General features: G+C 40.3%; 6 protein-coding genes across 6 annotated transcripts in view; 4 read left to right on the top strand and 2 right to left on the bottom strand.

Moving 5' to 3' along the window:
• Positions 1-4,284: 4,284 nt before the first annotated feature.
• LOC119744649 (beta-lactamase domain-containing protein 2-like) lies at positions 4,285-10,279 on the bottom strand. Its single transcript, XM_038220707.1, has 7 exons — positions 10,135-10,279; positions 9,647-9,810; positions 9,246-9,382; positions 7,516-7,741; positions 6,600-6,772; positions 5,585-5,827; positions 4,285-4,989 (listed from the first exon to the last, which is right to left on the bottom strand). Exons 1-7 carry the CDS (start codon positions 10,275-10,277, stop codon positions 4,807-4,809), a joined length of 1,269 nt encoding a protein of 422 aa, XP_038076635.1. The 5' UTR covers positions 10,278-10,279; the 3' UTR covers positions 4,285-4,806.
• A 1,543-nt stretch (positions 10,280-11,822) lies between these two features.
• On the bottom strand, positions 11,823-18,431 carry LOC119746205 (beta-lactamase domain-containing protein 2-like). The gene is made up of 7 exons (XM_038223013.1): positions 18,265-18,431; positions 17,170-17,333; positions 16,755-16,891; positions 14,792-15,017; positions 13,562-13,734; positions 12,508-12,744; positions 11,823-12,059 (listed from the first exon to the last, which is right to left on the bottom strand). The coding sequence occupies exons 1-7, from the start codon at positions 18,405-18,407 to the stop codon at positions 11,874-11,876; spliced, it is 1,266 nt and encodes a 421-aa protein (XP_038078941.1). The 5' UTR covers positions 18,408-18,431; the 3' UTR covers positions 11,823-11,873.
• Positions 18,432-25,930: 7,499 nt separating this feature from the next.
• Positions 25,931-27,024, top strand: LOC119718888 (2'-5'-oligoadenylate synthase 2-like). The gene is made up of 2 exons (XM_038188313.1): positions 25,931-26,291; positions 26,804-27,024. The coding sequence occupies exons 1-2, from the start codon at positions 25,945-25,947 to the stop codon at positions 26,961-26,963; spliced, it is 507 nt and encodes a 168-aa protein (XP_038044241.1). The 5' UTR covers positions 25,931-25,944; the 3' UTR covers positions 26,964-27,024.
• An 11,604-nt stretch (positions 27,025-38,628) lies between these two features.
• On the top strand, positions 38,629-41,225 carry LOC119746322 (2'-5'-oligoadenylate synthase 3-like). Its single transcript, XM_038223204.1, has 4 exons — positions 38,629-38,839; positions 39,132-39,426; positions 40,008-40,377; positions 41,002-41,225. The coding sequence occupies exons 1-4, from the start codon at positions 38,642-38,644 to the stop codon at positions 41,159-41,161; spliced, it is 1,023 nt and encodes a 340-aa protein (XP_038079132.1). The 5' UTR covers positions 38,629-38,641; the 3' UTR covers positions 41,162-41,225.
• Positions 41,226-54,366: 13,141 nt separating this feature from the next.
• On the top strand, positions 54,367-56,860 carry LOC119744666 (2'-5'-oligoadenylate synthase 1A-like). Its single transcript, XM_038220729.1, has 3 exons — positions 54,367-54,700; positions 55,182-55,560; positions 56,670-56,860. Exons 1-3 carry the CDS (start codon positions 54,388-54,390, stop codon positions 56,812-56,814), a joined length of 837 nt encoding a protein of 278 aa, XP_038076657.1. The 5' UTR covers positions 54,367-54,387; the 3' UTR covers positions 56,815-56,860.
• Positions 56,861-60,261: 3,401 nt separating this feature from the next.
• LOC119718902 (adhesion G-protein coupled receptor G7-like) overlaps positions 60,262-62,296 on the top strand; it is a 9,976-nt gene continuing 7,941 nt past the window's right edge. The window contains exons 1-2 of the mRNA XM_038188331.1: positions 60,262-60,274; positions 60,490-60,950. Coding sequence (XP_038044259.1) covers positions 60,262-60,274; positions 60,490-60,950 — 474 coding nt within the window. The remainder of the gene's footprint in view (positions 60,275-60,489; positions 60,951-62,296) is intronic.

Below are 62,296 nucleotides of genomic sequence, written 5' to 3'. Positions count from 1 at the left end.
ATGCAGAACTTCCCTAAAACAATTGTCCAAACATTTGGGTTTCGTTTTTTTTTTTGCTCACCCTGTACATTCTTCAAGATGTACGTGTTGAGGTACATTGTGCTGCAGTGCCCTCTTCACCACGACGGCTTTAATGCAGCCGATTAAGATATAGTCGTGTTCCCTAACGTGGCGCACTTCGAAGCTTACCCGACTTTCCTCGTGTAGTGTTGCCAAACCTCTTTGTTGACAAACCTCAAATTCATGCAATGAAATACTAGTACTTTTACCTTATCAATGCTTGCTATTTTACCTCTGTGAACAATTTCAGTTTCATAAAATTTAATCCGAAATTCAAAAACGGTGGTGTCCGGAAATTGGGCACGAATTGGCGGAGTGTTCCCTAACGTGGCGCACTTGAATAAATCTTGGAAAATTCCAAATTAACACTTACGAATTCCTGTAAACTTGATAAATTCTGATAAATAATTAATATCTTTACTTACATACCAAGCCAAATGTTTGTCAGAAAATTATTTTCTTATTTTTCAGGGCATTTCAAAGGGTTCCCCTTGCACTTGAAAATAAAATCGGAAAATCACGCCAAATAGCTTTTCCTTCTAACTTTGTTACGGGTAAATAAACTCGCGATATATGAACAGGACCGTTTTAGAACTTGATGAAATTTCACTTTCCGTGAAATTTCAGTTTAAAATTTTGCTCTAGGTAGGCTCTACCAGCGAAAAATCCAAGTGCGCCACGTTAGGGGCCGCGCCACGTTAGGGTACATCAACAATATGTGCCGAAGGTAGTTTTCAATATCCCTCCGATTTCTTCACCTAGAAAATAAACAAAATCTAACTTTGTTAAAGTGCAAATAAAAACTGTGTGATGGCCCATGTTCCAATCATTTTAACAGGTAACAAAGAATATCCTAATTATGTGTTGTTGTTGTTGTTGTTGGTTTTTCTTTTTTTTGGGGGGGGGGAGATTCTCACGATACTGGAAAGTTTGGACAAGACGTGCTTAATCATTACACGCTTCTTGAATCGTGGACAGAATATTAATAGCGAAACTTGAATCTTTAAGAGCACCGTCATCTTTTCGTTGGACAAAAATACAGTTCTTATTTTAACAAACATTCGTTACCAACGAAAACAAGTAAACCAAATTGCTCAAATGTATACAAGTTCGCAGATTTTTCTGTAAAAATAGTGACAAATAGGTAAAAAAGGAAAATTTGACATCTATTGGTTATTGAGAATGTTTCTTTTAAATGTTATCTTCCGAAATATGCTGATTCATGCAAGGTACAAGTATTAATACTCTGTACTGTTTGATATTGGCAAAAAGTCGTCAGAACTTTGCCCCTTTTATAGAGGTCGTTGACTTTTCCCCAGTAACCATTCGATACTTTAACACGAACACCCATTGAAACATGAAACATTCGTAGGACAAATTCATCACTAGTCTATACCAGACACTACCATGTCTGGTTTTATAGGCTTGGTCGTCGAACAAATTACGCCAAGTTCAATACCTGTTGAATGATTATCTAAATTTAATGGACGAGCATAGCGAAGGTTTCGACCTTTGCAACCAGAAAATCAATTCATAAAACCAAGCGTACAATAAGTGCATAGTTGCAGTTCTGCGCTATCAGCTTCGGGCGGGAACAATATGTGATAATATTGCTAAGTATAATTGCAGTTCCGCGCTATCAGCTTCGGGCGGGAACAAGAAGTTTGGCATATTGAATAAACGGCTGCTCATGCAGGCCTAGCACTCTCCTTGTTTACGTTTATAAAGGCCTATATACCGCAGTGCTGAATGCTGATTGTCGCAGTATCGATCAATCTCATATTTTGTTTTACAACATTTGAACTAGGACTATTGGAAAGAGACCCCATCTCCATTGCGGTCGACGGAAATTGAGTTATAGCTGTATAGAATTATTCAAGAATTGAGAAATACGCCGATTCCGAGAACTAACCAAGTTTTAAAGTTTCATCATTTTCGTGCAAATGTCGATAAGCAGCTTTCGTGATGGTTTTAAATGGCAAAAAAAAATGAGTTTTAAACTGCAATTTTACAAGTCAATGATGGCGATATTTTTTGCTGCCCTATCATGCTAGATCCAGTTAATCCTACAAAAAGTCAGCTTTTTGTTTTTTTAGGGATTGTTCACACTAAGTAAGACGTAGCATTCAGTACTGAAAATGTAGTTAATTGTTTTCTGTTTCGCCATAACTGATGCCAATTGTCTTCGTATATTTCCCTACTAGTTCTACTATCTATTTTCATGCAGAAAATACATTTTTTTCTGTATAGTGTGACCACCAATCATTCTTGTGTTATAGCTCAGAGCACAATTTTATAATACCCATGTAAAGAAAAAATGCCATAATAAAAAGGTTATTTTTAGTTCAACCTCTGGTAAAAACAAATGCCATATAAAACTATCTGTATACAGCCAGATGTTGCATAAACTCCAGATAGGCTTGATTAATTAAACTCTATATTAAAATATACAAATAGTTAGTCCATTTTTGAGTAGGCATGCGCCGCACCTGAATGCGCTTCATATGTTTTTTTTTTCATATAAATTCTAACCCCACATTTACCCAGACACCAAAGTTCAAACATAAAAAACAATCAAACGTTTTTTTGAGTGCTCAGGCACCACCCGAGCACCATTTCGCAATTGTGTTTTTTTCTTTCTTTTCCCTGGATAATAATTTCTTCAAAACTGCCCATAGCATGAACTTCTAACTTGGAACAAACATCAACTACAGCGGTGTGAATAATACAATGACTCACAATGTCATCCATATCACATTACAGATATTGTAGTTTACTTATTACTACATGCATTTTGTTCATACTTTACAAACTGATAAACCATACCTTGCTGGACAATTTTAGTATCAGATGACAACGTCGTCTTCCTGTCCTTACGGGTTTACCGGAAAGTCAAAGCCAGGTGATTAAAACAAAACAAATTCATTTGGATCAAAGGAACGAATTGATTTTTGTTTTACCAAGACATTGTACACACAAACAAACGCTGATTAAAAGCACAGCCAGGCACCAGACTATTCCTAATTTGCATACGTGTGCAAGATGAATAAACATGCAAATGATCCGGAACCAGTGCGTGCAAGTAGGTAGGGGTAAGCGGTAAGTGGTAAAAAAGAACGAAAACTTCTACCATATACTTCTTGTATGTCACTTTTTTCTCCCATTTTGACTTCTCTGTTGATTCTCGAGGTTCACCTTTTAAGCGGCAAAAAAACAAAGGCAGATTATAGAAAATTCGACTCCAAAAAATATTGCTCGTTCTACAATGCATTGCCAATAAGTTTTACTTCTTGCACATGCGTGTAATTTCCAATTAAAATTAATGGTCCGTGAGCGAATATCTGGTATAGTTTTCCACCCCTGGAGTCAGATGGGCTTTACTTCGAACGTCAGTAGATGTGTTTCAACAAAACTGGCAATAGATGACTGCTCCCTGACGCTTGAACCCATCTACTACAAGAACGTGTACTTGGCGCTGCTGAGGCGCATTCGTTCAGTAGACATCAAGTTGAAAGCAGCCAGTGCATTTCCGCCTCCTGACTTTGCCGTTCGTTTCAACCTGAAATGTAAGCTTTGGATCATCGTGACTAGATTTAAATTATCTGTTGCTAGGAAAGTAAAAAAAAAGAACCGGTCATTTAAAGGGGTTCATGATTGATAATATAAAACTGTCACCTGCGTACGTTGATATGACTTCCATGTTTTAAAGACAAGTGATGTACGCATTATTTTTAGCTTGATACTGCTGCGTTTGAGCAAACTTCCTGAAAAGCACAATGCCGAAAAAAAACATGGCAATACAGCCTTAATCGTGGTACGTTTTTTACTGTGTGTTTTATTTTGTCCGTCGTCAGTATTAGCAAGAATGAAGCTCTACATGTGCCTGGTTCTCCTGATGTTTGTTGGAATTACCTGGGGTTTCGCACTGAGGGACGGTAAGTTGGTTGGTTCACAAGTTTCGTCATACTCCTAACGATCCCCATGTCATTTAGAATGGTTATACCTCTGTCTTGAATACTGTATTTTAATTGGCATAAAACGATCAAGTGTTAAGTTTATTTAAAAAGTCTTGGCACACTTCATTGGATATGGTACGTATGGTGTGAAACGCTGTTTCAGCTGGATTGCTGAAACACTAACTGAATTGACTTAAACATTACACTGAACACATTTTTGCTGGGTTTCCTTTAACAGCTACCATCTACAGCAATGTTTATTTAAATGAAATTCGGCAAAACATACTGATTAGGCCTAGGCTTAAAGCTTACAAAACAGGTTTTCTGCTGGGTTTCCTTTAACAGCTAATATATGAAACAACGATTATTTAAATGAAATTCTACAAAAAAATCATAAATAAAAAAAACCCAAATAACAACATCTCAAAGAAAAGAAGAGCTGTTTCCTCTGGATTGTTGAAAGAAGAGCTAGACAATTCTTAACAATGAAAACGGACACAGCTTAAAAAAAGTACAACAACGCAGCTTAAAACTACAGCAACGCTTAATTAAGTTTACTTCAATCTAAAATAACTGATACTTTTTTTACTTTCACTTGTATTTGTACATCCTTTTTTAAGAATTGTAAAATTTATATGTAAAATTTCATTTTATTGCTTTCGTACCTAATATTGTCAACTATAGTTTTAATAACTTTTTTAACTTTCGTTTGTTGACTTAAACACAACGAAGCTCTACAGACAACGGCCAAGCACATGACAAATCTATTTGTCCACACCATCGTTGACGGTTATTTTGCCTCCAGTTTCTTAATGCACTTGTACGTCTCCTCTTGCAGTGGATGGAAGCGGCTGTCATACCCCAAGGTGGCCGTGGAGCAGTAACTGGAGACGTATCCAATCCCGATTCTGTGCTGAGGGTCGGCAATGCCGTACTGACCCCCTGCCCCAGGGTGGCCGAATTGTTTCGCCTCCTGTAAAGGAAACGACCATAAATAATAAGAACTTCGCTGGTTCCCACCGCCCTATCAAATGGTGACCTGCAATTCGGGAAATTCACAATGCGGTGCGCCACACGCGTTTGCCATGGAGAGTCCATTTTTCAAGTTACGGTCGACAAAACACGGCCCATTTGAATGAGTGTCAGTAGAAAACTTGAGCTATTTTGTTTTAGATTGAGGCGTATCGTTCTGCTGCCTGAAAAAAAAACAATATAGGCCTATTGATAAAAAAGTAAAAAAAAAGGGCAAGCATATACTCGAATCATACGCTTACGATTGGATGAAATTTGTTTACCCATCCAATCATTTACCCAGTTAATATTATAGGAACTAAGTTCAATGTCCAAGTGACAAGTTACTCAGCGTTATGATGGCCTCGTAAAAAAGGCGAAAATAGTGTCTCGATAAGCTGCCTCTAGTGGTCGATTACCATTTCGGTCACTGGCAGCACTGCAACCACACGCTGCAGACAACATAAAGCCAATGCCCTTTCCTACTTTGTTTTCTCATTTTGTCGGAGTCGCAGTCTTGTTTAAGAACAAACTTCATAAAATAGAAAACTTCTCACCTTCTGAACGAAGAATCCCAGGTTGAAAGCAACGTCTAGTACTGCCGCAAACCCATCTGGAGTTCCCTGTACCTCATCCATAACCTTTTTGATGATGTCCTCAGAGAGTAACCTTTGCCCTTTCAGTGTGGCTCCACCATTGGCTAATATTCCGTAGACTTTAGCGAGAGCGCGGGCTGATCCCACTCCGTAGGCCGACGGCTGTTCGAGGGCTAGTTTCTCGGGGATCATGAATTCCTGGAACTGAATTTTAGGAGAGACTCTTTGGCCTATACTGTCTTTAATACAATAAAGCTGCAGGTTGTGGGTTCGAGTCCAGCCTGGGGTCATGGTGCGTGTGCCCTTGGGCAAGGCACTTTGTCACTCATTGCTTCTCTCCACCCAGGAGTAAATGGGTACCTGTGAGGGCAGAGATGGTTATTGTGGTTGAATTAGCTTCCTTGCGCCTAACAGGCGCGGTGATGTTTAGTATCAGTATATCTTCAATGCAAATAAGCTTTTTAATAAAATTAGGTAGGTTACTTTTTTGGATAAGTGCAAATGAACCGTATGCCTTAAATCAGATTGATTTGTTATCAGAAACGAAAGTCAGATAACAGGAAAGTACTGATTCAAAAGAATTTTGTTTCTTTTAGATTAGGCCAAAGGAAATAATAAGTCGGTCTCTGGTCAGCGCGCGCGTCGATTTTAATCATGCGCGTCGATCTTTTTTTTTCCAAAATGTTCCGCGGTAGCTCCAACAGCGCCCTCTATTTCCGCACCTCCTCAATTTTTTTTTACCAAAGAGCACCAAGGAATGGGAAATTGCACCAAGGCAAATGATCGAAAGCACCAAGGCAAATTATGGAGGACACCAATGTACATGAGGACACCAAAAAAGAAAACTAGTACCCACCTTGTCTGTACAATCCAAGCTTGAAGAAAAAAAAAAGCCCCCCCCAAAAAAGCCGCGTGGCCGCGTCAATTCCGGAACTTTGGTCTGACCAGAGACCGAATATTTTTTTTTTGGCCTTACCTCGATTGGCTTAAAGGTCGCTCCTTGTTGGCCAGTCATCAGTCGATCCCACATGAATTGGCGAATGATGGGATTGCTTATCGTCTCCTTGAACCACATGAACGAGCTGGCCCACGACAAACGCGGATACCGGTGGTACAATTCCAAGGGGAAGCCGATGTGAAAATCAATGCCTGTCACCACACGAGAAACCAAGAGAAGAAAACGGAATCACAAATGTCGGTTTCAAGGAAATATCATCTGTCTTCTAAAAGGTGCAAAATTAACGATTTGAATCCGTATTGATTAGTATGCATTTTCTTGCGTGCGCATCGTTTACCACATATAGGCCTAATATTAATCCATGACTTGGGGATAAAGATTATTTTGGGCTTTGTCAAGCATATATATTTCGATAGTCTAATTTCTTTCCCATTTCCACTTTGGTGGAATTGAAAAGGTAATGCTGAGGGACAAGTTATTCTAGAAAAGAAGAGTTTGTATAGTACATTTGGACATGATACCTGGCAACATGCTAACAAGAAGCTAATCTGAAGAATGCACAACATGTTTTTCAGAATGGATATTCGCTTGACGTCTTTTAACGCGCCTGGTCTACACAATCGGCCACATTTAGCCAATTCATTGGCGATAAGGGTGATCCTATACGATTGCACTGCCCGACTAATAAAACTATATAGTGTCCCGTGTACATGTTGATATTGGCAAACCGGTTGACCGCTAATACAGCTGCCTAGCTCATTTGGTAGAGCGCCGGTACCTTGTTCCGGGTGTGGCACGTTCGTTCATATCAAACTCACGCTTTCTTTGTTTTGGGGAAATTTAAAACTATTAACTATTATAAATGTTAACTCAAGCTACAATAAACCAAATGGAAACTGCCAATACTTATTGCAAAAGAAGTACATGTATGTACCAAATGGTTGAGCGATCTCTTCCTTGAAGAACTGGCCCAGTGTCCTGTGCTTGGGGTCGGCGCGTCTCAAGAGCTGGCTGGCGTACAGACCGAAAGAAAACGCATGGTATTTCTGGGCCGTACCCGGCTCCCATTCGGGGGCATACCGCGCCAAAAACTCTCCCAACGCATCTTGGTCCCCCAATAGAGCATAGGTATCTTCGTCGCTGATTTCAGACAGACCAGCCTGCCATTCAAACAATAGAAAATTTTTACACACCCACACCTACTAGCATGTTTACGTTGTATACCTAGTGTTGACACTCCTTTGTTTTCGTGTAGTTAAGAAAATTCCCTTGAGTTTTTCTCTTCATTTTGCCACGGATAAACCTAACCCAAAATATATCTAAACCTGTTTTCCAGAGAGGGCGAAACCTTGTGTGGACGTGGGCAAGTCAACACAACGTATCTGAAACCTGATGGTTTATGTGGGCATCTTTTGTTCGGAAGTCCACATAGTGAATGTAATGCTTGTACAGTCGTGAGTTTGACTATACTCCAGAGGACCTCCTATTGTTCCCTTCTTTTGTTCCTATTATTTGTACTTTTTCTCAATATCTCCCACAGGGTTTGTACACAAAACCCTCTCGAGGACTTGGCTCAGGTCCTCGGTGTTATTGTTATCGCACACACCCAATTTGCCCAAGTCCTCAGTCGTATAGGATAACAGGTTCGACAAGACAGTGCAAGCCTATGGTGAAGCTTGCCAAAAAGCGCGCAAATACTCAGAGAGCTAGGATACTCCTTGAATCATTTTCATGCATCTGGTCTACACAATAAGCCAGATTTAAGGGTAATCCTATACGATAGCACTGCCGTGTAACAAGTGACAATGAATCAGTGAGTCAGTCGGTGAAAATGTACAAAGCACTGAAAGCAGACATGGCCCTCTGCGACCAGCAAAGATACGGCAATAGATATGCATCTACAAGCTCCTTGTACATCTCTATTCATGTCAATTTGAGTTCATGGATGCTGGTTATCTGTCTAAAAAAAATGGTGAAATCAGAAAAAAAAATTGGTTAAATATGAAATTTAAATATAAGTCATTCTTACTTGGCATAATATTAAAGAACAAAGACTGGGCTTTCTATTAGTGTTTGTTTGATCTTATTTGCTTTGTCAATTCAGAGATATAATCAATTTAGTGCGATACACCAACAATTTTCTGCCACTTTTATGCATGGGCAGAGTTGTTTCGAGTACTGCGCCATGCTGTCTTGAAGCTCACAAAAGATTGCAAATTGGCAAAAGAAACAAACTCGATTTTTGTGTTCCGCAGTAAACTGGAGTTATCTCTGGATTGACAAAAGCAAATGAGATAAAACAAAAAGTATTGGAAAGCCCGGTCTTTTTTCTTTAATGTGATGCTCAAAACGAGTTACTTATGATGAATTTAATATTAAAAAAAAAATCGTTTTCGATTGTACCATTTTTTTTTTTAGACAGGCTGTATAAACTCGATTTCAGTCTTGTCAGTACCTTTACCACTGTGGCTTCAAAAGTCGGTCTTTATTCACGCTGTCCGTGTATTCAATTCAAATTCAACAGCAGGTTTTACGAATGTACACATGTATCACAAAACTCAGACCTTGGGTAGAGCTGATAATTTTAAGGAAACTGCGCAAGTTGCTAGTTGTCCGCCTTCGCCTATCGGTTAAACCAAGAACATTTTTTTGGCGTCTTGTTACCCGGTGATTGAGGAGCGTGCGCACTGTGACGTTCTCTTTTCCATTCTGGGCAAATTCTGGCCAATAGGAAGCCACGGTCTTGTCGTAGTCAAGGTGACCCCTGTCAACCAGAAGAGCCATGCACAAGGCAGCCATGCCTATTTTGAAAAAAAAAGAAAGAAAGACAAAGAAAGAAAGAAAGAAACAAAACCCAACACCCCAACAAACAAACAAGTTTAAGCAGACACATGCAGAGAGTATAACTTATATCCCAAATCAAAGACATCAGTGCAAGTCGTTCTTTCACTAATAGAGGGCGCTGGTTTGTAAAAATCAAGGTGAATGTACTTTTGATTTATAACTGGGTTTCCCCCAGCCTCTCCATTATATATAGATTGTCAACGCCAAACGGTTTTCACTACCTTTTGTAGCGGAGAAGACTACAGTCAAAGTGTCCTCCTTCCATGGCCGTCCTGCCTCACTGTCCGCGTAGCCTCCCCAGATGTCTACGACCTTTGACCCTTTGTAGTACACCGAAAATGTAGAACCAGCTGTTGGAGTTTCTACTCCATTCTCGAAGTTCTCCCTGTAGAAAATTCCCCAGAAAAGAACCCTGTTGATTGATGCTTCGCAAAAAGAAAATCCCCCCAAAAAACTTTCTCAAACCTTTTTTTTGTAGATTATTCTAACAAATTCAGTCTATGCCGTACCCAAGCAATTGGGTACCCAAGCTTTCAGCAAAGATGATTGTCACTCATTTTTGGCTATACAATATGCTTATTTTATCCCCTCACCACCTGTTTATAATTAGATCGAGTGATTGAATTAATACTTTTTTTTGTCGTAAAGGCCGTCCAAAATTTCATGTACAAAAATTGAAGGAAAAAAAACCCACAAATTAGGCAATTACCTGAATAGTTTGGCCACCGGTTCGAATCCTGGCTGTACAGTTCCTGCAGTGATGATGGGACGAGTCTTGGTCCAGAGTTGCGGTAGGTACACCGTCAGCACCGCAGTCACACAGACCAGGATAGCACTCTTCATGAACGCCATGTTTTAACAATAATAGTGCAAAGTCTTTTGAAGAATTCAGTCTGGTAACGTGCACTTTGTTTGATGAAGGTCAGGTTTATGTTGGCCTGAGGCTGTAGCAAAGCATTGTAGTCTGGTGATGGCGAACGATTGGCCCTACGGTTGTTTCATGCTTCAAGGGACTTACGTTACAACATATCATACAGTTGCCAGGGAAAAGTCGATTCCTGAACAATAGCGTAAAAGTATCGACGACTACTTTTTGCAAAACCCCAGAAGTGAACATGAAACAGTTCTGAAAATAATTTTCACCAAAGGACGCGAATCAGTATTTGCCTAGACACACTCAAGTTTATGAGATAGCGGATTGTTGCTTGACTGCCTTGTAATCTTGTGTGTTTAACCTTTCCTGCAATTGATTTTTCTATCCGTCCTGCTCGTGCCTGTATATCAGTATTGTAATTTTTTTTTATTATTTTGAGAGGCGGAATGATAGTATCATGTAAATGTTGAGTTTTGTTTCAATCTAATATAGGTTTTTTACATGCACGAGCACATTTATATTTCATTAAAAAAAAATAAATCTACGCGTTTGGAGAACGGTTTAAATTCAACGTGTGACTTTCATGACAACTGGCGACCCCAAACGGCTCAGTCTGAGGACCACACATTGACACCGAAAATAGTACCAAGACAACAGCAAGTTTCCAATTTGTTATAGTGCGAACTTTTAATTCACGATCTTTCCAAATGTAACCTTTTCGTGGTAAAAGCGTTTTCGAGCAGGAATTGGCGCCTCTCTCGAAAAGTTTGTCCTTACTTTTTATAGTAGCAGTTCCTTAATGTGTTCAACGCTGTATCGGGCATCGCTAAATAGGTGAGTGATTATACTGTTCTTAGCGGCGACCAGTGATCGAGCGCCGGTCGCGGCCAAACAGAGTAATCACTCGCCGATTTAGCAACACCCGCTTTAGACACGGGAGTCAATTTAAAACTGGCATTCATGATAAAACTGCAGCGATTCCTATTGATTAAAGTAGTAAATAAAACTTACAACAAGAGCTGTTTCTGCTGGATTTCTGACACATTGTAGCTAAACCGACGTAAAAATTACCGGAGTTTTTTTTTTGGTAGGGTTAACATCTAACATCTAAAACAACGATTATTTAAATATAATTTGGCTAAAAAAATAAAAAATTAGAATACAAACCCCAAAATAATAACATCTCAACGAAAAGAAGAGCTGTCTCCTCCGGACTGCTAAAAGAAGAGCTAGAAAATTCCTAAACAATAAAAACAGACACAGCTTACTACAACAATGCAGCTTAAAACTACAATAACGTGTAATTAAGTTTAAATTTAAAATAATTGATTTCTAATAATTTCACTTGTATTTGCACAACCGTTTTTAAGAATTTTAAAACTCGATATGTAAAATATCATTTCTTTTTTTTTTTGGAACTAAGTTTGTCTGTAAGTTTTAATGACTTCTTTTTTTTTACTTTCGATTGTTTACTTCGTTAACACAGCGGCGAAGATCTACAAACAGCGGCGAAGATCTACAAACAGCGGCCAAACATACATGACAAATCTGTTTGTCCACACCATCGTTGACGGTTATTTTGCCTCCAGTTTCGTAATGCACTTGTACGTCACTTCCCTCAGTGGATCAAAGCGGTCGTCATACCCACCGGAGCCGGCCGTGGAAATGTAGCTGGAGACATACCCGATACCGATTCTGTGTTGAGGGTCGGCAACGCCGTACTGACCCCCTGCCCCTGGGTGGCCGAACCGCTTCGCCCCCTGTAAAGGAAACGACCATTAAATAATGAGAGGTTCGCTGGTTCCCACCGCCCTATCAAAATGACCCGTAATTTTGTTGCGATCTCATTGGACGTAGGTGTTCAATTCACCGGACGACCTAGGGTGAATATTTTGTTGAGCTCTTACTGGATAAAATTGGTTTACCCATCCAGTTATTCAGTCATTTACCCAGTCAACATTGTAGGACTTCCTGACGATGACAAGTCACTCAGCGTTATGGCCTTGTAAAAAAAAGGCGAATTAACGCAGTGTCTGGAATCTGCCTCTAGCAGTTGATTACAATTTAGGTCACACGCAGCACTGCACCAACACGATATGCGGCCAACCCTTTTAAAAGCATATGCGTTTTCCCTACTTTGTTTTCCTATTTATGTCGGATTTGCAGTCTTGTTTGAGAATGATTTTCGCTAAATAGAAAACCTCTCACCATCTCAACGAGGAATCCTAGGTTGAAAGTTACGCCTGTTGCGGCCACCCCATCTGGAGTTCGTGCCTCATCCATAACCTTTTTAAGGATACCCTCAGAAAGTAACTTTTGACCCTTCAACGTGGCTCCACCATTGGCTAATATTCCGTAGACTTGAGCCAGAGCACGGGCCGTTCCCACTCCACAGGCCGACGGCTGTTCGAGGGCTAGTTTCTCCGGAATCATGAATTCCTGAAACTGAATATTTAGAGAGACTCTTAGGCCTATAAACTGTCTTCAAGAAAAAAATACAACATTTGCAAATATCCAAAAGCAAGTACCAAATTATCACGAAATACCTTGCTGTACAGTAAGTGAATGACAGTGCAAATCATCCTGTAAAATCATGGCACCTGTGTTCTGACACTTTTAAGAAAAGTGGTATTTTTGTATCAATTTCCAACGCTGGTCAGCCGATCTCTGTCGGAAAAAAAAACGTTTAGCTTTTTTCAAATACTGCTCCGACTTTATCATATTTAGCTAGTCCGCATTTTCTTTGCAGTCGATAACACAACTGTGCACTGGTACCAGCCAGCTAGACAGATTCACTGACCTTAACATTCCCCGACGTCTATGCCCAAAACGTCAATCAGGTCAGTGTTACAATATTTGCTGTAAAATACTAACCCCCAGTCCATCTATTTCTGAAAATTACAGCCAAAGCAAATGTTGTATATTCTCTTTAAAAGGCCGTCCAGTGTGATTCAATCACAAAAAAAGTTAAAAAAAATTAAAACAAATTAACCACCTTTTGTATTTTGTTTCTTGATACACATGCAGCTTCGTATTGCTTTACAGAAAGCCTTAATCTAAGGCAAATAGGATCATTTACTGTTCACTTTCCGTATCCAATGATAACACCACTCCAAATTCAGAGAAGAATGTTCAAACCCTAACTGGTTGAAGTTAGTTTCCTCTATGTCTTTAAATAAGTTTGCTTTGTTATCAGATAAAAAAAATCAGACGGACAGGGAGGTACTGATTAATTAAAAGATTTGTTTTTGCTTAAGATTACCTCGATTGGCTTAAACGCCGCTCCCAATTCGCCAGCAATCAGTCGGTTCCATACGAATTGGCGCATCGTGGGATTGCTTATCGTCTCTTTTAACCACATGAACGCGCTGGCCCAGGACAACCGAGGATAGCGGTGGTACAATTCCAAGGGGAAGCCGATGTGAAAATCAATGCCTGTCACCACATGAGAGAAACCGAGAAAAGAAAACGGAATCACAAATGTCGCTTACATGGAAATCTCATAAGTGCTGTGAGGTAGACAGGTTTTTTTTCACCAGACACAAGACGTCCTAAAAATTAAAATAGTGAGGGGGGGGGGGGGGGGAGGAGGCTTGACACCATCTTCCCACAGGGACATTGCTCAAAACCTATATCGTGCTTAATGTTAGACAATAACTACCGTTAGAAAATAACTATTCGCTTTCAACGGACGTTAAAATAAACAGAAACTCGCGAAAAGAAAGGGTTTTGGCGACTGGTACGCGGAAAAAGGCCTTTATGTTCTTCCTGCTAATTATGGTAACTCTACCGGCGGGGGGGGGGGGGGGGGGGGGGCGACTGGGGGACACGAACTTTTTACCCCCCCCCCCCAGCCTCACCTATTGATATTACGTAGGCCAAGTGTCCGGAGAAAAAAACTGTCTACATTCAACATTTACTTGCTGATATGATCAATAGAGTTACGATGTGACATATATATATATATAGTACATGTGTATTAAGATTATATCAAGCACATTTCAATTGTCTTCTTTCCCATTTCCTCTTTGTTGGAATTCGAAATTGTAATGCTGAGGGACAGGTTATTCAGCCACGAAGAAAATTAAGCCGCTTGAACATGATTCCTGGCAACGTGCCATCAAGAAGCTAATCCAAACAGCGCACAAACTTCTATTCAGATTTATATCGCTTGAAGTCTTTTAATGCTTTTGGTCTACACATTGTAACGGGCCAAATTTAGCCCATTCATTTGTGTTAAGAGTGATCCTATACGATAGCACTTCCCGACTTACAGGTATTGGGAAAACGCTTGAATGCTAATGTAGCTGCGTAGCTGATTTTGGTAGAGCGCTGGAACGTTGTTCTGGTTGTGGCATGTTCATATCCAACTCCAGTTTTCTTTGTTCAGGAATTTAAGACTATATGAATTTCATTACTGAAAACATTAATTCAAGCTACAAAGAAATTAATAGAAACCGCCAATAATCAATGCAATGAAAATGTAGGCTACCAAATGGTTGAGCGATCTCTTCCTTGAAGAACTGGCCCAGTGTCCTGTGTTTGGGGTCGGCGCGTCTCAAGAGCTGGCTGGCGTACAGACCGAAGGACCACGCATGGTATTTCTGAGCCGTACCCGGCTCCCATTCGGGCGCATACCGTGCCAAGAAATCTCCTAATGCATCTTGGTCCCCCAATAGAGCATAGGTATCCTCGTCGCTGATTTCAGACAGACCGGCCTACCATTAAAACAAGTAAATTAAACGCAACATACAACTTCTGTCAAGCCTTTTGGTTAGGTTACTCAATTTTCAGTCGTGTTATGTCTTTACCCTTTTATGTCTTTACCCCCTATGGAAATTCTTGTGATTTATCCGGACATCTTCAAAAGATCGGAATGTCATTTACTGCCTTTTCTAATTCGTTTTGGGAGGTCAATATGGTTTCAAAATATATTATGTAGGATGTCCATTGTTATCATAGAAATCGATAAAAAAGGAATTATACATTTTGGAACTATGCATTTGTTTTAGTAAAAAAGTTTTCTCTGTCAAAACCTCTCTTCAAATCACTTATTCACTTTAGGATAACATTGATAGTGATGATGTGACTTCCATACGTGCTTGAAGTGCAATGGCCAACGTTGGGGAAAATTAATCAGCTTTCTTTTTCACCTTTTCCACACAATTTTGTTCCTGTTTTGGAGTACGTTTCCAACAGTTCTTGGATGGAAAACTTCAAGGAATTTATAGCATTACCACAATTTGAGGCGATTTTGGTTGGAACGAAAGTGCACTGTTATATGCGATGTCAAATATTGTTTTGGATGGGATTAATGCAGGCCCCAAGAATGTGTGTTTAAAGTTTTAATGCATTAATGAGCGAAACAAAAATCAGAAGATGTGTATTTTCTTTTTAACATAGTGCTGGTCCTTTGTGATACCCACAGTGCAACCAAATGTCGTCATGTTATATACAAGGTGAGTCACAAAAAGCCCAAACCCAAACCCCCCAAAAATATATGCCAATTTCATAAGCTACTTTTATATGAAAAAAATTACTCAAATTGGTCAATCTGTTCAAAGAATATAACCATTTAAACACAGTGACCCTAAAACCTGTCTCGTCCAAAAAAAAATGCGATTTTAAGAATGGTCGTCACAATTGTCTTAAAACATCACCAGCGATAAAATCTCAGTTTAAACGTTTACAATATTCAACAAAGTCCTTTTGAAGGCCCGTCTTTAAAAAGAAAATAGATTTATAAATCATATTGTTTGAATAACCAGGGTTGTTAATAAAGATATTGTGTACTACCGTTGGTGACAGTTGTTGAAACAAGTATTCTGTGTCATTTTCTTCGTTGTCCCAACAAACAGTCAAACACACAATAAATTTTAAATGGTGATATTCTTTGAACGGATTGAAAAATTTCAGTATCTTTTTCATCTAAAAGTAGCTAAAGGAAATTGGCTTGGCAGTCATTATTATTTTTGGTGCTTCATATTTTTTTTTAATATGAAATATATTTTTGGGGGTTTGGGTTCCGCTTTTTTTGGCTCACCCTGTAGAATACCCGCCAACCAACATACCTGTCTGTAAAATAAAATCGGTAGAAGTAAATAGAAACTGGGAGCGAATAACAACGGCGACCTTGTTCCGGAGAGGACGGAAAAGTCCCCGGTTTTTATATATGTGTGGCATAAACTTGCAATCTTCAGTCACTCTGCTGTGAGGTATCGTTTATGAATCCTTTAAATGCCCGTGGATTCAAGATAAGTCAAACGAGTCGAACTGTGGATTCGATTTCCTTCCACGCCAAATTAACCATAGAATTGCCATAAGACTACTTCACCTAAAACTCACGGTCGAACTGGAACCTAGATATGGTAATAAAGCAAGTTGCTACACGTCCCCCCCCCCCCCCTCGTTGATTGGTTAGACCAAGGTCGTCTAAACTGCGACCGCTATCTTACCTGGTGGTTCAGGAGCATGCGCACAGTGACCTTCTCCTTGCCATTCTGGGCAAATTCTGGCCAATAGGATGCCACGGTCTTGTTGTAGTCAAGGTGACCCCTGTCAACCAGAACGGCCATGCACAAAGCAGCCATACCTATTTTGCAACCAAAAAGCACCCAGTTCTCAGTTGACCCAGATTTGAGATTGAAGTCAAGTTTGCCTTGATTAAGAACCAACAAATATCTTTGGGCGAGGACTGCCTCCTCTCGTACTGTGCTGTAGGCCTACATTTCAAATCCCTTGAGATCCCACAAATCAGACGCTAAATGCAGATTAAGTCATTCTTTGGCTGATTTGGTAAGATCAGAGGTGGAAGCATTTAATTTGAATTCAGCTTCTTTCTCTAAAAGGATTTTGATACACTTTCACTACCTTTTGTAGCGGAGAAGGCAATAGTCAAAGTGTCCTCCTTCCATGGCCGTCCTGCCTCACTGTCCGCGTAGCCTCCCCAGATGTCGACGACCTTTGACCCTTTGTAGTACACCGAGAGCGCTGAACCTGCCGTTGGATATTCAACTCCATTTTTGAAGTTCTCCCTAGAAAAAAATCCCCCCAAAAACAGTTGACTGATTATGAATTCGCGAAAAATATCCCATTCTAATAGTCCGGTCAATTTCAGCAAAGACCTAGAACAAATTGCATTATAAACCGTTCAAGCGTCAAACAACCTGAAATAAATACACAAACAACATTTTTTGAGTGTAGGCCTACATAACATTTTTTGACAATTAATAACGTTTTGCCAATAAATGTATCACTAAACGAACACACGAATCCCGGATTTCGAATATTATCCGTAATATTTAAAATTGGACTCCGAACTATTGGCGTGGACACCAAAAATTTCGTGTATATCATTGCCTGCCCATGTTTTAAGTAGACATGTTTATGCAAAGATTTTGCATGAAACGAATGATTTATTGAGCACAAAGTATAGTGATTTATTTTAACCGATAAATAATTCGGGCAGTAAGAAAATCTCAAATTTCTTGATTTATTTAAAAGAAAATACCCTATAAGTATTGCGCAGTTAAGTAAATTACCATCATTCACAATAATTGGTGGACATAAACAGTCGTCCGCTGTGATCAGTCGCGTCTCCCGAAGTCTCTGCGGGCTAGTAACGGAAGGAAACATGGCACCCTCCATACGACTGTTTACGTATGATAAAAAATATAGTAGCGAGAAAGTGAATAAAAGTTTTTTTCCACTCCTCTGAAGAAAATAGATGTTTATATATTAAAGAGTGATATTTCCTTAGCGTGATAGTATTGAAATACATTCTTTTGCATTTAGTTCAAGGTCAGGCCCTGTTTTGTTGTAAATTGACCGGACTAACTCGAAGCATGCCTTACACCACCCCTAAATACCCAAGCTTTTACCGCAAAGTTGATTCTCAAATCTATAAAAGGCCGTCCAAGGTTTCATGTACAAAAAAAGGGGGGGGGGGATATAAATATACATTACCTGAAGAGTTCGGCCACTGGTTCGAACCCTGGCTGTACAGTTCCTGCAGTGATGATGGGACGAGTCTTGGTCCAGAGTTGCGGTAGGTACACCGTCAGCACCGCAGTCACACAGACCAGGATAGCACTCTTCATGAACGCCATGTTTGATGAATTGATTTTCTGAGTGCAAGGTCTTCGAGTTAACAATGCTGGTCCGTCATGCTTGACAGTTCAGCATTCAACAGGTATTAAACTTGCACTTTGTTCAACAATCACAGTTATTCATAGCCAGACTTGGTGTTGCCCGATAAGAGATGGAGGATTTATCCTACGGTTGTTTCATGTTTCGAGGGGGCTTACGTTTCTATTTTTTTTTATGGAAAATAGTCTTCCTGAACAAATTAAAGGGTACATGTTTTTTTTGCAATCCCATAGATTTGAACATGAAACAGTTCTGAAAAAATGTTTCACTGGAGGACGTGAATCAACAGATACTTGGACACTCACAAATTGTTAGAGACGGTAACACATTGATGATATTGCCTTTGAATGTGTATTTAAGTTTGCTTCAAGTTTGCTATCAGGCACTTTGTGAGGCGGAATGTTGGAATTTGGTAAATGTAGGTGTTTTTCTTCTAAATTTGGATCTCTTTACTGTTATTGTAGCATGTTTAGACAGCACAGAGGTCTTCCTTACTGGCTATTGCAATGTTGAGTCATGTGATAAACCAGAATGATTCAAGAAATTAGGACAAATCTCCTCAAGTTTGTGTCGGGACATTTTTTAAATGAAAAGCCCGCCAACTAGGGTCACCTCTCCCCGCATCTGCTTCGCCAGTGCCCCTTATGTTTCCATGGCAATATTACGAATTGGTTTTTACTACGAATTGGTTTCATGACACCTCTAAAGCACTGACAAATAATTACAAAATACGACATTGCCAAAGCATTGCAATCGGAGTTGAAAACAATAGTATACCGCCAGTGCTTTGAGAGTTAGGTGATGAGGATGCAGCAATGCATGGAAGCCAACATACGCTATTTTGAAGGGATGTATGCAAGAGGTATTTTAGAAAAGTCTGCTGTAAAAAAATATGGACCATTTGACACAACTTTTTGATCCGAACTCGCACATGTCACAATTGATACCCCATGGAAGTTATCGTTGGGTTAGTGTTCACAGAGAGATTCATGCTTTGGAGAGGACTGATTGATACTTATTGTGCTCTGGTTCGGAATAAATGTAGTCAATTATTTCTCATACTTTATTTCTGGTGAACATTGGCGCTCTTTTTTAAAATTATTTAATATTGTTGTTTGGTAGGCCTATCCTCACGTAAAAAAATACAATTACATTGAAGGAAATGGTATCCTTAGGCCCACATAAATTTTCCAATACAGGTGCATAATGCATTATCATAATGCTCAGTTCTTACCAAACCTGTTTATCTCACAAATTTCCACTTTCCAATACAGTTTGGAGACTCAATTAAACATCAGGCATCTTAAAAGTTTGGCCACCGGTTGAAATCCAGGCTGTACAGTTCCTGCAGTTAAAATGGTCTGAGTCTTGGCCCGCTGCTGCTGTAGGTACAGCGACAGGTTGTCAGCGGCAAAAAAACACTCTTCACCAGTTGCAACATCTCCGCAAAACGTTAAAATAACACACACGTAATTCAATTGATTCAGAGTGCGAATTAGCGACTTCAATAAACAAGACACGATAAAGTGCCATTACATTGGTAAGAAAAAGAGTTTGTGTTGAGGGAAAAATAAAACAAGCTTGACAAAATCTGGTTTATTCAATGTTCAAAGTCTTTGTGGTAACTAAACTTCAACAGCGCAAGCGCATGATTTGCACACGGTTGGGGTATAATAGTGTGTAAGAAGGAAAATAATCAAAGTGTATATAGCGCTGACATGGAGCAAAACATGACTGACAACAGCAAAATGGCCTCTCCTGATATAAGCTGTATTTTTCATCTATGATCTATTGCAGCTTACGCCCCCACCCATAAGCTCAACTTAACTCCCCGCCTCATGTTTTCGATTCCTCCTTATTAGCTTGTTCAATCATCAAGCTCGAAAGGCGCACTCCGAGGGGGGGGGGGGGGGGGGGGCACTCGGGAGGCTTAAGCGCCCCCCCCCCCATGTTGTCAATCTGTGGGTTTTGTTTGTTTGTTTGGTTTTTTTTTTTTTTTTTAGTCCTACGATTTGACCTTGGTGATATGTATGTGGCCTATTTTCGAGAAGTATAATAGGGGGTTAGTGGTGCCACCAACGTCAAAATAGTCCTCCCCAAAAAAAATCCGGCGGGATGCGCCACTGAAGCTGCAATGGACCTGTAGTAGCCAAGTAATTGTTAAGTGCGTCCTCTGGGAATGGGAATACTAAGATCAAATGTATCATTTTCCATTGTGTTCGCTCAGGTGTCTGATGCTTTTCGTACTCTCGTTTGCCGTTCGACTTGTAATTCAGATAAATGTTCCGTATAATAAACCAGCTGAAAGCGGATATTGTTTGCAGCCTCACTGGTATTTGTAGCAACCATATTCCCGTTGATACTTTTATTTGCAATCAATTGAAACGCGCCGTGCAAGGAACAATATTTATACTCGGGGTCGGGGAGTCATTAGGACTGTATTATAACTATTGCTCACAATGTACTTTACCCATGCAGCACAAAAAAAACCCACTTCATCTGGCCCTAATTGTGATTCAGTACCGTGATTTCTCATGCGGGGAATTCCCGTCTTGTCCGTTAGCCACTCGTTTATTAAACATTAACCATTGTTATTTTTAGTGGGAGCCATTGTATATTAATAAATAAATAGCTGCAAGGGTACTACCTGCATTTACATGTAATGCATGAGCCGCCATTACCATTTGGTGAACGTCGTTATTCATAGCAGGAAAACGTAAAGCAGTCTGATTCCTGTTCCTTATTCGCAGACAATAGTTGTTTCCGACGAATTTTGGATACATTTTGCGGAGGGAGTATGGTAAGATCAGATGTTTGTGTTATGGTAAACTATCGAATGCGACTGAATTAAAGCGCATGTATCTGAATCAGTGGGAACAAAAACACGTTTGTGGACAAAGTCAATAATACATTTCTTTTTATGAAAAGCCTGCTGCCTGTCTGTTGCCGTTCCCAGCAGATATGTATTGTTTCGTTCGCATTATACTTTTTATCACGTTTTTGTACAAACCCAGCTAGCACAGACACATAGGGCCCATATATTGGGCACAACATGGCTTGGCCCAATATTATCCAGTTTTGACCCCGCGTACGCTTTTATCACTGGCACAAAATTGGTCCTTTATTGGGAAGCAGTGGTTTTATCGGTCATTGCCAATTTTAGCTGAAATTGCCATTTTTGCCAATAAAAGGACAAGTTTTATGCAAATGAACAAACGTACGTGGGCCAATATTGGTTAATATTGGGTAATCCTGGGTAAAATGTTGGTCACTAATGTTCGGCCAATGCTTTGCCATATTATTGCCATTGTAGACAATGTAGGACCATTTTTTTTGCCTATAGGCCTAGTATGAGCAAAGCGCGCATGAGGTCAATATGGGCAAAATGAAGTTCAACAAAATGAAGTTGTTCAACACAACATGCATCACAGTTCCTTTATGGTTGTGAGACATGGGTAATATCCAAAGACATGGAAAGCAAAATAAATGCTTCTGCCACCTCCTGCTATTACTTCATGCTGAGCATCAAGCGTACTGACCATGCATGTTCCCAATGCCACCATCTACACTATGACTAACTCCGAACCCTCTTGTGGAGCGTGCAAGAACTCGGCAGCTTAAAATTCCTTGGGCACATACTCCACATGCCAGACTATCAACCTGCAAAAAGCTTATGTTCTTTATACACAACCCTAGGGGAGGAAGAGGCCATGCAGAAAGACAACGCACATCATACCTACTTATTCATTGCTTGCTCGGAGATAGTGATGGCATGCTGTGACCAGACCAAATCGTAACACTTGCCCATGTTCACAGTAACATGGAAAAAAGCTTATAGTCGCCTGCTCCGCAGCCGAAGGATGATGACGGGTATTAGGCAATATTGGGCTAAAAGTAGCCCAGTTCTGACTACTAGGTTTGGCTTCCGAGATTGGCCCACTGTTTTGCCAAGATTATATCCCAATATAGGCACTTAATGTTTGTGCTGGCTCAGTTGTGGCTGTATCTTTACAGTGGGATCTGCAACAAGCGAAGGCATGATTGCCCAGTTTACAGTCTCATGACATGGTAATCATAATATGCATTTACAAGGGTCGAATACATTGATTAGGCCCCCGGTTTCTGGTATGGCGCTTGCCCAAAAAGTGGTGCGGCGACGCGGCTTTTTTTTAACTAGCTTTTTTTGCTTCAAATGTCGGCTGATGACTGCAAATGGTGCCTGACTAAACTTAGTGCAAATATATGGGAGTCCAGAGAGGCCACATAAAGCTTATTCTCGATCATAACCCCATCTAAAAACACGTTAAAATTGTGCAGCAGCAGGATTCCAGTCAAACCAGTGAGTTTGGCGGTTTTGAGACATCATCTTTCATTGAAAAAAAAACTTTTTCATTTTCCCGATGCGCATGGCTACGGCTACGCGCGCGCATACCAGAAACCGGAGACTTTTTTTGTTGACCTTACTTCCTAGCAAAATCTTTGGTCCTAGTCATCTGGTTAAATATGACAGCTTGTTAACTGTCAACATTTCACTGTGAGTCATAAGCTGAACCACAGGGACAAAGATAAAGTTGTTCTGATACATGAATTTGGATTCTGCTGATATAATTTGCAATGTCCTGTACAAAAAATGTACCAGCTTATGTACATAAGGTAAAAGGGAGGTACTGCTGTGCAAAAATTGAAGGATATATATATTTTTAAATCCACAAAGATGTAAATAATAGTTTATATTTTCTTGGTATCCTAAAATCTGTGGATTTTGTAGATATTTATAAACAATTACCTGACTCAGATTCACCACGGACCTCGAGGTCATGAAATGACGTGGATTGAGGAGCGATACCAGATATACTCGTTAATACAATGTTCGGTTTCGAGGAGTCGATACGTTCACACCAATGTTGGGCCAATATTGGGCTTATTTTTGGCAATACCGGCACAGGCAATGCGACTCATATTTTCATCCAATATGTGCCCAATACCGCCCAATACTAACCTAGAACCAATATTGGGCCAATGTTCTGTGCTTATAGCTGGGTACCCAAGTAGAACCACAGAATAATTATAATTAGTATGAGGTAAATAGTACCTACAAAAAGTCCATGTTTGCATATTCTGCAGTATAACTAATCTAGCCTCTATCGATCTGATATAGTTGACACGCAAGAATCAGTGAACTTTGATTTTTTTTTTCATGAACTCATCTCGGGTAGTCACGTCGCCACATCAACATGGCATCGGCGGACATGCAGGAGCCCCCGTGGTGTTTGCCTCCAAGGGAATTAGAGTCGTGGTACCAAGAAAATATCCAAAAGGGTACAACGTTATTCGACGATACCTGCAGTAAAGCTGTAAATGAAGTCGTCAAAACTATCCAGAAAATTTGCTCCACGGATAAGGTCGTGTTCGATGTCAGCGAAATTGTTAAGGTTGGTTTTCCTCAGACTCATTGAATTAACTAAAGATACCCACCTCGAAGTGGTGGACGTTGTCGTGACGCTTCTTCAAATGATTTGCATACAGAACAGTGGAAGGCCTATGTAGGATTGACGTCTCGGAAATTGTAAAGCTTGGTAAACGGCTCAAGAGTTCGTGCCAAGTGTAAATAGTTCACAATTTTTTTGTATTGACAATTGTATCCTATACCTGTCATTGCAACGAGCAATACAACGAGAAATATTCGAAATCGAATTCTTTGCGTACTTTCATTTTGAATTCCAGGGTGGGTCGCTTGGAAAGGGAACCATGGTTAAAGATTTCTCGGACATCGATTTAGTCGCCTTCATCTGCCCACCCCAACTGAAACCTGTCACCGAGATGGGCCTACACAATTACAAACAGCAGTTAAAAACAATTCTTACGGATTTGAAGAGAGAGCTGGAGATCGAAATCGGGGGACGCATCAAGACAACCAATTTCTCCGTGCAGTTTTCCATCAAAGTGGATAGCAAATGGCTTGATGTCGACCTTCTTCCAACGGCCAAAAACGTTCCCGACGATAAAGCAGGTAGGTCAAGACAAAGATGCACGCAATCGCCTTGTCGGTGAGCTGGCGAAAGCAGTGTCATCCTACGTCTGCATTTAAAGGGAATATACAACATTTGCAAACATCGAAAAATAAAACTACCAAGTTTTACGAAATACCTTACTAGGATGTTGGTAAATAACAGTCTAAAGAATCTTATAAAATTATGGCACCTGGTGTGAAGTCATTTTCAAGAAAATGATTTTTTTGTACACATTTCCAACGGTGGTCGGCCGACCACCGTTGGAAAACCTAACTATTTTTCAACTACTGCTCCCACTTTACCCTTGTTTCAGTCCAAATTTTGTTTGCTATTGGTTACATGTTCATGAACGGGTGCAGTCCAGCTAGACTGGTTCCCTTACCTTACAATTTTCAGGCATCTATAAATTGATCCATTTTATCTTTAGTGGAGTCAAGGAACCAGAGTACTTGAACATTTTTGTTTTTTTCTTGATTTTTCCAGCATTTTCGAACACAAACCTTCAAACACGTCAGTGTAACAGTATTTGATATATTATACCAACCCCAAAAATAGTTTATTTCTGAAAATTACAGCAAAAGCCAATGATGTACATTCCCTTTAAACAAAAAAATGTGTCGATTGGTTGTGGCAACCTTTACGATAGATGTTCTTTTTGTCGCGGTTAGAAGGTGTGGGGAGTAAGGCCAAAAAAAAAAAAAGTCTCCGGTTTCTGGTATGGAGCTTGCCCAAAAAGTGGTGCGGCGACGCGGCTTTTTTTTTTTTAACCAGCTTTTTTTTGCTTCAAATGTCGGCTGATGACTGCAAATGGTGCCCGACTAACTTAGTGCAAATATAATGGGAGTTCAGAAAGGCCACATAAAGCTTATTCTCGATCATAACCCCATTTAAAAACACGTTAAAACTGTGTGGCAGCAGGATTCCAGTCAAACCAGTGAGTTTGGCGGTTTTGAGACATCATCTTTCATTGAAAAAAAAATGTTTTCATTTTGCCGACGCGCATGGCTACCGCGACGCGCGCGCATACCAGAAACCGGAGACTTTTTTTTTTTGGCCTAATGGTACGTTATAACAACACTCGCTACATGCGTTATACCCTAATTTCTCCACCAATTATATTTTTTGACGTTAATGCAGAACAAGCAATATCATCGGTCTTCCTATACGATAATAGGCAACAAAGCCAGTAACTTTCAACCCCTGGGATATAGGCCAATGTAGTTGGAAATGTGCCCACCGTTTCGCCGTAGCGACTTTTACAGATTGATGAAAAGAAGAGGAATTGAAGAGTATTTCGAACGTATTTTATTTGTATTTATCTCCAATTTTACCAAAGTTGTAAAACAAAAGGTCAAAGGGACCATGGGATGTGTTTTGAAAAATGAAAATGATTTGGTAGTTAGGAAAAACTGTAGTTAGGGAAAACTATAAAGCAAGAAATTATATTGTGCATTCGCCCACAGGCAAATCGGCCCTTTTTCGGACTATGCTGGCTGAAAGCTGGTGGGACAGAAAGTTTTATTCAGTCTCATTCGTAAAGAGTCAGTTAGAGTTCATCCAGGGCCAAGATGGATGTGTGAAGGAGCTCATACGTTTGGTGAAGTACTGGGCGCACAAGAAACTTCCTGGGAATCTCCACCACTCCTACCCGCTAGAGTTGATCACAATCTTCCGATGGCAACGGGGCGGGAAACAGAAGAGCTTCAGTTTGGCCATGGGGCTTAAAAGTGTTCTCCTCATGCTGACAACACTACGAGGGATACGGACCTACTGGAAGGGACATTACAGCAAGGCATTTGCTAACCAGGTGATCGATAAACTGTACACCACTCGGTGAGTAAAACAACCCAACCAAGCGCAAAGCAATCCAACCGAACCCACCAAAGTCAACTCCACACAAACCCAAACCCACCTGAATCCAGCCCAACCCAGTGTATAAACACCCGGCTTCAATTGTGGATCCCCGTTTGTGTTTGTACAGTAACTTTTTAGGAAAACCTCCAATATGTTTTGTATACGATCGTCAATCGTGGAAACTTCGGGAATTGTGGACCCTATTGCCATCTTTTGTTCAACGTCCCCTATTGAATGCAAAAGCAAACCCTACCCAAACCAGCTACCCAACCCACATCAGCCTAGAAAGTCGATTCCTACATTGAGGATCAGGATCTATTCAGGCATGAAAGCACACACTTCCTTTGATTATTGCCACAAGTTGAAGATAAATACCCCCCCCCCACCAGAAAAAGGGCAAGGTTTAATATATCAAATTGGTCGTCAAATGCTTACTACCTACACTTTGTAACCCCTTTTCATCACTTTATTTCTTTTGATTAATCTGTCAGTCCCGTCATGCTAGACCCCATTAATCCTACGAGCAACGTCTTCGAGATTTACCACAACGATGACAACTTGGAAGTCATTAACGCTGCTGCTTGGAAGACACTCCGGTCAGATCTCCTAAAGGGTGTGGTCCTTCGTCGTCGGCAAAGATGGTGCCGCTAGAAAAACGGAATCGGACTTCATTAAAGGGAATATACATTTGCTTTAGTGCTGTAATTGTCAGAAATGGATGGATTTAGAATAGGAAATATTGTTACACTGACTTGTTTGAAGTTTTGTGTTCGTAGATGATGGAAAAACCAAGAAAAACAACCATGTTCCTGAAGTCTGGTTCCCTGACCCCACTTAAGATGAAACAGAGCAATTTATAGACGTCAGGGAATTGTAAGGTTGGAGAAACCGTCTAGCTGGCTTGAACCTATTCATAGGTGTGTAATCGATTGCAAACAAATGCAACCTAACGAAATAATGGTAATTTGGGGCAGTATTTGAAAAAAGCCAGGTTTTTTCCAACGCTGGTCGGCCGACCAGCATTCGAAATTGATACAAAAATACTACTTTTCTTGAAAATGACGGCACATCAGGTGCCATGATTATTCAGGATGCTTTAGACTGTCATTCACTAACAGTCCAGTAAGGTATTTCATAATAATTTGGTACCAATAATTATTATGTAAGGACAAGTTAGCAAAGCAAACGGAACGTCTTGAAGATTTACCGGGAGGATGGCAATGCGAACGTGATGAAACTGGCTGCTTGCAAAACACCTAGTATCGCCATCGACAATCCTGGCTCATCAAGCTGGAACTTGCCGGCTAAGCTGAGGATTGTGGTGGTATGGTGGTGATTGTGAAAATTCTTACCTTTTGGGAAAATAATTCTTCCACTAATTAAAGATTAGATTAGATTTCTTTATTTTCATGTCATGCTCAAAATTACGTGAAAGTTGATTAGGCCTATCCAGTGTACAATTGAAAATATGTGTACACCGTTGTACATACAATAATTTAAAATACACCAAAAATATGACAAAGCCAAAAACATATTACAACATGAACAAACACAAAAACACATTTACTATTGTACAATCAGAAAAAAAAACTCTAGGAGCAGTAAAGTAGGATTTCAGGCTGTAATTAAAACACATCATATTGTTTTATTAAAATTTGTTTAGAATTAATTATGGGTTTTGTTTGAATGGGCGTTAACATGTTAACTTGCATAGGCTGAAAAACGCATGCGACGCATAAACAGTTATCAAGATGTCATAATGAGGCGACATGCATGCTCACACTATAAATAGCCTTGACAGATTAGTGGCATGTCTTCATCTTGGAAAAGAGAACCTAACAACACTTAAACACGATCAAATCTCGTTAGCTATATTAGTAGAGGCCAGAAATCATTTTCTTTTTATTAAACAATCCACTTATTTTTTTTACCAGCAAGTTGTCAACATCATATAAGGAAATGACCTAAACATAAAAGGAAATGACCTAAACTGCACTCTTAAGCCCGGTTCATACTCTGCGCGAAAGCGAAAGCGAACGCGAATTTGTGACGTTGTAGCAAGTATTGGCGCTGCGAATTCGTAAAAGTTGAACATATTTCAACTCAGCGAATGTTTCATGACGTCAAATTCGCTTCGTATTTGCATTCGCATGAAGTATGAACCGGGTTTTACGAAGGCCACTGGTTAATTTATTTTAATTGTTATCTGTCATGTTAATTGTGGCATTACATTTACGGAAAGTTTTTTTTATTCTTAACCAAATCCTTCGTTTTAATGGTAAAAGCGGGGTATGGTATGGAGCGGTTATAAGGTGCCGGTGATTTATTTTCCTAAGAAAATAAGACAAAGCAAGTACAAATAATTGAGCTCCAGTGTTCACAAAATTCTGTCCCATTTATTTCAAATGGCTTTTCATTGACAGCCTCTTCTACATAAATGGGTCGGATTCAGCCCAATCATCGGCGTTACGAGATAATCATATATACGATATCACTGCCGGGCGTACATTGAGTCAGCGAGTTATTCAGTGAGTCACTCATTTAGGCGCAAAAAGGATACTTTGGCCCCTCTAGGACCAGCGAAAATGGAAAAATATCACCCGGGGAAAAAGCTCCCCCCCCCCCACCCTCCAGCCCATTCATTGCCGCTTACTTGGGGATTTGTTCTGTGTCATTTTATTAATGATCAAAACAATCACGGGGCTCGCCAGTCTTTAGAAAGACACTTCCCGAAAACGATATTGTAACGTTATTACACAAATCGGATTCTACCCCATAACCATGGGGGAAACAACAGTGAAATAAAAACAAAACAAAAATCACAGTAACTACCATTGAGATTACATTTTGCTTTGCCTCCTTGCGTTTTTTAAAGTGATAAATGTATTTTAGCACACAAATGATCATGATACGTTTATCTGTAGACGACATAAAAAAACCCAAATAAACTGATCATTTTTCGTTTAAACCATTAAAGCCAGATAATGTCACTAAAGCATTCTTTCAAAGATCATTGTGCCAAGGACAATATAAAAAATGCATCTGAAATGAGCACATGCATTGAATTATGAACTTCGTCTATCTACCTGCCGGAGCTGAGCTAAATTGAAACCCAATTTGAACAAGTCCATCCTCTGATTTAATACGTAACAAGCAGCAGTTTAATTCAAGTCGTTCTATTCCATTTTGATTATTGCGCACACGTAACAAGTTTTTATTTCTACTATGGTGTCCGTGAACCTGAATGCAGAGTATTCAACAAGGCGACAATGTAGCTCTGATGATTAGCATAGTTATGTAGAAAATCCGCAGTATTGAGCAACAGTTGAGTCATTGGGAATTACCCGGTTCAACAAGGTGACAATGTTATGGTGGCCCTGAAGGGACATCGCATATCGCAAACGTGTGCGCATACGTATGCGATGTCGCGAAATTTATCGCGAATGTGTGCGCACACGTATGCGATGTCGCAAAATTTATCGCGAATATGTGCGCACACGTATGCGATGTCGCGAAATTTATCGCGAATATATGACCACACGTATGCGAATTTGTTTGCAATGTCGTGAATTTTATTTCAAACTTGCGCAAGTAGCAAGTTTGCGCTCGACAGTACTAGTAGTAACGATTGCACGAGGAACAGCGTGCGCGCGAAGGTTTATTAGTCAGACCCTATTTATATCTAACAGTACGTCTAGATTCCAGACTAGCTGCTACAACTCCCCAGTTCATTAGGAATTTTACTGAAAGGTATGCGACAAGGTATGCAATAAAATTCACGACATTGCAAACAAATTCGCATACGTGTGCGCACATATTCGCGAATTGTTTCACGACATCGTATACGTGTGCGCACATATTCGCGATTAATTTCACGACATCGCATACGTGTGCGCATATATTCGCGATAAATTTCGCGACATCGCATACGTGTGCGCACATATTCGCGATAAATTTCGCGACATCGCATACGTATGCGCACACGTTTGCAATATGTGATGTCCCTTCAGGGCCACCATACAATGTCGCTCTACTGATCAGCATATGGCGAAAGCCTGCAGTATTGAGCAACAGTTTAGTCATAGGGAATTACCCGAATCGACAAGGCGACACTGTACTAGCATAGCGTGCGTCTGTACAAACTGCATGATACTTCCGTGAATGAACATATCGTGTGAGAATTACCAAAAACAAAACACCCTAAGAAAGACGACCACGGTTGACTCACGACTTGGATCCTCTCATGATTTAAATCTTCTCTTCAACGAATACAGCCTGGGATGTGAATGAATTAGTGCACTTCAAGCCATCTGCATATATATCTTCATTACAGGGCGCGGACATTTTACATAAAAAAGGTAACTAACTTTTTCCAGTATTATATGGGTCAAAAAGTATAGCTGTACATGTATTTGATGATAATTACATATCAGAGTAAGGTTAAACCGTGGGGGGAAAGGCGTTTGTTTCATGATACTTGATACACTCTACTAGCAATTCTTCCTATCGGCCTAATGCTGTGGGTTCCTGCATATAAATTCGTATCCGTAAACAACATACTGGTAGGTAGGTCAGATCCAGGAAATTTGTATTTTTTGGGGGGGGGGGGGGGGGGGTGGGGGGGGTTGGAGTTTCATCAGCAAAACAATGCTGAAATGCAGACAGGTTTTTTTTTATTCTCCGAACACTTGGCCTTTGTATAGGTAGGGGATGGGTTGAAGGGGAAGGCGCGCCTTGCATGCAAGGGATTCCAATAATACTCAGGGAGTAATAAGCTCTATAATAAGGCTTCCCAGACTATTTGTGTAAATACGCTGTTGTGTCGAGACTGTATTATTGCTATTTCTCACCATGTAGCCTACACTTAGCCGCGCGGCACATAAATAATTTACATCTAGTGGCCTTTTGTGATTCAGTACTTCAGTCACCCGTTCAGTAATTTTTAGTGGGAGCCATTGTATACTAATAAACGTGCAGCTGCAAGATATTGCTAGCTGCCTATGTTATGAGCTGACATAATAACATCTAGGCGAACGTGGCGTTATTCATAGCAGGAAGCATTCGGATCCGTGTTTCTAGATCGCAGACAACAGTTGTCACCGGCGAATTTTGGATACATTTCTGGGAGTAAGCAAGTTAAGATCAGACATTTTGAGTATGAGACTGCATATGGGACACATGAATTAGATACCCCTTCAGAGATAAATTATTGTGGCTGACTGATTCACGAAAGGAAATTTCAGTGGGAAAGTCATCAAAATCTGACAAAATACTGAAATAAAATAAAAAATGTTCAGGGGATGAGGTCAATTCTTCACATATTAAGGATGCCTATGGAACGTAAAGCCGACACATTTTGTGATGGCAACAAAGTGAGACACGAGCTTTTGGGGTCTCCGTGTAAAAAGCCTTAGTATTTTCGTTATCCTAGCCTATGCATACATAGATATCACACCAATTGTCAATAAGGACATACTCAAGCTTTGGGACTGTTTGGTAAGAAATCATGCCTCCTGGACGAAAGAAAACGACAAAATCAGTGAGCGATCCTGGATCACCACCAACGTTATCGCCACAGTCTGCAAACCCAAGCACAGAGAAGTCCCTTTCCGACACCGACGAGTTTAAACAATTTGAATTGAATTGAATTGAACGTTCTGAGCTTATTGAGCGTGTACAGTCCTGTTTGTAATTGTTTAAGGAGGTTACTATGCATTAAGTGGGAGTTCCGATAGTGCAACAAGGAGCAGGTAATATAAGACATGCAACCAAAATGGCGGACAGGGTTTGTTAGCTGTTATGGTGATGTATCTTGACTCATTGTTATAGGTGTATTTTTTAAATATATTATGGCACATAGTAAGTAATATTAATTCATGTTTATTATATATCGTCACCGACACCACGAAGTAACACCCATACCAGTAAAAAGTACATACCAGTAAAAACTAGCAATCGGAGAAAACGGCAACTAAAGTTGAACGCCTTCTAAAACAACACTTTGCGTCAAAACGACAGAGTATTTTCAGTTGGGTTTCTCGTTGTGGACACTTGATGAATTGAATTTATTAAATCTGCTGGTTTTTCACTCGTTTGTGTATTAAATAAACAAGAAATAAGAGAAAAAAGATGAGTGTTAGTTCGTGAAAACGAAAAAGCTGCGAAACTGTAAATTTTCGTTTTCACGAAGTAACACTCTTCAATGTATTTAACACGAGGAAAGTGCAACTTCAGGTCAGCGCGCGCGCGCTCGTACAACTTGTTACAAGAAGAGTGTTACTTCGTGAAAACGTTTTTGCTCACTTATGAGCAGAGTGCGCGCCATGCATTGCAATGGAAAATGGAACTTGAGTGTTACTTCGTGAAAACGAAAATTGTCACTTTTGCGCAAAAGTTGCCATGGATACTTAGCGTAATTATTAAAGTAAAGCTCTTGAAGCTTTGAAACTTCGTGCAATGGTAGGCCTTGATGAATAATGTTTAAAAATCCAAAAAACTGAAAATCGAAAAAAAATATGCTTTAACACGGTAGAGTGTTACTTCGTGGTGTCGGTGACGATATATATATTTATGCAGTTGTGAAATAGCAATTTAAAAAAAAATTAAAGTAGAGTAAAATAATTTCCACGTGCGAAATAGCCATTTTAAATTCACATAATGTCTTGGGAAAAACCTGTCGCATATTACCTGCACATGTGTGATGGCGTATATATTGTGCATCTTTTCCCTTAGGAAAATTCCCCCAGTCACCACAGGGTGGAACTTCTGTGTGAACACAGTGTGTTCACATAGTGTCCATACGGTGTATACCACTCAGTGGTCACACTGTGTTCTCTGTGTGCGACACTGTGAATTTGGAACAAATTCATAGTGTCATGACAGTGTGAACACAGTGTGTTCACATAGTGTCCATACGGTGTATACCACTCAGTGATCACACTGTGATCACACTGTGTTCTCTGTGTGCGACACTGTGAATTTGGAACAAATTCATAGTGTCATGACAGTGTGAACACAGTGTGTTCACATAGTGTCCATACGGTGTATACCATGTGTGGTCACACTGTGATCACACTGTGTTCTATGTGTGCGACACTGTGAATTTGGAACAAATTCATAGTGTCATGACAGTGTGAACACAGTGTGTTCACATAGTGTCCATACAGTGTATACCACTCAGTGGTCCACTGTGATCACACTGTGTTCTCTGTGTGCGACACTGTGAATTTGGAACAAATTCATAGTGTCATGACAGTGTGAACACAGTGTGTTCACATAGTGTCCAGACGGTGTATACCATTCAGTGGTCACACTGTGGTCACACTGTGTTCTCTGTGTGTGACACTGTGAATTTGGAACAAATTCATAGTGTCATAACAATGTGAACACAGAGTTTTCACAGTGTGGGCATATAGAGAATGGTGGAATTTGGTAAATTTAGGTGTTTTCCTTCTAAATTTGGATCTCTTTACTGTTATTGTAGCATGTTTAGACAGCACAGAGGTCTTCCTTACTGGCTATTGCAATGTTGAGTCATGTGATAAACCAGAATGATTCAAGAAATTAGGACATATTTCCTCAAGTTTAAGTGGACATTTTTTTTAAATGAAAAGGGCGCCAACTAGAGCCACCTCAACCCGTATTTGCTTCGCCAGTGCCCCTTATGTTCCCATGGCAAAATTACGAATTGGCTTATACTACGAATTGGTTTCATGACACCTCTAAAGCACTGAAAAATAATTACAAAATACAACATTGCCAAAGCATTGCAATCGGAGTTGAAAACAATAGTATATACCGCCAGTGCTTTGAGAGTGAGGTGATGAGGATGCAGCAATGCATGGAAGCCAACTGAAGCTATATTTGGAAGGGATGTATGCAATAGGTATTTAGAAAATGCAAGTCTGCTGTAAAAAAAATATGGACCATTTGACGCAACTTTTTGATCCGAACTCGCACATGCTACAATTGATACCCCATGGAAGTCATCGTTGGGTTAGTGTTCACACAGAGATTCGTGCTTTGAAGAGGACTGATTGATACTTATTGTGCTCTGATTCGGAATAAATGTAGTCAATTATTTCTCATACTTTATTTCTGGTGAACATTGGCGCTCTTTTTGAAAATTATTTAATAATGTGGATTGGTAGGCCTATCCTCACGTAAAAAAATACAGTTACATTGAAGGAAATGTTATCCTTAGGCCCACATAAATTTTCCAATACATGTGCATAATGCATTATCATAATGCTCCCAGTTCTTACCAAACCTGTTTATCTCACAAATTTCCACTTTTCAATAGAGTTTGGAGACTCAATCAAACATCAGGCATCTGAAAAGTTTGGCCACCGGTTCGAATCCAGGCTGTACAGTTCCTGCAGTTAAAATGGTCTGAGTCTTGGCCCGCTGCTGCGGTAGGTACAGTGACAGATTGTCAGTGGCAAGGAAAACACTCTTCACCAGTTGCAACATCTCCGCAAAACGTTAAAATAACACACACGTAATTCAATTGATTCAGAGTGCGAATTAGCGACTTCAATAAACAAGACACGATAAAGTGCCATTACATTGGTAAAAAAAGAGTTTGTGTTGAGGGAAAAATAAAACAAGCGTGACAAAATCTGGTTTATTCAATGTTCAAAGTCTTTGTGGTAACTAAACTTCAACAGCGCAAGCGCATGATTTGCACACGGTTGGGGTATAATAGTGTGTAAAATGTAATAATCAAAGTGTAGCGCTGACAGGAGCAAAACATGACCGACAACAGCAAAATATTTACATGGACCTAGCCTCTCCTGATATATAAGCTGTATTTTTCATCTATGATCTATTGCAGCTTACGCCCCCACCCATAAGTTCGACTTAACTCCCCGCCTCATGTTTTCGATTCCTCCTTATTAGCTTGTTCAATAATCAAGCTCGAAATAAAGCTACACAGTGGCGCACCCAAGGGGGGGGGGGCACTCGGGGGGCTTGAGCGCCCCCCCCCCCCCCAGGTTGTCAATTTGTGTTTTGGGGGATTTTTTTATATTTTTGTTCTAGTCCTACGATTTGACCTTGGTGATATGTATGTGGCCTATTTTCGAGTAGTATAATAGGGGGTTAGTGGTGCCACCAACGTCAAAATAGTCCTCCCCGAAAAAAAATCCGGCGGGATGCGCCACTGAAGCTGCAATAGACCTGTAGTAGCCAAGTAATTGTTAAGTGCGCCCTCTCTTAATAGCCTGGGAATACTAAGATCAAAGTTCTCTCATCGACATGTATCATTTTCCATTGTGTTCGCTCAGGTGTCTGATGCTTTTCGTACTCTCGTTTGCCGTTCGACTTGTAATTCAGATAAATGTTCCGTATAATAAACCAGCTGAACGCGGATATTGTCTGCAGCCTCACTAGTATTTGTGGCAACCATATTCCCGTTGCAACTGAGGGTCCTTGATACTTTTATTTGCAATCAATTGAAACGCGCCGTGCAAGGAACAATATTTATACTCGGGGTCGGGGAGTCATCAGGCTTGCGTTGCTATTTGTAATGTGGCGTCGCGACTGTATAACTATTGCTCACAATGTACTTTACCCATGCAGCACAAAAAACCCACTACATCTGGCCCTTGTGATTCAGTACCGCGATTTCTCATCCGGGGAATTCCCGTCTTGTCCGTTAGCCACTCGTTCATTAAACGTTAACCATTTTTATTTTTAGTGGGAGCCATTGTATACTAATAAATATGTAGCTGCAAGGGTACTACCTGCATTTACATGTAATGCATGAGCTGCCATTACCATTTGGTGAACGTCGTTATTCATAGCAGGAAAACGTAAAGCAGTCTGATTCCTGTTCCTTATTCGCAGACAATAGTTGTTTCCGACGAATTTTGGATACATTTTGCGGAGGGAGTATGGTAAGATCAGATGTTTGTGTTATGGTAAACTATCGAATGCGACTGAATTAAAGCGCATGTATCTGAATCAGTGGGAACAAAAACACGCTTGTGGACAAAGTCAATAATACATTTCTTTTTATGAAAAGCCTGCTGCCTGTCTGTTGCCGTTCCCAGCAGATATATATTGTTTCGTTCGCATTATACTTTTTATCACGTTTTTGTACAAACCCAGCTAGCACAGACACATAGGGCCCATATATTGGGCACAACATGGCTTGGCCCAATATTATCCAGTTTTGACCCCGCGTACGCTTTTATCACTGGCATAAAATTGGTCCTTTATTGGGAAGCAGTGGTTTTATCGGTCATTGCCAATTTTAGCTGAAATTGCCATTTTTGCCAATAAAAGGACAAGTTTTATGCAAATGAGCAAACGTACGTGGGCCAATATTGGTTAATATTGGGTAATCCTGGGTAAAATGTTGGTCACTAATGTTCGGCCAATGCTTTGCCATATTATTGCCATTGTAGTCAATGTAGGAACATTTTTTTGCCTATGAGCAAAGCGCGCATGAGGTCCATATGGACAAAATGAAGTTCAACAAAATGAAGTTGTTCAACACAACATGCATCACAGTTCTTTTATGGTTGTGAGACATGGGGAATATCCAAAGACATGGAAAGCAAAATAAATGCTTTTGCCACCTCCTGCTATTATATCATGCTGAGCATAAAGCGTACTGACCATGCATGTTCCCAATGCCACCATCTACACTATGACTAACTCCGAACCCTCTTGTGGAGCGTGCAAGAACTCGGCAGTTAAAGTTCCTTGGGCACATACTCCACATGCCAGACTATCAACCTGCAAAAGCTTATGTTCTTTATACACAACCCTAGGGGAGGAAGAGACCAGGAAGACAACGCACATCATACCTACTTATTCATTGCTTGCTCGGAGATAGTGATGGCAAGCTGCGACCAGACCAAATCGCAACACTTGCCCATGTTCACAGTAACATGGAATAAAGCCTATAGTCGCCTGCTCCGCAGCCGAAGGATGATGACGGGTATTAGGCAATATCGGGCTAAAATAGTAGCCCAGTTCTGACTACTAGGTTTGGCTTCCGAGATTGGCCCACTGTTTGCCAAGATTATATCCCAATATAGGCACTTAATGTCTGTGCTGGCTCGGTTGTGGCTGTATCTGTACAGTGGGATCTGCAACAAGTGAAGGCATGATTGCCCAGTTTACAGTCTCATGACATGGTGATCATATAGGCCTATGCATTTACGAGGGTCAAACACATTGATTAGGCCCCCAAAAAAGTTTCCGGTTTCTGGCATAGAGCTTGTCTAAAAAGTGGTGCGGCGACGAGGCTTTTTTTTTTTTTTACCTGACTTTTTTGCCTCAAATGTTGGCTGATGACTGCAAATGGTGCCCGACTAAACTTAGTGCAAATATATGGGAGTACAGAGAGGCCACATAAAGCTTATTCTCGATCATAACCCCATCTAAAAACACGTTAAAATTGTGCAGCAGCAGGATTCCAGTCAAACCAGTGAGTTTGGCGGTTTTGAGACATCATCTTTCATTGAAAAAAAACTTTTTCATTTTCCCGATGCGCATGGCTACGGCGACGCGCGCGCATACCAGAAACCGCAGACTTTTTTTAGTTGGCCTTACTTCCTAGCAAAATCTTTGGTCCTAGTCATCTGGTTAAATATGACAGCTTGTTAACTGTCAACATTTCACTGTCATAAGCTGAACCACAGGGAAAAAGATAAAGTTGTTCTGATACATGAATTTGGATTCTGCTGATATAATTTGCAATGTCCTGTACTTCAAAAATGTACCAGCTTATGTACATAAGGTAAAAGGGAGGTACTGCTGTGCAAAAATTGAAGGATATATATATATTTTTAAATCCACAAAGATGTGAATAATAGTTTATATTTATCCTAAAATCTGTGGATTTTGTAGATATTTATAAACAATTACCTGACTCAGATTCACCACGGACCTCGAGGTCATGAAATGACGTGGATTGAGGAGCGATACCAGATATACTCGTTAATACAATGTTCGGTTTCGAGGAGTCGATACGTTCACACCAATGTTGGGCCAATATTGGGCTTATTTTTGGCAATACCGGCACAGGCAATGCGACTCATATTTTCATCCAATATGTGCCCAACACCGCCCAATACTAACCTAGAACCAATATTGGGCCAATGTTCTGTGCTTATAGCTGGGTACCCAAGTAGAACCACAGAATAATTATAATTAGTATGAGGTAAATAGTACCTACAAAAAGTCCATGTTTGCATATTCTGCAGTATAACTAATCTAGCCTCTATCGATCTGATATAGTTGACACGCAAGAATCAGTGAACTTTGATTTTTTTTCATGAACTCATCTCGGGTAGCCACGTCGCCACAACAACATGGCATCGGCGGACATGCAGGAGCCCCCGTGGTGTTTGCCTCCAAGGGAATTAGAGTCGTGGTACCAAGAAAATATCCAAAAGGGTACAACGTTATTCGACGATACCTGCAGTAAAGCTGTGAATGAAGTCGTCAAAACTATCCAGAAAATTTGCTCCACGGATAAGGTCGTGTTCGATGTCAGCAAAATTGTTAAGGTTGGTTTTCCTCAGACTCATTGAATTAACTAAAGATACCCACCGCGAAGTGGTGGACGTTGTCGTGACGCTTCTTCCAATGATTTGCATACAGAACAGTGGAAGGCCTATGTAGGATTGACGTCTCGGAAATTGTAAAGCTTGGTAAACGGCTCAAGAGTTCGTGCCAAGTGTAAATAGTTCACAAACTTTTTGTATTGACAATTGTATCCTATACCTGTCATTGCAACGAGCAATACAACGAGAAATATTCGAAATCGAATTCTTTGCGTACTTTCATTTTGAATTCCAGGGTGGGTCGCTTGGAAAGGGAACCATGGTTAAAGATTTCTCGGACATCGATTTAGTCGCCTTCATCTGCCCACCCCAACTGAAACCTGTCAAGGAGGTGGGCCTGCACAATTACCAACAGCAGTTAAAAACGATTCTTACGGATTTGAAGAGAGAGCTGGAGATCGAAATCGGGGAACGCAGCAGGAGTTTCAGGACAACCAATTTCTCCGTGCAGTTTTCGATCAGAGTGGATCGCGAATGGCTTGATGTCGACCTCCTTCCAACGGCCAAAAACGTTCCTGACGATAAAAAAGGTAGGTCAAGACAAAGATGCACGCTAGTCTCTTTGTTTTAGCAATCGCCTTTTGTCGGTAAGCTGGCGATAGCACTCCCATCCTACGTCTGCATTAAAAAAAAAATGTCGGTTGGTTGTGGCAACCTTCACGATAGATGTTCTTTTTGTCGCGGTTAGAAGGTGTGGGGAGTAATGGTATGCTATAACAACACTCGCTAGTTGCGTTATACCCTAATTTCTCCACCAATTTTATCTTTTGACGTTAATGCAGAACAAGCAATATCGTCGGTCCTCCTATACGATAATAGGCAACAAAGCTAGTAACTTTCAACCCCTGGGATATAGGCCAATTTAGTTGGGAATGTGCCCACCGTTTCACCGTTGCGACTTTTACAGATTATTGATGAACAGAAGAGGAATTGAGGAGTATTTCGAACGTATTTTATTTGTATTTATCTCCAATTTTACCAAAGCTGTAAAACAAAAGGTCAAAGGGACCATGGGGTGTGTTTTGAAAAATAAAAATACATTGGTATCTAGGAAAAACTGTAGTGAGGGAAAACTATAAAGCAAGAAATTATATTGTGCATTCGCCCACAGGCAAATTGGACCTTTTTCAGACTATGCTGGCTGAAAGCTGGTGGGACAGAAAATTTTATTCAGTCTCATTCGTAAAGAGTCAGTTAGAGTTCATCCAGGACCAAGATGGATGTGTGAAGGAGCTCATACGTTTGGTGAAGTACTGGGCGCACAAGAAACTTCCTGGGAATCTCCACCACTCCTACCCGCTAGAGTTGATCACAATCTTCCGATGGCAACGGGGCGGGAAACAGAAGAGATTCAGTTTGGCCCTGGGGCTTAAAAGTGTTCTCCTCATGCTGACATCACTACGAGGGATACGGACCTACTGGAAGGGACGTTACAGCAAGGCATTTGCTAACCAGGTGATTGATAAACTGTACACCACTCGGTGAGTAAAACAACCCAACCAAGCGCAAAGCAATCCAACCGAAACCACCAAAGTCAACTCCACACAAACCCAAACCCACCTGAATCCAGCCTAACCCAACCCAACCCAACCCAACCCAACCCAACCCAACCCAACACAACACAACACAACACAACACAACACAACACAGCCCAACCCAACCCAACCCAGCCCAACCCAGTGTATAAACACCCGGCTTCAATCGTGGATCCCCGTTTGTGTTTGTACAGTAACTTTTTAGGAAGACCTCCCATATATTTTGTATACGATCGTCAATCGTGGAAGCTTCGGGAATTGTGGACCCTATTGCCGTCTTTTGTTCAACGTCCCCTATTGAATGCAAAAGCAAACCCAACCCAACCCAACCCAACCCAGCTACCCAACCCACATCAGCCTAAAAAGTCGATTCCTACATTGAGGATCAGGATCTATTCAGGCATGAAAGCACACACTTCCTTTGATTATTGCCACAAGTTGAAGATAAATACCCCCCCCCCCCACCAGAAAAAGGGCAAGGTTTAATATATCAAATTGGTCGTCAAATGCTTACTACCTACATTTTGTAACCCCTTTCCATCACTCTATTTCTTTTGATTTATCTGTCAGTCCCGTCATGCTAGACCCCATTAATCCTACGAGCAACGTCTTCGAGATTTACCACGACGATGACAACCTGGAAGTCATTAACGTTGAGGCTTGGAAGACACTCCGGTCAGATCTCCTAAAGGGTGTGGTCCTTCGTCGTCGGCAAAGATGGTGCCGCTAGAAAAACGGAATCGGACTTCATTAAAGGGAATATACATTTGCTTTAGTGCTGTAATTTTCAAAAATGGATGGATTTAGAATAGGAAATATTGTTACACTGACTTGTTTGAAGTTTTGTGTTCGTAGATGCTGGAAAAACCAAGAAAAACAGCCATGTTCCTGAAGTGTGGTTCCCGGACCCCACTTAAGATGAAACAGAGCAATTTATAGACGTCAGGGAATTGTAAGGTTGGAGAAACAGTCTAGCTGGCTTGAACCTATTCATAGGTGTGTAATCGATTGCAAACAAATGCAACCTAACGAAATAATGGTAATTTGGGGCAGTATTTGAAAAAAGCCAGGTTTTTTCCAACGCTGGTCGGCCGACCAGCATTCGAAATTGATACAAAAATACCACTTTTCTTGAAAATGACGGCACATCAGGTGCCATGATTATTAGGATGCTTTAGACTGTCATTCACTAACAGTCCAGTAAGGTATTTCATAATAATTTGGTACCAATAATTATTATGAAAGGACAAGTTAGCAAAGCAAACGGAACGTCTTGAAGATTTACCGGGAGGATGGCAATGCGAACGTGATGAAACTGGCTGCTTGCAAAACACCTCGACAATCCTGGCTCATCAAGCTGGAACTTGCCGGCTAAGCTGAGGATTGTGGTGGTATGGTGGTCATTGTGAAAATTCTTACCTTTTGGGGAAATAATTCTTCCACTAATTTTAGATGAGATTAGATTTCTTTATTTTCATGTCATGCTCAAAATTACGTGAAAGTTGGTTAGGCCTATCCAGTGTACGATTGAAAATATGTGTACACCGTTGTACATACAATAATTTAAAATACACCAAAAATATGACAAAGCCAAAAACATATTACAACATGAACAAACACAAAAACACATTTACTATTGTACAATCAGAAAAACAAAACTCTAGGAGCAGTAAAGTAAGATTTCAGGCTGTAATTAAAACACATCATATTGTTTTATTAAAATTTGTTTAGAATTAATTATGGGTTTTGTTTGAATGGGCGTTAACATGTTAACTTGCATAGGCTGAAAAACGCATGCGACGCATAAACAGTTATCAAGATGTCATAATGAGGCGACATGCATGCTCACACTATAAATAGCCTTGACAGATTAGTGGCATGTCTTCATCTTGGAAAAGAGAACCTAACAACATTTAAACACGATCAAATCTCGTTATCTATATTAGTAGAGGCCATAAATCATTTTCTTTTTGATATATAATCAGCAAAACATATTTTTTCAGCAAATTGTCAACATCATAAAAGGAAATTACCTAAATGTGCACGAAACTGCACTCTTAAGCCCGGTTCATACTCTGCGCGAAAGCGAAAGCGATCGCGAATTTGTGACGTCGTGGCAAGTATTCGCGCTGCAAATTCGTAAAAGTTGAACATATTTCCACTCAGCGAATGTTTCATGACGTCAAATTCGCTTCGTATTAGCATTCACATGAAGTATGAACCGGGTTTTACGAAGGCCACTGGTTAATTTATTTTAATTGTTATATGTCATGTTAATTGTGGCATTATATTTACGGAAAGTTTTTTTATTCTTAACCAAATCCTTCATTTTAATGGTAAAAGCGGGGTATATGGTATGGAGCGGTTATAAGGTGCCGGTGATTTCTTTTCCTAAGAAAATAAGACAAAGCAAGCACAAATAATTGAGCTCCAGTGTTCACAAAAATCTGTCCCATTGATTTCAAATTGCTATTCATTGACAGCCTCTTCTACATAAATGGGTCGGATTCAGCCCAATCATCGGCGTTACGAGATAATCATATATACGATATCACTGCCGGGCGTACATTGAGTCAGCGAGTTATTCAGTGAGTCACTCATTTAGGCGCAAAAAGGATACTTTGGCCCCTCTAGGACCAGCGAAAATGGAAAAATATCACCCGGGGAAAAAGCTCCCCCCACCCACCCTCCAGCCCATTTTTTGCCGCTTACTTGGGGATTTGTTCTGTGTCATTTTATTAATGATCAAAACAATCACGGGGCTCGCCAGTCTTTAGAAAGACACTTCCCGAAAACGATATTGTTACGTTATTAGACAAATCGGATTCTACCCCATAACTATGGGGGAAACAACAGTGAAATAAAAAAATAAAATCACAGTAACTACCATTGAGATTACATTTTGCTTTGCCTCCTTGCGTTTTTTAAAGTGATAAATGTATTTTAGCACACAAATGATCATGAAACGTTTATCTGTAGACGACATAAAAAAAACCCCAAATAAACGGATCATTTTTTGTTTAAACCATTAAAGCCAGATAATGTCACTAAAGCATTCTTTCAAAGATCATTGTGCCAAGGACAATATAAAAATGCATCTGAAATGAGCACATGCATTGAATTATGAACTTCGTCTATCTACCTGCCGGAGCTGAGCTAAATTGAAACCCAATTTTGAACAAGTCCATCCTCTGATTTAATACGTAACAAGCAGCAGTTTAATTCAAGTCGTTCTATTCCATTCTGATCATTGCGCACACGTAACAAGTTTTTATTTTTACTACGGTGTCCGTGAACCTGAAGGCAGGGTCGACAATGTGTACACTGTATTGATTAGCATAACAAAAGCCCTCAGTATTGAGCAACAGTTTAGTCATTGGGAATTACCCGATAAAGTTGATTTGCTTTTCGCGTGTTTGTGCAAACTACACTGATACTTCCTTGAGTAAACAGATTGTATGAGAAGTGCAAAGCCTACCTAATAGGATGTTATCACGAAGTGGATCCTCTCAAGATCTAAATCTTGTCTTCAACGAATCCAGCCTGGGATGTGAATGATGTGCACTTATATCCACCTGTATGTAACTTCATAATTAGTCAAGAGTAGACACTTTACATAAACAAAAGAAATCATTGTTAAAATAAATCATTGTCAAAAGCAATCTGTATTAGGTACATGTTGCACACGCGAGCCTTAACCTTACATGAAAACATGACTGTGTCTGTTTGTTCTCCGTTTTTCAAAACAAATCAATAACTTTTGACCGTTGGAAAGTTACCAGATAACCTCGAAATCGGCATTTTGTACTCACCACAAACAAATGGGGGGGGGGGATCTATCCCCCAGGTAAAAAAAAACCGTGGTGGAGAGTACATGTATATCCTCCCCATCCCCAAGGATTTACGTCCATGATTCCCTTTCTGACTAAGTCTTGCATTAATCGTCTTGACGATTATCCATCGAGGGCGCGACAGTTTCGTGTAAGTTTTCCTTGTAGTGTATTAAAATGCATTTTTTGATTGATATCAACTTCAATATTGAGAACGGCAACAACTTTCCCCCCGAACCTTGATGGTGTCCGTGAACCTGAATGCAGAGTATTCAACAAGGCGACAATGTATAGCTCTGATGATTAGCATATTAAAAAAACCCGCAGTATTGAGCAACAGTTGAGTCATTGGGAATTACCCGAATTGACATGGCGACAATGTACTAGCATAGCGTGCGTCTGTACAAACTGCATGATACTTCCGTGAATGAACATATCGTGTGAGAATTACCAAAACAAAACACACCCTAAAATGACGACCACGGTTGACTCACGACTTGGATCCTCTCATGATTTAAATCTTCTCTTCAACGAATCCAGCCTGGGATGTGACTGAAGTGCTCTTCAAGCCACCTGTATATATATCTTCATTACAGAGCGCAGACATTTGATATAAAAAGGTAACAAACTTTTTCCAGTATTATATGGGTCAAGAAGTAAAGCTGTACATGTATTTGATGATAATTACATATCAGAGTAAGGTCGACCTTCTTTGGCGACTCGATTCCGAAACCCAACAGGTTAAACGGTGGGGGAAAAGGCGTTTGTTTCATGACTTGATACCCTCTACTAGCAATTCTTCCTATAGGCCTAATGCTGTGGGTTCCTGCATATAAATTAGTATCCGTAAACAACATACGGGCAGGCAGGTCAGATCCAGGAAATTTGGTTTTTTTTTGGGAGGAGGGGGTTGGAGTTTCATCAGCAAAACAATGCTGAAATGCAGACAGGTTTTTTTTTTCTCCGGACACTTGGCCTCAGTATAGGTAGGGGGTGGGTGGGATGTGTGGGAGGGGAAGGGGGTGGCGGGGTGTTTGGGGTTGGTGGGGGGGGGGGGGCAGCAAACCATACTTTCAATGGGGGCGCTGTTCAAATCCGACGATCGGTATTACACAAAAGGGTATAAAATACCCCGTTACCCCTCCGACGCAGAAAGCCCATTTAACACGCTTACAGTAAGGGGTCCCTCCGGGGACCCAGATATTTAGCGCCTTGGTTTGAGGCTACACAACACTGTATCTATATGTATACAATCTCGACATGTCGTAGGCTATAAATAAGAAGGTCATTGACAGGAAACAGATGTTGTATACATAGTCTGTGGTCAAGTCGTGCTCTTGGCTATACCCGCAAGTGACTTTGTTTTGTGCACGTGTATATGGGCAGCCCAGGTTGTCAGGCTCAGATATGCCTGACCCGGGTCACACACTAAAGGTGACTGCATATATCCGTAGTGGGTGTCTCTGGCTAGGGTAAGATGAAGATCACCAGAATTGGTTGGAATTTTTTTTTTATTATTAAGGTAATTAACCAAATTGGGTCCCCAAAAGGGCTAGTTTCTGCGTCGGAGGGTTACCCAGCTGGCTCTATCCGAATTTTGTGCACCGGCAGTTTTTAATTATTACCATTATTTATTTATTTTTTGTATGGGGGGGGGGGGGGAGTCAGAGCAGGGGGGGGGGGGGGAGGGGCTTCACATTATTTTTAAAATGTATTTCTATTAAAAAGATGTTAAGCCAGATTGCCTCAGGATCTGCGCCTGGGGCCCCTATACCGAATTAAGCACCACTAGAAAAGAGTATCTCATAACATTCATAATGTTGGACCCTTGCAAGTCGAGCCTCGAGTATGGTAGACTCAAGTAGATTTTATGTTGGCGGTCTACTATCTTATGTTGATAATAACTGAATTGGGTTAATGCAGAGTAGATCGTGATCAGCACTTAACAGTAGGATGAAAAGTCTTTGGAAGTAACGACCATCGGTGCCACTAGCAATAACTGTAGAGCCTATAGAAGTAAAAGTTCACACGGCTCAGCTTCTGGACCACTCGCGCTCCAGACCTCCTGTGGGCCTTTTCAGTGGTTGCCCTTTCTCTTGCTATAATTTTTTTTGCAGAACGATTTCTAACGGTAAGGTCAATCAACATTCAATGTTTAGGTTTTCATCACCGCCCGCCTCGATTATCACTCTTGCCCAGATTTGTTTTACACTCTACATTTTTTTCCGAAAGTGCGTTTTTTTTTCTTTAAAGAAATGTGTTTTCCAGACAATTTTCTCTTCAAATCCACAGCCACGGTCGCACTGCGATTTGCATGGAAACATGGCCCAATTTCACGGCGCTGGTAAGCACACGATTTTCTGCTATCAGAGCATCCGTCTATTTCATGGAGACCATAAGCATAAGCATAGCAAAAGGCACGCTTACATCAGAGGGAAAAAATTGCTTAACTTAGTGACATAACAATAGAAATCTCCATGCACACGTGACCGTTAGCACGTCCACGCCGTGAAATAGTGCTAAGGGTTAGCAAATTTTTCTGCTATGCTTAACACACCTTTTTTGCTAACTGTTAAGCAGCGCCGTGAACTTGGGCCCAGTGCGCACGACCATGCACGGCATACTGAGCACATCGCGCGAATTCATAGTGCTAATGCATACGTCGTCGTATAGTCGGGAACGATGACGGGTCAATGTGGTATTGATACGACAACGCTCTAGGCACCATACTGTGTGCTCGTGTTGTACAGTTCTCGTGGTCGTAAAGTGTTTATTTTAAAGTTCAAAGTTTGACATGGAGCTGGTATGGCAAGGGTAGGCCAATTGTTGCATTCTTTATTTGAACACTCAGTCAACAGTAATCTTAGTCTGCCAAAACTGTGAGGTTCATTACCCTTTCTAAATTCTAGACACAAACCCGAGGTCCTTAAACAGCTGGCTGGTACTTAATATTTAGTACTTTTCATGTTCGTTGTGTCTCCCTTTTATCCGACGTTGTCCCCTCAATTCACTTTGAATGTACAGAAGTGGAATATATAAAATATAAAATATACGCTCCCCTCTCGGCCAATTTATTTAATTTTGAGTGATGAGAACCTTGAAATCAATGTTGATTGGCGCAGCCTAACCACCCGGAAAGCGTTCATGTTGGAGTTTCATCTTGGCATTTTAAAAAAAATTATAATGAAAAATCAGTTGAGACAAGTAAAAACAAATTCCATTAACGACCGTTCACATCTGGTATTATCGTTCCTAGGTCTTCCTTGTTTGTTATAAACGTTTCATTTCGCATCGCGTGAGAGCGTAAATGTAAACGACGCGAAGAATTACATATATACCTACAGCCGATGGGTTCTAGATTAAGTTGGGCAGGCTTAACAGTAGTCCTTAGCAGCGTTCACATTAGATTCTTTTCGTAAATGTAGATGAGTCCTTCACGTTCATTTAAAAGATGTAAACCCTAAAAGACGTTTTGGTTTTCTATTTAGCTTTTTTTAACCAAATGACCGAAACATCCTTTTGAGAGGTCACGGTATTTATCTTTCACGTCAGGCAATTTGGCAGTTTTTATATTATCGATATGGCAATTACAATTTTACAAAGGCCCTTTTGGGCATGTACCAAAAATAATTGCAAATTTTTGAATTTGTGCGTGCACGTTTACATTTTCCTTTCTAAGGGTTCCAGGAGCGCGCCACTAGGGGTGAACTTTCAGGCTGTATTCCCCGAAATTATCTAACAATTGGTATGATGATTTGTTTCAGTATAATGGGGTGTGTGGGCAGCGGCTGTGGACGTTCAGAGACGACGGAAAATTTGCCTTTGGCACCAACTGAAGTGGAGGGAAAAGGGCGCAAGAGATCAAACGAAATGGAGACGTGGTCTACACATGACTCAGAAACGACACAAAACCAGCCTTTGTCACAAACTGATGGTAAGGGACCACGGTGCTGGAGTACAACCGCATGGTCCTCGAATGGTTCAGAAAGTCAGTTTTTGTTTGAAATTGAAGAGGAGGAACCAGAGGAGGAACCATGGTGCTTGAACCCATGCGAAATGGAGTCATGGTTCGAGGATAATATTAGCAATAGCCTAAGGGATTTCGATAAAGACTGCAAGAAAGCTATCAACATTGTCGTCCAACATATTTATAACAACTTTACAGTCGACAAAGTTATCAAGGTGAGTGTGAATGGATCCGTAGTCGAATGTAAATACATTGCATCCAAAGAGTCGGCATGAGTTTAGAAGTTGCCCGGTGATCACTAATACCATTTTGTTTCGAACACCTTGACGCATAGGGTCTTACTGACGGTCCTAATGACGTGTCGTCCAGACGCAAAAAAAAAGTTATCCAAGTTTGTCACCGTTGTAATGCAACAGTTAGTCTTGGCCTAAAACTGCATTTGGATTTTTAATAAAGCAGTTTGGTCACTTGTCAACACAATAAATCCGACGCTGGCGACAGAGGGCGCTTTCAACAAGGGGCGAGTTCAATCAACGACCATTGGTGGACAGACATTATTTGGTTGGTGATGTACCATGTACCTGCGTACAGTACAGCTAGTGCAAGCCAATCTAGTCGAATCTTTGGTCCACCAGTAGTCCAGGCAAAATACTTCATTTTTTGAGAGAACCTCAAACAAATTGCAACAGAATTTTTTTCACCACAGTGCATTTCTATAAGGTCCCTAAAATGACATACTAAAAGTCCAAAAAAATTCAAGTGGTGGAAATATGCCTAATTTGCATAAATCCAAAATGGCCGAAAATTTTAGGACTTTCACATTGATTTGGTCATATTTCTTATACTCGATAGCTTTTCCAGGTACTTAAAACGACAATTGTAGTCCATTTACATTGATTTCATAATTATTGTAGTCCTACGTAACTTTCAAGATCCCCATGTTTCCCAAATTTTCCATATGCCGTATAATAATTTGCATAAATGTAATATATTAATTTGCATAAATTAAAGTTAAAATTATGGCTGTCATGTGTGGACATGTCACAATTGAATTTTCCTGATAATCCAAGTTCAGTTATTTATACATAAATATCACACCACAGTGCATTTCTATAAGGCCCCTAAAAAAAGGTCCAAAAATCCAAGTGGTGGAAATATGCCTAATTTGCATAAATTCAAAATAGCCACTTTAACCATGATTTTCATATTGATTTTGCCATAACTCTCGTCCTACATTGCTTTTTGGGGTACTTTAAACAACAATTTGTCCTTTTACATTGATTTCATCTTTATGCTAGTCCTGGGAACCTTTCTAGGTCCCTATGTTTCCCAAATTTGCCAAATGCCGTATAATAATCTTCCCATACAAACAGAAAAACCGCCAGCACCACCTATCACTACTTGAGGTCATCAGATGTGGGTGTAAGAAGCGTTTTCGAGGGTGGGCATGGGGGCATTTACCCACCACTTTTTTGATGATAAAAAGTAGTAATTAAATAGTAAAGTCTGTCAGGAGCAAGTGTGGCCCATTGGGCCATGGGCAGCGCCGGCATTTATCTCCGGTTTCAGAGAATATTTCTATTCCACCTGGATGGGATGCTAGTCCATCGCAGGTTACTCCACAGCTAATGCCGGCACCCATTTATACTCCTGGTTGGAGAGAGGCAAGTGTGGATGAAGTCTGCCCTGGGACACAACATAATGGCCAGCAGCTGAATTCGAACTCCTGACCCTCTGATCATGAGTCACAAACCCAAACCACACTACGGCACAAAAAGGAGTTTGATCACTGCTTGCTCAATTGGAAGTTGGTTGCTGCCTCGGCAAATAATATGGAAGACATAATCTAACTTTTGAAGCGCATTTCTGGTGCTGCACATGGCTACCCGAAAAAACCCGTCAAACTTCAATTTGGAGATTGACGGAGCCTCTAAAGTCCTTGGAGTTAATGTAACACATGCCTGTCATCTAAAAATACACAAAATTATGGCTGTTTTGTTTTTGCACAGACGTAATAAAATTATATTCTGAATTATCGAAAGATTGGTTCGTGGCTAGACTGTACGAATCATAAATTTTCTGCATAAGCAATAAAATATGCTTATTTTCTAAAAAAAAAAAAAAAAATATTTTGTGGCTTTTTGGTTTTTGCAGGGCATAATAAAAGTTTGCTCTGTTATTTTTTGGTCCCATTTTAATAGTTTATAAAATTAGGCAGCTGCTGAACGGCAGAGGGAATTGCAACCGCCCCCTCTAAATCTGATACTGTAGAAGGAGGCTTGTTGGAAATGAGAGGCTGCAATTATTGTCCATTTGTCTTTTGTTCTTCCTCGTTTCTACTCATGACTATTAATTTGTGAAGACATTTTTTTTTAAAGCAAGCCATCAAGTCAAAGTAAAAGAAGCAGAAAAAAAGCTGCCTGATATGGGAGACGTGATCCACTTTTTTTTGTTCACATTATGACTACTCAAAAACATAAGCAGTGTTCACTCGGTAGACTTCAATTTGGAATTTGACGGAGCCTCTGAGTCCCTGGAGTTTATGTAACATATGCTTATCATCTAAAAATACATGATTTTTATTATGGCTTTCTTGTTTTTGCAGGGCGTAATAAAAAAGTTTGCTCTGAGCCAACGAAAGAATGGTTCGTGGCTACATTGTACGTTCTGTTGAAACTAAACTGGTGAGGTACCATTGCAATCAGTTATGGCGAAAAAATGAGAAGTGTATGAAATAAAATAGTTCTTGTTATTTCGCCCTGGGGTTGTGGTGCGTGTGCCCTTGGGCAAAGCACTTAATTTGCCACTCATTTGGCCCACCCAGGATTTTTTTTGTAGCGGGGGCAAAGCAAATTAATTGTCCCCCAAAATCCTTGTATTCTCTCTAGCATATTTTCAATTGATCATTTTGTTTTTGGGTGGGCGGGGGACATTTGCCCACCCCACCCCCAGTGACACCCCTGCAGACGCCCATTTTGTTAAATGTGTATTAAATTAATAGCAAATATGACTTAAACTAGGCAGGAGGCACATGTCGTGCAATGTTTAGAATTCTGAAAGTAAAGAATTGAGAAAAAAACCTCTTCCATGCAGGCACAGATGAAGTCGCACAGAAAAATGAAGGATTATGGGGTATATTGCAAAAGTGACATTTTAGTGTTTGAATCCACATGTATATGTACATAGTATATATAAACACATGCACTGCGTTCAAAACTACATGTAGTGATGACAGTTTTCCAATTTATTTTCGCAATAAACAAATGAACCCTGTAATCCATCATGTTTTTGTACGAGTTCATCAGCGCCCTAAGACAGTCCCTACATAAAAAAGATTTCTTCCTGCTCCTTTTCTTTAAGAACTTTAAACATCGCGTGGCAAATAAATGTAGGGCCTATGGCCTTGTACCCCTTTTGAAACTCCCGCACTAATCCCATTCAAAGTGAGCAACTGCATGGGCTGGCTTTCAATTTCCATTATTTCCAATTTCCAGAGGAGCCAGTTGATTGACAAAATTTTATTGATCACGCCCCTTCGTTTCAGCAAGGAATGTGATTGGACAGGACGACCGTTATGACGAACGTCATGACGAACCGTCATGACTAACCGTCCAAAAACGAAAGAACGCTAGAAAGACTTGTGCGAATAGAAACTGCACGTGCCGAAAGTATGGTCTCTCTTGTTCAACTGCGTGCACTGAAAACCGTGGCACTAGTTGTGCCAACTCGCCACCACCAGACATTGATCCTAAGGTTGCTGAAGATTATAGTCTGCCACATAAGTGTTCATTCTAAGATACAATGACGTACGTGTAGATGATAACAATCAGACTAACATTGCATGCTAGCCAATATGGATGATAGGCCGCCAATATGAATCTTTGTGATATTTCTGTATTCATAACTGAACTTGGATTATCAGATAAAGTACAATTGTTTTCTCCCTTCACAGTAATCATATATGATAAGAAGTTAAGCTACGCTTTCATTTCATTTACTATTCCGTATTTTGTATTTTGAGTTGCATATTCGAAACTGATATTGTTAAGTGATTTAGCGAGAACCACTTAAATAATTGCGACCTTAACTATGATTGTGTTTTTATTTAATTGACTTGCTACTTGTTTCTTTTTAGTTGTTAAGAATTAGTATTAAACTTTGTCATTCTGTTCTTGGATGAAGATTACTCAATATGTATCTTGCGCCTCTTAAATCAGACTCAATAAAAGTGCAAAACCTGTTGAATAGTGCAACCCATTTTCCATGGCCTAAGTCCCAACATGGGTCCTAATTGTGCTGTAACTTCAACTTTACGTTACTTTATTTGAATTTATGCAAATTGATATAAGGCATTTATGCAAATTATTATACGACATTTGGCAAAGTTGGGAAACATAGGGATCTCGAAAGGTAGCCAGGACTAGAATAAAGATGAAATTAACGTAAAAGGACAAATTGTTGTTAGAAGTACCCCAAAAAGTAATGTAGGACGAGAGTTATGGCCAAATCAGTATGAAAATCATATAATTAGTGGCCAATTTGAATTTATGCAAATTAGGCATATTTCCACCACTTGGATTTTTTTTTTGTACTTATTTTTTTCGGGACCATATAAAGATGCTCTGATGTGGTGTGATACATAACTGAAAAAGAAGTTATTAGGGAAAATTCAATTGTGGCATGTCCACACATGACAGCCATAATTTTAATTTTAATTGATATGCAAATTAATATACGGCATTTATGCAAATTATTATACGGCATTTGGCAAAGTTGGGAAACATAGGGATCTAGTAGGGTACCCAGGACTAGAATAATGATGAAATCAATGTAAAAGGACAAATTGTTGTTTAAAGTACCCCAAAAAGCAATGTAGGACGAGAGTTATGGCCAAATCAATATGAAAATCATATAATTAGTGGCTATTTGGAATTTATGCAAATTAAGCATATTTCCACCACTTGGATTTTTTTGTACTTTTTTTTCGGGACCATACAGAGATGCTCTGTGGTGTGATATTTATGTATACATACATGTAACTGAACTAGAAGTTATTAGGGAAAATTCAATTGTGGTGTCAACACATGACAGCCATAATTTTAACTTTAATTTATGCAAATTAATATACGGCATTTATGCAAATTAATATACCGCATTTGGCAAATTTGGGAAACATAGGGATCTTGAAATTTACCTAGGACTAGAATAATGATAAAATCAATGTAAAAGGACTAAAATTGTTGTTTAAAGTTCCTCAAGAAGCTAATAGTATGAGAAATATGACCAAATCATTGTGAAAGTCCTAAAATATGCGGCAATTTTGGATTTATGCAAATGAGGCATATTTCCACCACTTGGATTTTTTTGGACTTTTAGTATGTCATTTTAGGGACCTTAAAGAAATGCACTGTGGTAAAAAAAATTCTGTTGCAATTTGTTTGAGGTCAAACCTTATATTGCCTGGACTACAGCTGCTGTAGGGGACTATGGTTCTTGATCGAACTTGCCCAACATGAATCAAATCGAGATTTGGAAATGTTGGCACTAGACCCGAGGAATTTCGGACATACCTGACGACGCGCGCTTCACGCCAATTAATGCGCAAGCCATTATGGAGAAGCCCACCGCTTAATGCTATCCATTGATCTAAATAATTGTCGAAATCTTTTTGTTTCAAAATGATTAAGTGAAAACAAATATGAATGAATCAATGAAAGCATTGGCATGCTTGAAATTCCTTGGCGCCCTATGCCGGATTTGATTAATCTTGGTAAAGGTGCTCTCTGCATTTGACTTGATTGGAAAAGGACCGTTATTATGAAGCCCGGGAAGGGACAGGGTGGAATTTTGTTTTGGCATTTGCTAATTCGTTCGCATGAATTACTAATTCGTTCGCACGAATTAGTAATTTGTTCGCACGAATTAGTAATTCGTGCGAACGAATTAGCAAATGCCAAAACAAATTTCCACCCTGTCCCTTCCCGGGCTTCATACGTTATTGTTCGGTGATTGATAAGAGTTGAGAAGATACGCACTGCATTGCAGTCGTTGACCCTCCACTTTTCTTCTGCTTCTACCCTGCAACAATTTCCTGGCAAGGATATTTAAAGTTGCGGGCGCAAGGTGGCTGCCAGACAAGGATTTATAGTAGTGTCCCCCATGAATTTTGTTCAAGTATTTTCTGATGTCATTTTCCAGGGTGGATCACTTGGAAAGGATACTATGTTGGCAGATTATTCTGATGTAGACCTTGTGGCTTTCGTCAATCCGCCCGACTTGGAACCCATCAGCGAGTATTGGTCGCCTAGGGACTATAAGAACCAACTCAAGACTGTCATTAAGGAATTCGAGGACTCCCTGTTCGAGCTGCCGTCAGTGACGATAATTAGATCTAACGAGTACTTAGTAAATTTTGCCGTGAAAGTTGGCAAGAGGACAGTGAGCGTCGATTTGCTCCCAACGGCAAACAATGGTAAGGAGTTAAATTGGTTTTGTGGTCAATAGTAAGAATTAGGGGCGATTTTAATTGTCAAAGGTTAAATTCGTGGAATTTCAATGATTTTATAAAAGCGAAGGATATTCACAATCGGTGCTTCATAAAGAGCCAACAAATATATGAACCAAAGTTGATTTAAGTGTTGGAACGGTTCAACAGGTGATAACCAAGGATTCAAATTAGGGAAAATCTCTGCAAAAGGTCATATTTTTGAGTAAGGACGGTTTAACGACGCCTCTTCGGTGTACAAAGAGACGCAAATCCAAGTTTATTGACGTAAATTCAATTTTTTCAATCATTGATATTATAATTAAAGTAGTTACTAAAATGTTTCGATAAACGATATTTTCCCACTGTTTGTTCTCAGAAAGTGGCGTCCTTACAGCGTTCTCAATTGCTAAACCTCAGACCCAAAAGGTCTGACTGTGTGTGAAATTATCGATTTCCATCTCGACAGATCACCCAGACGTGTACAGCGAAATGATGAATCAAACATCAAGTCACCAAGAGCGGGGATTCTACTCGGCTTCCTTTGTGGAAAAGCAAAGGGATTTCGTCATTGATCAGCCTGACGACGTCAGGAACTTGATCCGGATGGTGAAGTACTGGGCTTACACCCGTCTACCCAAGCGCCTTCAGAAGTCCTACCCGCTGGAGCTGATCACCATCTACTGCTGGGAGAAGGCCGGTGAACCAGAAAGCTTCGAAATAGTCGAAGGTCTTAAGGCCGTCCTCGAAGTTCTGGAAAGTCAACCGTGGAAACGGAGGAAGTTCTGGACGGACTACTATTCGAAGGATTTTGCGCTGGATATTATCAAGACGCTGGGCATGAAGTAGTAGGTTGATACTTATTCCTTGTTGACGAATTAGATGTAAATTCAACCCCTCAACTTTCTTAAAACGCTAAGATAATAGTCAACTTACCAGCAAACAGTATACGAAGGAAGAGATGCCAATTCCATTGTGTTGTTTATAATCTACACATTTTATTTTGTATTTTCAACATGAACTTGCGATGCCATTAGAAAGTGTTCTTTTTCTGTGGACAAAATGGAATATGTATTTTGGTTCGGGTAAAAAATGTATTTACCCAAATGTAGCCAACCAAATAGCACCCTCCTATTGTGTCCGCCATAACTCAACTAACTCACTTTTTAGGGGACCAACATTTTTTTTGGCCCCCAAAAGATTGTGTTCTGGATCCGCCCTTGGTTTGAAGGTGTTTGGTCAACTTGTATCTTAGGGCAGGGCAAGGCAAGGCAAATTAATAGAATGATCGGATTTCCATACAAATCTGTGGGCTGATTCATTGGGGCCTTCCGGTGCAGCCCAGCGTCCAACCACGAGGGCCTTTTGGCCAAGCTGGCTATTCCTTAGATGTGTCTCATTACCAAGAAAGTGGTCCTGTTCCTTGAAGGTCAACCCATTCAACTTATGCATATATAAAACATATTTTATCATGGGTGACACTACCTTCGTCCATAACTCTCTCCTTGACAATGGGGTACTTTTATGTCGATGTTCACGCCTACAGAGGGAACTTTTTATGATATTGCAAAGATACTAGGGGGAAAATAAGGGAAATATTTAGTGGAAATGTTCCTTTGATGATACAAGTACGGCATTTGACAAACATTCAAGAGTATGTCTTAAGAAAGGGGCCATCACAGATTCGTCCTTTGAAAAACTGTAGGTAAAATAACGTCCATGCAACATTCACAACTTTCAAAATGGCTGCCATTGCTTGTTATTCCACGTGTACTTTTTCAAAGGACAAATGGCATTTTAGCCAAATATATTTCTATTGACATACTCTGACTGTGTGCTAAATGCCATTTTTGTAGCATTAAAGGCACAATCCCACCATCGCCTATCTGCCATAATCCTTTACCAAGAACTGGGAAGTAGCCTACAGACGATGTCTTTTTGTGTTTCTGTTTTGCAGCCCTGTGATGTTGGATCCCGCTAATCCAACGAACAACGTGTTGACAGTGTACCAGCAAGGCGATAACATGAAGAAGATCCAAAATGCTGCCAGAACGACCCTTCAAACGCCGCTTCTGTGTGATGCATACTCGTTGTTAACTTAAGCTGTGAACGTACGTACTAAAGGGCACTCATGTCATGTCCGTGTCGTGACAGTACGGTGGCCCTGGAACGACATTTTTATATTGACCTTTTTAATATGAACCTTGTAACTTCTTAATATTGACGTTGTACCTTCGCAATATGCACGTTGCACGTAGCTTAATATCGCATTGTGGAAGTTGTTCCTTCTTAATGTGAATGTTTCTACTTGTTAATATTCACGTTCGATCTTGTCAATGTACACCATTGATCATGCTTGATTTCAACGTTGCACCTTGCTTCTTCGCAATATGAACCATGTACCTTTGCATTGTGAACGTTTGACCTTGCATCTTGTTAATATCATTGTTGAACCGTCCTCCTTCGCAAAGTGAATCATGCATTCTAAAAAGTACGAAGTCCTTGTCAAGCCCTGCAGTTAAACAACCAGTTATGATGGAGTTTCAATCTGACAGCTGTTTAATGTCACTTAACCTGGGTCTACCTTGTAGTGATTTTTATCATGAATCAAGGCTCTCTGATATATTTCACATCTATTGGTGATCACTGTGTGCGCATATTAATTGAAATATTCTAATACAGGGAGTTTCCATAAATATTATGATGGGGCGCTGTAAGTTGCCGTGCATCGTGGAGTTGCAGCACTGCTGACATGAACTGACACAATGGAAACCGCATGCAAGCGTGAAGTGTACACGTTTGCAGCCATTCAGATGTCCACATGAGCCAAGTTATCGCAACTGTAAAGTTTGCTCAGAATCGTATACAAAATAGTGGTTAACTATATAATTATTGTTTCTCAAAACCGAATGCACGGACAATGAAAACGATTGAACTTTCGTTGAATTGACATGGGATTAAAGACATGCATTCCAATTTAGACGAAATTGAATGACCAATTTTCAGAAGTGAATGAACGTTGCAGGAGATTGGCCGGGAAAACCTACAATTACGCGAAATTTAAAAAAAATATATTAAACAAAATACTCACAACTCTCCAATGTGTTTGAGACACCTATCAAATTAAAACTGACGTCATCATCTTTAATGTTCTGTTCAATTATTTTTGGTTAGTAATTCCCTGTCATTTTTTTTCTGGGGGGATGCATCCAAACATGTTCACATCTACAAATAGTTCTGCAGCCCATTGCCACTTTGAAAAATGATGCCTGCGCTTCATTGAAAAAATTAGAGAAGTTTTAGGGCCCAATTTCATACGAATTTCACAGTACAGAAATACGAGCTCGCAGTCCTGTGCACGGCTTCCTTCCATCGTTTTTACAAACCCTCGAGTTCATGGTCCACAGCCTAAACAAACGTGATTTAGGCAATTTTTGGGCTATTTATGGGAATTCCCCGGACCCGCACCCCACGCCACCTTGCACTGGCACCTGTTGTGTTTGTTTCAGGCCAAATATACACAACCGTTGTTTTTCAAAGCAACAGCCTCAGCAATAGGCCTGCTATCCTGTCCATCGTCTACTGCCTATTTTTTTTTAACAGTAAACGACTTGGCTACATTTTGTTCACTGATCTAAAGTATTGTTTGTGCTTCCCTCTTACATATTGTGTATTGGCCAGCATGGGCGTCGCCAGGATTTTTTCTAGAGGGGGGCAAAAAAAAATTTGCCAAAATATTCTTGTATTTCTCAACACATTCTCGATTTATCAGTTTTAGAGGGGGGCAGGGACATTTCCCCCCCCCCCCCAACTCATTAAATTTACACCACTTTGTCTTCGCGCCTCTTTTTTTTTTTTTTTTTTTTTTTTGCTTTTCCAGGGGGGGGGGGGCCCTTGCCCCCCTCCCCCCTCGCGACGCCCATGTTGGCCAGTCTTTGTGAGCATGCAATGATAAGCAGGTACCTCATTAGGAAAATACATTCACAGGGTCAAAGTCAATACAGTCTATCATGTGCTTCAGTAGATTCTGCTGAATCCGGAATGCAAGAAAGCTTGGGGTTTAAAGGAGAAACTGGGAGTACATTTTCCACGAAAGTTCAAGGTATTTAATCTAATGATTAAGCCTAAATCTGCCGGTTACTCCTGCATCATATTCTCTTCATACAAATTCCAACATTAAACATTCATGGAAAGCGTTACGATACAAACAAAAATGTCAGCTTCCTCTAAATTTCTGGTAAAATTAATGATTAATTGCCTTCAAGTGTAATATCCGGTACAAGGTAGTGCGCGTGCGCTACATAAAAAATGTGCTCTAAAAATTGCTCCAGTTCATTACAAAAGCACAAAACTGCACGAAATATTCCTCTGCACAAAAAAAATGGTATTTCGTTCGGTTGAGCGGGGCGAATTAGAACGAATTGTAGTTCTCAAATGTCACTCCGCCATACGCGGATGAAGATTGGAGCAAAAAGGGGGAGTATAAGGCGGTGCTTAGTCAGCATGGACCATCTGCGCACCGGCAGGCTCGACTTCTTCAAGTTTATATTTAATGATCATTATTATTATTATATCGCATTTATAGATTAGATTTTGAAATCGGGCACTTTGACCATAAAGTCATGCAATGTCGTAACTCTCAGTACGGGAAAAGTACTGTTTAGAGAAATTAATGGAAACCATACTACTATTAGTCTTATTCGTCTAGCGGGGTTTTCCAGAGTATTTTCTCGCAAGAGTTTTTATCTCTGGTTTTTCACTCCGCAGGCGTGCAGGATCAACATACAAATCACAACTTGATTGATTTAATGATGGCACAGTCACAGAAAAGTGTATCAGAAGCGTTGAAGTTATTTCTAAAGATTGTCGCTGTGTATGTATTCACAATCTGGGATCTATATAAAAATTGGATCCATAGTTGACTATTATTATTTAGCATATAATCGTATAAATGTAAATATTAAATTCATGAAAAAAAGAAGAAGAAGAAGAAAGAATAAATAAACGGGTAACACTGCAATGCCTGTCGGTGGCCAACCCAATGTTGTAAAATTGGTGCGACGTGTGGGCTATTGAGAAAGTGCACATACTACATAACATGTGTTTCCCCAGAACACTCCTACCGAAGGTCGAATCTTCCCTTCCATTAAAAAAATATTCAGCTGGACTCTAAAGTTTGGAACTTTAATGTTCACTTTAGAAATCCAAAGTCTGGTTTTTTGGGGCGAATATTCATTGAATCCTTTGGTATTGTCTCCGATCCAGGTGCCGGCTTACAATATTATAATAATATACGTGCATAAGCCTTCAATTCTTTCTTTTCATTCCGTTACGTGTGCATGGGCGGCCTTGATCCACGGGCCCTACTTGCACTTTCAAAAATAGGTTTTCTAAAGAAAACTATCGTTCGCCTATCATGCATGAACCAGATTTGTTTGTGGTCTACGCTTCCTTGTGCTAGCAGCATTTTGTGCTTGAAGTCTGGAGTGAGAGGAATGCCATATCGCAACATTTTCTTTTGGATCGGACTTACATAAACAACAGAGACTATGCTAGCTCGAGGTATTGCATTTTATTAAACTTATTTTCCAACATTAGTAATGACATAAGTTAAGCTCGTCAGCCCACGACATTCTATTTTTGTTTTTGTTTATTCTGTAGAGACAATAATTATGTATACATTCATTCGTCTCATTATTGAGACGAATTGTTTCACACGGCGATTCAGCGCAAAGGATGATTTACACATTTTTTCTTCGTACAATTTCTCTCGCCAGGTCTTCTTGTGCTGGTCAGCATTGCTGCCTTCTTTTCCGAGCCGGCTCGCTCCCAGCAAGGAACAGACCTGACTATCCTTCCCGGAGCACGCGGCACGGCTGTCGTGGAGGCTACCGTGTCGAAGATCGATCGCCTGACGGCACTGAACACGGATCTGCGCGCAAACTACAGGTTCATTCGGCGCATCGCTTGGGTTGAAACCGCTGACGGAACTGCGTCCATCACCTACGATTGCGATATGTACCACGGCGGAATATGGAGAGTGGACCGCTCTGTCTATGACATCACCTTCGGATTGTACAACAACCCGAGTTACGCTTCCATCTTTAATGACATCCAGCAGATCCTGGGCATAAACTGGAGCCGGAGTACTTGGCGAGACTGTCGTAAACCTCTGTATTCGGCCGTGGCTGCTCGGCTGTATTTTCACAGTCTAAGCCCACATTTTATTATCCCAGGAGTATGTCAAAATTTAAATTGCCTTGTCATCTTGTGGTGCAAAATGTACCCAAAATAAACCAAGATCTCAACAACTTCGTCTGAAAACAGGTCCAAAAGATTTGTCACTCCATCCCCCCAAATATACTTTGGTTTTCACAACTATCCCTGTTTCTTGCATTATATGCTAGGTGATTTGTTTGCATTTAGGGACTGGAGGGGGGAGTGACCTAACTGTTTGAAATATACTGAATTGTTTTGAATTATTGGTGTTTTACAGTGTTGTAGTCGAGGCCACAACCTCCGAGGCCGAGGCCAAGGCCGAGGCCACAACCTCCGAGGCCAAGGCCGAGGCCGAGGCCACAACCACGAGGCCAAGGCCAAGGCCGAGGCCACCACCTCCGAGGCCAAGGCCGAGGCCGAGGCAAGCTATCAAAACACATAATAAAATATAAATCACTAAAACAAGGCTAAGATTATGTTGGAGTTTTAACATCTTTTCAGTTGAATTCACTGAGTTTTGCAGTACCTGGCTTAAAAAATGTACAGCTTGCAATGGGTTTCCTGTTGTAGGGAGTTTAATTTTTTAAAGAAAGAAATCTCAAGTTTTGTATCACTGAAAGCAAATTACATAACAAATCAATGGCGTTTGAATCAGTCTCATAGGTGTTTGCCCTTTGGAGATACAACAATTTAAATGGCCAACTTTTGAGTTTCTATTCTGTAAGATTTACATCGTTTACTTTTAGCATGTCTTATTAATATCATTTTAAAAACCTATCAAAATGCTTAATATCATAGGAATCCCCATTAAATAAACAACAACTTGATTTTTGAGTCAGGTTTTTACCACTCATAACCAAAAAGTTACGACCCCCCCCCCCCCGACTTTCGCACTGTCCAGGCGCGCGCCCGAGCAAACACCGCGATGCGACCAGACAATGCCAGATGGCCCGCCGTTACGCACGGGCAAAGCATAGTTCCAATCCCGCTCGTACAACGGGATAAGTGTCCACGCATTATCACCGTTAATACAGCGGTACCAGTCAAAGTCTGGCAATGGCCAATCCCGCTCCAAGTAACACGGAACATGCGTGCATGATATCACTCACTCAGTTCATCAAAATGACCATGAATTCTCGGATCATCCGATTTGAATCCAATGGCTTCGAAGAATTTTAAGATCATGGCAAGAGGTAGGGATTCCAGAGGTTTTGGCCGTATATCTGTAACCACGCAAAATTAGTCAATTTCAAACCGTGCTTATACATGTAATAAGTATCAACATGGCTCTAAAAATACAAAAAAGTATCCTGGTACCACGAGGAATACTGACTCTTATTATTAAAACATTCATTCAGAACTTTG

This window comes from Patiria miniata, unplaced genomic scaffold, assembly GCF_015706575.1.
Source record: "Patiria miniata isolate m_02_andy unplaced genomic scaffold, ASM1570657v1 HiC_scaffold_7, whole genome shotgun sequence".
In the NCBI taxonomy this organism is placed as follows: Eukaryota; Metazoa; Echinodermata; class Asteroidea; order Valvatida; family Asterinidae; genus Patiria; species Patiria miniata.
Note: the sequence above shows the minus strand (reverse complement) of the source record. Positions and strands in the feature narration are given on the sequence as shown.

Excerpts from the sequence above, each read along its gene's own strand:
- LOC119718888 (XM_038188313.1), top strand. The coding sequence starts at position 25,945 with ATGCTGGCTGAAAGCTGGTGGGACAGAAAGTTTTATTCAGTCTCATTC. Across the intron at positions 26,292-26,803 it reads GATAAACTGTACACCACTCG|TCCCGTCATGCTAGACCCCA; the intron begins GTGAGTAAAACA and ends TTAATCTGTCAG.
- LOC119746205 (XM_038223013.1), bottom strand. The coding sequence starts at position 18,407 with ATGGCGTTCATGAAGAGTGCTATCCTGGTCTGTGTGACTGCGGTGCTG. Across the intron at positions 17,334-18,264 it reads CCAGTGGCCGAACTCTTCAG|GGAGAACTTCAAAAATGGAG; the intron begins GTAATGTATATT and ends ATTTTTTTCTAG. Across the intron at positions 13,735-14,791 it reads AGAGATCGCTCAACCATTTG|GCATTGATTTTCACATCGGC; the intron begins GTAGCCTACATT and ends ATGTGGTGACAG.
- LOC119746322 (XM_038223204.1), top strand. The coding sequence starts at position 38,642 with ATGGCATCGGCGGACATGCAGGAGCCCCCGTGGTGTTTGCCTCCAAGG. Across the intron at positions 39,427-40,007 it reads CGTTCCTGACGATAAAAAAG|GCAAATTGGACCTTTTTCAG; the intron begins GTAGGTCAAGAC and ends ATTCGCCCACAG. Across the intron at positions 40,378-41,001 it reads GATAAACTGTACACCACTCG|TCCCGTCATGCTAGACCCCA; the intron begins GTGAGTAAAACA and ends TTTATCTGTCAG.
- LOC119744666 (XM_038220729.1), top strand. The coding sequence starts at position 54,388 with ATGAATTTTGTTCAAGTATTTTCTGATGTCATTTTCCAGGGTGGATCA. Across the intron at positions 54,701-55,181 it reads GCTCCCAACGGCAAACAATG|ATCACCCAGACGTGTACAGC; the intron begins GTAAGGAGTTAA and ends CCATCTCGACAG. Across the intron at positions 55,561-56,669 it reads AAGACGCTGGGCATGAAGTA|CCCTGTGATGTTGGATCCCG; the intron begins GTAGGTTGATAC and ends TCTGTTTTGCAG.
- LOC119744649 (XM_038220707.1), bottom strand. The coding sequence starts at position 10,277 with ATGGCGTTCATGAAGAGTGCTATCCTGGTCTGTGTGACTGCGGTGCTG. Across the intron at positions 9,811-10,134 it reads CCGGTGGCCAAACTATTCAG|GGAGAACTTCGAGAATGGAG; the intron begins GTAATTGCCTAA and ends AATTTTCTACAG. Across the intron at positions 6,773-7,515 it reads AGAGATCGCTCAACCATTTG|GCATTGATTTTCACATCGGC; the intron begins GTACATACATGT and ends GTGTGGTGACAG.